We start from the raw sequence: 72,089 nt of genomic DNA on the forward strand, positions 1-72,089 counted from the left end.
CTTTCAATGCAGCCCTTCGGGGACACTGAGCCAATGTTGTATTTCTGTCCACAGATGTGACATCATGCAGGACAGGGCATGCTGCAGGAGAGACGGCACACCGGCCACAAATATCACCTCTAGCCAGCACAAGTTCAGACCAGGGAGCAGGCCCACTGGCAGCCGCACCACCAACACAGGCAGCCTCGCCGCAGCCAGAGCCAGCATCACCTCACCCAGAGCCAGCATCACCTCACCCAGAGCCAGCATCACCTCACCCAGAGCCAGCATCGCCACTCATGTTCGAATCACCGGCCACATCTCCGCTTGCAGGTGTGGGAATGAGGAGGCGTCCAGCAGCCAGGCTACGAGCCTTAGACACCTCGTCAGACGACAGCATGGGCCCTGAATAACTCTCCAGGCCCCAGGAAGGGAGCCATGCCACTGTGCCCCACACCTCACAGGCAGCACAGACGGGAGCAAGAGGGCGCCGCAGGTCGCGTGTCCAGAGTCCACCAGCACCCATTGACGGCCATGGTGTCTTCTTGGGTCTCGAGGGCCAAATGTTGAAGCAACAGCGCCTGCAAACAAAGGCAGTCATGACAGTCCAGAGGCACATGCGGGTGATGAAAACTACATTACTCAACATGGACACTAACATCAGCGGCATGGCTGCGGGCATTCGGGACATGTCCCAGTCAGTCCAGCAGTTGTGCAGCAAATTGGATGCTGACATCGAGGCACGGCGCCGGGAACGGCAGAGAAGGGACACTACCAACAGGGCACTCAACCGTCTGGCAACTGCGACTTCTCTACTGTGCCGGCGCTCTGTGACGATGCAGGAGGGCCTAACACACTGCTGCAGCGACCTGTCTCGGGGGATGGTGCAGGTGACAAGTGCACTAGGGGTGCTATTGACTAGTCAGGCGTCGACAACTGCTGCAGGGGATGCTGCGGAGAGCATCGACACCAGCAGCAGGAGCAGCATCACACCCCCCATCCCAGAAGCACGCAGGAGCAGCAGGCGGCTTGGGGTTGGCTCTAGTGAGGATGCACAGGCCATGCCATCCACCACTGCAGCGCGTATGCGCAAACATTGATGTGGCCCTGCTTAGCCACTTCCCAATGGGTGACGTAACCCTGGACATACTCCTTGTATAGATGTTATATTGCCAGATCGGCTTGTTCATGTGTTCATGGCGTGGTGCCACATTAAAACCACGTCATGACTAATCACAACTGGCTGTGTCCCCTTACTTACTCAGAAATAGTTGCATGTGATCTCTGCCCGTCTCTCTCTCCCATCGATTGCAGTTGGCACTCTAGCTGCGTTGCCCTGTGGCTGGCCTGACTCATCCTCGTTGTCCTCAAAATATGTTAGTTCCACATCTGTACCTTTTTTCGTGGCAAGGTTGTGCAGCATTGCACAAGTGGCAATAATCTTGCAGCAGGTGATGGGTGTGTACTGGCATGCGCCTCCGCTCTTGTGGAGGCAGCGGAACCTGCTCTTCAGTAGTCCAAACGTGCGCTCCACCACATTGCGTGTTGTTTTGTGTGCCACGTTGTATCGTCTCTCACTCTGGGTTGCTGGGTGTAGGTAGGGAGTGAGGATGAATGACCGGCATGCATATGCACTGTCGCCTATATGAGTTGAAGGGAAACATCAGTCACATGCCTCTTTACACTATGATTTGCAGGTTGCAAGGGGCGTCACTGTTACTCACCTAGCAGGTATCCCTCTCCAAATTCTCCGGCACTCAGTCGTGTGTAGATCCCACTATTCTGGAAGATGTACGAGTCGTGGGTGCTCCCAGGAAACTTTGCAACAATATCTGTGATGATGTTCCCTGCATCACAGATCACCTGCACATTGATGGAGTGGGTGGACTTCCTGTTCCTGTAGATGTGCTCTGTGTCAGCTGGTGGACAGATTGGGATGTGTGTACCATCAATACAGCCGATGACATGGGGGAACTGTGCCATGTGATAAAAGTCAGTTTTAGTTTTCTGCAGTGCAGCCTGTGTGTTGGGGAAGCTGATGTAGTGGTGCATTCTCTGCATCATGGCATCCAGGAACTTCCTGAAGAAACGTGACAGGCAACTCTGGGATACACCACCCACCGCAGCTATCACCACCTGATAACTGCCGGATGCCAGCAGATGTAGGCTGCAGAGCACCTGCACATGTGGGGGTATGGCGTGCGCCCTTCTTATTGGCTGGTCCAGGAGTGGGTGAAGGTCCCTGATTAAGTCCATGATGGTTTCGGGGTGTAGCCTGTACCTCTCATGTATCTCTGCATCAGTCAGGTGGAATAGTGTGATGCGCTGTCTGTAGATGCGTTCCTCCCGTCGCCAAACCCTCAGTCCTGCTGCCTGTAGACGTAGGCGCCTTGCAATGACATACATAGCGGCCATGTTGTCCAAGCTGTTGCATTTTGGGATTGCTAATATGCACTGTTGATGGTTACCACCTGCTTTCAATCCGTGTTAATTACCGACTCTTATTTACCGATTTTCTTGGATTTCTTAATTACCGAGTGCTCCTACATGTCATTATCATTTTTACCACTTCATATTTACCACTTCATATTTACCGATTCGTTAAGTATGTATTCGGTAACTCTGATTCGGTATTTTAGAATTCGGTAAATATGATTCGGTATTTACCGCCTCATATTTACCGAAAAGTCGTTTTTGGACTCCTACATCTCACTTGTCTGAATACCGGTCGGTAACGGCATATTTACCGAAAATCGGCCGTTACCGACTGGTATTTGGCTACCTACATGAGGCCCTCTGTGTTCAAGCCAAAAACTGAAACATGAATTAATAAAGTATTGTGAAATTCATCCTAAATAGATCATATTTCATTTTAGTGACATATCCAAATTACAATCATTAGTTTTACAGATTTTAAAAATGCCAGCAGCCACTTAGTACACTTGCTAGCCTGGTAAATAGCTTAATGGGACTAACTGCTGGAGTTAATTGCTATTAAAATCAAATAAACTACACTTAAATACCTCCTTTATTTATATACAAGTAGGCATATTACGATCTTGTGTGATAAAGTACCTTGATCTTTGTAAATAATACCATGTTTCTGATATAAATGCAGCATATTATACATTCATTCATTCATTCTCTCATAATGGCAGACTGAATAGCAATTGTGGCATAGCCTAATCACACCCTTTCTCCGTGTAATACTCTATTTCAAGACTATTTAAGTGACAAGTGTAAGCTTATAACTGGAAATCAATTGGATATCTTTATTGAACATGTGCACTAAATTCGACCAGCATCGAACAGATACGAATATAATGGATTGTAAAAACTGTTTCTCTTGCTATATATGTCAGTGACAAATTCTACATGTTAAAGGTGAACATTAAATAAGTTTGTACTGCTCAAAGAATGGATGCAGTCAGAGGCATATTCTCACGACACATTTTACCTTGAACTGAATTTCATATAACGGTGTAAAACCATTTGCCAAATCTGTGACCATATACTGGTTAAATAGCAGCTTTTGGGTATACCATTATAACATGGTTACTAAAGCAGCTCTGTAGACATAGAAATTAGACAGTCACATAAATTGGAAATCCTGCCATAGTAAAACATTTTTCTGTACGCTTGGAATATCATCCCATTGATAGCTTGCAAACTTTTACCTTTCATAGCACTATAAATTTGCTCCATAAATAGGAATATTTTTTTATACGCTCAGAAAGGAGTCAAAGATGAATCCACTGGCTTCTTTATTTATTTATTTTGAAAGTTTTATATACCGCGAACATGACCACGGAGGGTATCAGAGCGCTTTACAGATTATGCATCATAAGGGTATAAACATACAAAACAGAATAAACAAAGCGACAAAATCAAAGTCTAAAATTGTCCAACAATCTCGTGAGGGAAAAGTAAACACATCAACAGGCAAAATGACAGTCTAGAATTGTTCGACCTAATCGTGACCCAGGTGACTGAGCCAGAGACAACGGGTATGGACCAAGAATCCGATGCAGGTGCCAGGCTAAGGCAGAAATTTCTTCATCAGGAGCCCTTTGAACTCTTTTTTGAAGAAGACAGTAGAAGGGTTCATCTTGACTTCGGGGGTAAGGGAGTTCCAGATCCTCGGAGTCATCCTTTAGAAGGCTCGGTTAAAGGTCTTTTTTTTTCTTTGTCTCACATGCATCAACACTGCTCATATATTATGTGAGTTAACAAGATGAAAGGCAGGAGTGCTACACAGACCCCTAATAAGCTTGGAAGATAACGGGTGGAATCCTCTCAGATGTTAGCTACATCCATAGTTACTTCTGAGAGATGTTACTGAAAGTAACCTTTAGAGTTTTAAAGACAACAAAAAGACTGATGCCATGACTGAAATTATTTCTTGAACAGAAAAGCCTGAATGTGAACAGAATAATATTGCAAGAATAATCCCATCTTAAATAAAATATTTCTAGAAAAGATTTTGCCTCAAGCATTTTGGTATGGATATCAAATAATGTCACATTGGAAGTTACAATACCCTATAACTGGTAAGCTGGAAACTTGATCCATTTCAATCGTGTAAGTCATAATCAAGCTAGCATTCCACAATTCCAAGCTGAGATTAACACAGAGCAGCATCTAGAAGGTATAGGCCCGAGGATCATCCCCATATTAAATGACAAACATCTCTCATAAATTAAACAAGTTCTATTGCTAAAATGTCAAGTCAAGCTTCATATTCAAAACTATGTATGTGTATTGTGACCCTATCTTAAAGCATGTCATGTATAATAAATCAAGCTAAGGCAAGCATACTAAAGGGGGACTACTATAGCAGAGTACTGTTAAAGATAGTTTTCCTGGTCATCTGGATTTGAGCATTCCAGATAATCTTTCTAAATATCATAGATTCAGAGTTTGGCATCAAAGGCATTTTTGTTTAAACCATGTTCGTTCTGTCTTATCTACATGACTAACTGAATGGCAAACAACAGGGGATAAATGTGTAGAAAATCAGATTGACGACTCACAATGAGAAATGTATATTCCCCAGTGAGAAAATATTTTCCCAGTACTTAAATAGTATGATTTTGTTTGCGTGAAAGTCAGATGAAAGTGGTGAGGTCAAGTTGCCAGAGGGGCTGCAACAATGCAAGAAAATTTCACTCCCTATTGATGAGCCATGTTTTACTGAATCTGGATGTTAAAATTGACTAAAAGCACAGTCTTCTTCCCTCACTCAAATCACTTTGCAGAAAATACAGTAAATAATTTTTAGTAAGTTGGGAAAATCCACTAATGGGCTCCAATAATTAATGTTAACCATTCAATACAAATTTCTGTCAGTAGAAATATCTGGCATCCAATTGTTGTTTCTAAACATAGTATCATGGTCTTTGAAAAGTTAGACGGGCAGCTTTGGAAATGGCACTTAATTATTTTGCTTTGACAAGGGGAACTACAAACCACCTCACCTATACGCCACAGTTCCAGTAACAAATACACGCATTGTTATTTTGGAAATCATAATCTACGTGCCCCAGGTTTATCATCAATCCAACAAAATTCCAATTAAGAACTGTTAAGACAATATTAGGTATATGAATAAGAGCTAGTGAAAAACGTCCTTCATATAGCATGAGGAGAAACTGAACAAGTCTGCTCCTGGGTTTTACTTTCGAGTTATGCATATATGTTCATTAATATTAGTATGGCAACTTCAGACATTTGTACTCAATTACCACACATTTTAGCTATTGATATTACTACTCTATATGAGCAACAAATTTGTAAAATATATTGAAACTAAAAATGTAGGGAAGGGGATGCCAGAGACAGATAACTTCTGGAGTTTGACCTCATACCCTATAACTACTGAAAATAAGTTCTGCATTTAAAACTGAGAAACATGTTTTGCCATACAATGCATCTAACTAAATGTAATATATAACAAAATATATGTACAAATATGCAAATGCATACCATAATTATGATCGATTTGGATTGCTTGTGGTACCACAAAAAAGGTACAGCATGGTAGTACATATTCATAAAGGTGTTACATCTTTGGTATAAAGTAACAGTTCACAAGTCAACATTATCTACTATTCAAACAACACATTCTGGGATGCACTGATTAAACGAGACGTTGACAAACAGTAAAACTAGCTTTTTATGAACATCGATTACTGCCAAAGAAACGTTATGCCTTAAGAAGTAACTATGCCTGATTCTACATCAACCAAGCACTGCAATATAAGACCAAATAAGACAAGAAGACCTATGACATGCCTCCATATTAGTGTATAAGGGCTAGTTTAAGCATGTGTTGTTAAACATGCAGTAGTGCGTACCAAAATATATTCTGATATGATTTTAATGATTTGCATTTGTTACATTTTCTATCTATCACAGCAGGCTATAGACCTTCAGGCTATGGTTCTTCTAGGGCATTCCAAGTCACAAAAACGTGATTAAATTAGAATCGTTATACAGTGTGCTACATACTCAGGTGTGTTAATTTAAAGGCTGGTGGATAAGGGAACACCTCACAAAAAAAGGGGTTGGATAGGCAGTTTGCCAACCTTGCTGTTACTCTGCCTAATTGGGAGATGGGAGAATGACAGTTTCTCTACTAATGGAGCCTTAGCCCGATCTGCTGGGGGAAACTCTGAACCCGACAAGTCCATTTATCATAAGACTGTTGAATCAACGTGGCAGTCACTTTTTCGTGTTTAGGGCAGGCCACCATCACTGGACAGAGGCAAGAAAAAATATAAGTAGCCCTAATACACATGAAGAAACCCCTATGCATCAGTGCCATGGATGTTTAGTATTTCACAAACAAACTTATGTTTAGGGTGTTCTGCAATACATAAAAAGAATGTTGAGAGGGCCCAAAAACATAGAACTCATTCAGCATTCTGCTCTGCCTACACTGTTTCTGCCATATTGGCTGATACATCTTAGTCCCACATATCACCACCAGACATATGCGGATATCTCTATATGCAGACAGTCCTCTGCCAGGGTGGGAGGAGGGTGTCCAGGGTTTCCACTGGTCTTATAGGATGGTAGGCCTCTCACCAAAGATTAAATGAGCCCCAAGCCATTCAAGCCACACAGCATTGTCTGGCCTTTGCTACAGTTTGTCATCAAGGCACATACGTTTCCTACTCTTTAGAAACTAGTTCTTTGTGATGAGCCCTAATCGAGTGAGAAAGGTGCAAGAGTTTTGTAGGTATATTTTTCATTTTCTATGCAACTGTATTCAGTCTTCTTTTGCACAAATGTGTACAGAAAGGTATTCCAAATGCCTAGGCTGAATCTGTGAATAAGCAGTCACTTGTATACTCATGCTGGAAAATAGATCTGCAAGGAGCTTTTGAAAGCACCGAAAAACAACGTGGGCTGTGCTATTACAGGTTCCAGACAAATAAAGGAGGACAGGTGCATCTGCTCCAGTCTGATCTTTGGTTTGCAAGAGTCCATTCAAGACTGGAAGAGACACAGAGAGACCTTTTGGCTGACAAATGCAGGTGAACACTAATTCCTGACCATGTTTTACCCAACAACATTTTGCTCTTGTTTATACCCTAATAATTTGAAAAACAGTTTCATGTTCAACCCCATCAACAACGTGACTTTCGACCATTGAATAGCTTCTCATTTTCTGCACACATCATGGTCAGGATAGTGAATGCCGACTGAATATGCTCGCTCTGAGTTTTCATTCTGGTTCAAGCGCTGTCACTTTACCATAATAAACAACTTCAAGTTTAGAAAAAACTCTCTAATACACATAGGTTTGACTGAACAGTATATTTTAAAGATCAGAAGCAGAATACTTTTTTTGCATCCATGCATACTACAATTTGGTGTAAAATGAACTTGCTGTAACACACAAGTTCTGCTGGTTAAACATACCATTGTTAAACATGAATAATCAGTATCATGCTGATCCTGAGCCAATTCACCTCCTATGCCTTAATTTGTATTGACTGAAGAATGTGTTGCGTTTCCAAAAGAGGTGTAGTACACAGCCTCAAACTGTACATATACATACTACAGATAGTTTACACAGAGGTAGAACCGATGTACATAGCAGTTTCAGCAGTGAATCACAGACATGGACAACAACAACTTAATACATGACAGTACACTTAGGCACACAATATTTACACTACATTGAACTCAGTAAAGGGACCGAGTGGTTCTAAACTGGTAAGATTCAGCGTTCTAGAGAGCTTGAGACCAATGAGTTTGAAAGATATGAAATCAGACGGGGCATGGGGTTAGAGACAGCAAGATGGAGGTAGAGGATTAGGTTGGTATTTTATACATTTTATGGTAGACTGGTGGGTTAGGTGATGTTCAGCACTTGGGCATAATAAAAGATGCCAGTGGAAAAACTTAACACTTTTTTTGTATGGGCGCAATGCATGTTGGGGGAAGTAACTGCTTGCTACATACCAATACATTTGTTAAGACATAGCTATTTGGCACAGAAGGTAATGCTGGATTGTCCAGATATATAGTAGCTGGAAACAAGCATGACTGATATCTAACTGCTTGGTGGAGATAAAGAGTGCTTCTCCTTCTCCGAATGTGGCTGAGGATGTTAACATGTTAGGGTGGGGGAGGGGAGAAGAGACCTAATTTGTGTGTGTGCGTGTGTGTATATGTATATATATGTGTATGTAATATAAAATGTCTAAATGTGCAATGTAAATTATATGTAGTATAATTGAACCGCATTATTATTATTATTATTATTATTATTTTGGCATTTATAAAGCGCGAACGAATACCCGTAGGCGTCTCGGCGCTAGACTGAACGACTGACTCTCCACAGCATTGAGAAGGACCCGGGGAATTACTGGTTAAACAACCAAGTTTTCAGGCTCTTGCGAAACTGCAATAATGATTTGCTTGATCTGATATGCTGAGGAAGCATATTCCAGATCTTGGGAGCTGCTACCGTAAAGCGGCGGTCACCCCATGAGACAGTTTTAGAGCGTGGGACCATTAGATTATTAAGACTCGAGGATCTGAGTTGTCTGGTTGGTCTATAGAATTTAAGTTGGTCCTTGAGAGGACGTGGACCTTGGTCGTGTAGGGTTTTATAAAGTATACAAAGAGATTTGAAAATGATCCTATTCTTGATCGTCAACCAGTGGAGTGTCTTGATGGTGTCCGAAATGGGTGAAAACTTGGGTGATCTTGTCAGGAGGCGTGCTGCCGCGTTCTGAATAGTTTGTAGTTTTTTTATAACTCTGGTTTGACCATTAAGAAAAAGCGAGTTGCAGTAGTCCAAAGAGGGAAGGACCAAGGAGGTTATCAGAGTTTTGGCAGCTACATCGGGAAGAACTGGCATGATTTTCCTTATCATCTTTAACTTGTAATGAGCGGTAGCTGCTACTTTATTGGCGTGTGCCATAAAGTTTAGATGATCATCAAAAATAATTCCCAGGTTCTTAACCTTGGAGGTCGGATTGGGTGGAGTACCGAACTCGGGGGGCCACCAAAGAGCAGGCCAGCTCGGAGAGAGGGGTCCAAAAATGACCACCTCCGTTTTGTCGGAGTTGAGCTTTAGGCAGTTCCCTGCCATCCACTCTCCTATCTGGCTCATGGTATTTTGAAAGCGTTCTGCCACTTCCGTTCCTTTATCCTTAATAGCCAATACGAGTTGTGTATCATCAGCAAAAGAGGTTAGGCTCATCCCAGATGCCTTTATTATACTTGCTAGGTCCGACACATAGATATTAAATAGCGTCGGACTCAGGGATGAGCCTTGGGGAACCCCACACGGGAGCGACAGCTTAGCTGACTGATATGGTCCCAGGGTGACCACCTGAGTTCTGTCGGCAAGAAAAGACGCGATCAACTCTCTGGCTAGATGGTCAATGCCCTTCTTCCCGATACGGTCGACCAGGATCTTGTGGTCGACCGTATCAAAAGCCGCCGAGAGGTCCAACAGTACAAGCAGCGCTGTCATGCCCTGATCACGGGTGGTTCTAATATCATCCGCTGCCTTGAGAAGGGCTGTTTCAGTGCCGTGGAATTTACGAAAACCGTACTGTGTGTCATCCAAGAGCAGGTTTGTTTCTAGGTATTCTGAGAGCTGCTGATTCATCGCCTTTTCTGCCACTTTAGCTAGGAAGGGAAGACTAGCTATGGGCCTATAATTCTTGAGTTCTTCAGTGTCCAGACTGGGTTTTTTTTAATAGAGGTTTGATCAGCGTGTTTTTAAGGCAGTTAGGGTAGATCCCAGAGGTCAGTATAGTATTGCAGACCTGAGTAATGGCCGGGGCGGTAATGTCCATCGCCATAGAAAAAACTGCAGGGGGGCAGGGATCCAGGGCCGTACCTGATTTAATAGATTTCATGATGGTGATTATTTGATCCGTGGAAAGGGTCCTAAAGCTAGTCAAGGAGCTAATGGATCTGGTGTGAGCAGGGGGAGCCTTGCTGATGTGATTTCGAGAGGAAAAGGCTTGGTAGATGTTATTAACCTTAGAGTAGAAAAGTTCTGACAGTGCGTCACAGAGTGGTTGGGACGGGGGTGGGTGTAGGTCTGGCGCATTACCAGTCAAAGTTCGTGTAATGGTAAACAGTTGTCTGCTAGAATTTTTGGATGTTTCGATTTGCTCGCAGAAGTATATTTTTTGGGTGGCCACAATCGTGGATTTATAAGTGGCCAGGGATTCTTTGTAGATAGTTTTACTTTTAGAGTCATAGCTTCTGCGCCATTGCCTTTCCTTGTTCCTGCTTATCTGTTTTAAGACTCTTAGTTCTTCGGTGAACCACGGAGCGGTAGGAGTGCTTCTGTTCCGGGAGTAACGTTTAGTCGGTACCAGATGATTTGAGGCCTCGCTAAACCAGTCATGAAATTGGCTGGTAGCGATGATAGGATCAGCAGATAAGATAGGGTGGGTTTCTTCTAGTAATGCTACAAGTTTATTCCGGTCTAGACTCTTCCAAACCTTGAAGGAGGATGTTATAGAAGGTACAGTGTTATTCTTCGCTGCTTCCTTAATTTAAACTGCTGAAAATGGCATAATGATCCGTCCAAGGCATAGGCGAGATGTGTGATATATGTAGGCCCTCTGCGTTGGAGAAGATACCATCTAGCGTATGTCCTGCTTTGTGAGTGGGGGCAGTAACTAGTTGTTTGAGACCCATGATTTCTAGGTCCGAAATGAGGGCAACGGTGTCCCTATCCTCTAGCTGTTCTAAATGAAAATTCACATCGCCCATTATTGTAACAGATGCTTCTGTGGCTAAGACTTCTGTTAAAACACTGAGGTTGGTGAGGAAGTTTGCTTTGGTCCCCGGGGGACGATATAAAAGTACACCCTTAAAATTATAGAGAGCTGTAAGTTTTATATCGAAGTACATAGCTTCACAAGCGGTGACAGGGATGGGTGATGTTAGAATTTTGAGGTGCTCTCGAATTATAATCGCTAGCCCCCCACCCTTTTTTCCAAGCCTGTCCTGTCGATAGACTTTATAGCCGGAGGGAACTGCCACCGCAAAGTCGGGGCCTGAGGCGTCATCTGCCCAGGTTTCTGTGATGTACAGTACATCCAGGTTATTGTCATTAATAAGGTCAGCAATTTCTAGGCTGTGTTTGACTAAGGAGCGTGCATTAATAAGTGCCATTAAAGTGACCACTTCATTGGTGTCATTCTGCTGGTTAACAGCGACCATAGTGTTATAAGTCCGGATCATGATGCTGCAGTGTGGGCAGGTCAGGTAGGCGTCCTTATATAATAGTGAAGGATCATATATGGTGCATTGTGAGGAGGGGGCAGGATGAAGCTTCATAAGAGTTGAGCGGTCATATGTTTGCCTGATTTGAGAGGAGAGCACAACAGGGGTCGTGGCCCTTGGCCCGGGACAGGCGCGGACGGGCGCAGACGGGCTTGCCTTTGGCGCGCCTTCGGCGCGCCTTCGGCGCGCCCGCTGCGCTCGCCCGCTGCGCGGACGAGTGTTCCCTCCCATTTATCCGTGTGAGGAGGGCGTGGGCGTCGAGCAGCTGCAGCGCTACCCCTCCCTCACCCAAGATGGCCGGCCCCTTCCTTCACAGCGCGAGAGTATGACAGAGCGCGCGAGGAGTGATGGCAAGGCAGCGAGGCACAAGTAAGTAGCAGCAATTAGTTGTTAAAAGTATTTAAAAAGGTTTGAAACAGTGAAATAAACATCAATGGCTAAAATACAGTGCGATAAAATTTCTAAGCGCTAAGTGAAATCCCCCGGCTTCCGCCTCAGGGGAGAGACCAGTGCAAGTCCTATTCATCACCACTGCCTAAAAGCTAATGTACTGCCCTGTTACTATCTACATGGTTTATCAACAAAATGCTCTAATTACTGTAAGAAATTGGATTATTATTTGGATGGAAAACTACCCACCTCATGAAACAATCACAACCCTAGCCAGGGTGAAGCCTCAAAGTCACTAAATTAACCTGAGCTCAACCCTCTGGTAGCTTTAGCACAGAGCAGCAAGGTTTAACTTAGGGTAATGTGATTTGATTTTAAAATGTATATAGCGCACGAACGCCCGAGGGCGTCTAGGCGCTGCGCGGAAAGGTTTGCCGGAAATAACAGAGACAAGTGGCATTAGTTGGAAAATAGTCATGTTTTTAGTGATTTTCTGAAGGAGAGTGACGTAGGTCTGTTTTTGATGTCTATCGGGAGTGAGTTCCATAGTTTCACTGTGCCCAGAACAAAACTTCTACCTCCCCAATGGGTTTTATTGAATTTGGGGGTTTGGGGGAATTTGGTCTGCGATGATCTTAAGTTTGTAGCTGGCTGGTACCAGGTGAAGTGTTGTTTCAGGAACAAGGGACCGGTCCCGTGCATAGCTTTGTAAGCTAGGTAAAGGTATTTGAAATATATCCTCTTTTTCACTGAGAGCCAGTGAAGTTCTCTTAGGCCTTGGGAAATGGACTGGAATTTGGGAATGTCCAACAGCAATCTGGTGGCTGCATTCTGCACCGCTGGAGTTTGAGCAAATGCTGTTTTTGAAGGCCCGCATACAAGGCTTTTCTGTAATCGAGTCTAGTCAAGGCTAGAATGGTCACCAGTGTTTTTATTGCTTTTGGAGGGATAAAGTATGAACTTTGCTGATTGTCTTTAGCGTCAGGAAGACCAAAGATGAGACCTTATTAATCTGATGATGAAAAGTCAGTTTATCATCGAAGATGATACCCAAATTCCTCACCTTACAGACTGGGATTGGAAGAACTCCCATACCGGGAGGCCACCAGTTCTGCGACCAAAACGATGTATCGGAGCCCAGCAGGAGAACCTCTGTTTTACCTCAGTTCGCACTGAGTTCGCACTCATCCATTGGTCTACGCAGGACACGTATTGGCTAAAACGGTCCACAGTTTCCTCCAACTGCCTGAGATGGACACCACTATTTGGGTATTGTCCGCGTAGGAAACCAATGAGAAGCCAAACTGACTAATGATCTTAGCCAAGGGGGTCACATACAAGTTATACAGTGTGGGGCTCGGTGAGGAGCCCTGCGGCACCCCACATGGAAGCGTAAACTGCACTGAGCATAATCACCAATCCGAACATATTGAGCCCTATTGTTCAAATATGATTTAATCAGATTAAGGGCAGAGTCCTTAACTCCTGCCCCTAGAAGCCTTCTGATTAGGATATCATGGTTAACGGTGTCAAAAGCCGCCGATAGATCCAAGACTCTCAGGTGGGCTTTGGCACCAAAATCCACTATTGCTCGGAGCTCCTGTGCTTCCTTAACCAGGGCAGTTTACGTGCTGTGCCCCTGTCGGAAACCATATTGTGAGGTATCTAACATGTCTGCCAAGGAAATAAAGGCTGTTAATTGGGTGTTTAGAATTTTTTCTAGGACCTTAGCAGGGAATGGAATCTTAGCAATAGGTCTGTAATTGCTAGTGTCGCTGGGATCCAGATTAGGTTTTTTTTAAAAGAGGAAGAATTGAGACTGTTTTCCAAGAGTCAGGGAAGATGCCAGAGCTAATAATTTCTTTAAAAAGTATGCAGAGTTGCTCAGCCTGTTCTCTCCAATCAAGTATGCCCCTAGTGTTCCATGTGGCTCCACAGACCACTCAAACAAGGTTTGACACTGTAGTGGTAAAAAAAGATCCTCACATCTCCCCCTCCGCATATTCTTTTGAATTCAAAGGAGTCATCTCTACAAATTCAGGTCAGCCGATTGTTTTCTCCTGGGAGGCACATCTTATCCAGGCTGAGCACAGGCTGAGAGCTGGCAGAGGACTATGCTAATAAACCTTCTGACGGTTCAGGCAGAAAATGGGTAATTTTTAAAGTAGCTTTTCCAGAATATTTATAGCAGAATCTGAATGTACCATTTAAATTAATTTTTGATAAATATTTAAAAACAGTTGCCCAATTATTTTTTGGGCTAGTCTGACTTCGAGACATAGTATTAGTATTTAATATTGCTTCTCAGAGTTCCTCTATGGACCAGCCATCCTTCCTACAGTGAAAATATCTTTTGAAGGCTAATTACTGTAAGGACAGGCCAACTTTAAATGTCTACATTTCATACTTTCAAATACTGTCCACCCTACCTTGTGGGCTACAAGGCCTACATCAGAGTGGTCTATTAATATTTGAAATAAATCTTTTTACCTTTCTAACATTTTTAAATTTAATAGGTTGCACATGATTTTTTTCTACTGTTTCAATCAGGCTACAGGGGTAGGCTTGCAGCCATGTTTGCACTGCCACTATACTGGATGGTACAATAGGTGTTGCTATCCACTAGTGGCCATGGATACATTTTGTACCACATGAGGGACTTCTAGGCAAGTTAAATATACCAAGTAAGAGTATGCCAATTCAACCAGGTTAAAAGAGGGAAGCACAAAGACTTTACTACTGGTTAGCAGAGGTAATGTATACAGGGTTTAGCGCTAGCAAACAGAAATAAAGCCCAGCAAAGACAAACAATTTGGGGTGACCATGCAGAAAAGTCAGATTTCCTGCAAATCCATAAGAATATGTGCTGAGATAGAATCAAGTAATGTTACAATCCCAACTTGAGATGGTTGAGAGAAATCTTTTAACTATTTCTTCTGAACTAATTTCATTGTCTTTTTGTACTTCTCAGATGAATAGTAATCAGACTCGCAGCTGATACCCATGTCCGATAAAGTTACATACACAATTCCATGTCTCACAGATACATTATGAATCCTTTGTTTCACTCCTTTAGAGCACCATTTTGGCATTGCTGAAGGGGTTTTAGGATCTATTGACTGGTAAAATCCTTCCCCTGTTGCCAAGGCAATTTTATATTTGTGCCATGGGCAAACAATGCACGGCAGGCCACTGATATCCTAGAACGACACAAATGATAAAGATGTAAAGCAGTTTACAGCCTGAAGGTGATCACATTTGTCATCAGCAACATTAAATATTAGTTTGCTTTTCGGCTTAGACTCAAGTTCTAAATAATGCACTGGTGGGGATTATAAAATGCAAACACAAACCCATCACAATCTTGCAGTAACAATAACCATTCAATCATATCAATAGGGCAGCTTAGTATCAATCTTTCTATTCTCAATTTTTTTGTAGCTGGGATAGCAATGTTGGCGCTGAAGAAGTTGTTGGAGGAAGAGCTGTAGGGGGTGAGTAATGTGTAAATGTATGTGGAAGGTATATAGGTCTAAAAAGGGTTGTGTGTGGAGGGGGAAGAGGCTTCTGAAGGATATGTTTTTGGGGGGGGTTGTGTGAGCAGACAGGGCACAGCATGTGGAAAATGTATGGAATAGTGGAGGGAAGAGCAAATCTAGTGCTAATCTGGTACAGAATGTAGCAGCTAGACTGCTTACTGGCCTCAGAAAAAGAAACCTAATCTCGCCTACAGTGTGGGTCCAACATTGGTTAAATATAACAAGCATTTACAATGCAATGGTCTTGGCAATATTATAGGTAGAGCTATTGGTATTGCTCATTATTTTTTTATCATTTTTGTATCCCTAAATAAATGGCATTGTCATTTCTATTGGCATTAGTTGTTTTTTTTGCATATGTGATACCTATTGCATTAGCAGAGAGAGAGTGAGGTAGGCAGATAGAGAGTGAGGTATTGAAATAGAGAGTGAGGTAGTGAGAGAGAGTGAGGTAGAGAGTGAGGTAGTGAAAGAGTGAGTTAGTGAGTGAGGTATTTTATGATGTAGTGAGATAAAAACAGTGAGTGATGTTGTGAGAAAGATTGAGGTAAGGAAAGAGAGAGTGAGGTAGTGAGGGATGTTGTGAGGTATTAAGATAGAAACAGATAGTGATGTAGTGAGGTAGTGAAAGAGTGAGTGTAAGTGACTTAGTGTATTTGAGAGAGAGAGTGAGGTAGTGAGATAGAGAGAGTGAATTAGTGAGTTAGAAAGAGAGAGTGAAGTTGCGAGGTAGTGAGAGAGTGATGTAGTGAAGTTTTGAGAGAGTGTGTTGTGATATAGTGAGGTAGTGAGAGTGAGATAGAAATAGATAGTGATGTAGTGATAGAGAGTGAGGTAGTGAGATAGAGAGAGAGTGCATATAATGTATTTTAACCTGCGTGATTGTTGGGAAATCTGACGTATATACCCCTCCCCCCCAATCTTCCTGAAGAAGCTACCCCCGTGCATTATGCGAGGCTGACTGCAAATAATCGAGTCCTGTATTTCACAAGAAGCATTGACCAATAACCACTGACAAGAAGAGCTTGTGCCCCAAAAACTTGCCCAGGGCTGTCTGCCTTGCAGGCCAAAGAAGGCAGAGTTCCCTCCCAAGCCGTGATCTTCGTGCGAGCAAGCAAGTCCTATCTGCCGCCATTTACTGTAACCTCACAGACTTCACTCAGGCGTCCCTGCAAAGGACCCCCAGGGGTGAAGCTTCCATTGGTGCAGCAGGTGCAGTGGCACCAGGGACACACTGAGCCTTGAATATTATTGTATTTCACACTTCAAACAGCAGCCGGGGAGGCATGTCCTTCCTTGCACTAGGACCCATGACACACTGACTACAATAACAACACTGTGAACCCCGCTCAGTCAGGGGGCAAGCCTCGATATCCGCATCCGGCACGAAGGCGCGGTCCGACTGAGGAAACTGCGCACTCCGTGCCCCTTTGAGGAGGGAGATAGACAGTTGTGTCAACAGAGCTCAGTCCTCAGGGGGACATTGTGGCGACGAGATTAGTAGCTTTCTCAGTACTGTCTGTAACGCATGCGGGGCCTGAACTCAGCTCAAAATTCATATTCAACATCAGAAATTAGGTATTGCCTGAAACCGACTCAAGCGGGCATTGACTGCTGGTTCACACACACTGGACATAGACGCGCCGCTCGTCCGCACTTAAACTACTCTGATAACTGCACAACGTGCACGTCAGTTCTTAGGTTTCACGCGCTAGAGGAGTTTATGGAAACTGTAACCATTAGGGAAAGCCCCTCTGTAATGGTCACGGGGACACTACACCCTCAGTGCTCAGTCTTGTTAAACACTGATATAAACTGTGTCGACGGCGCATCACTTGTTAGTATGACTGACGCAAACTGACCACAGCTCAATTTTTAGTCAAAATGTCGTTTTTGTGATATAATGAATATTTCTTGTAAACTGTAACAGTTACTTTTGCAAATCTTAATTTTCCATTTGAATGCCATATGGAGTATTTATTTGTCATTTTGTTTGAAAGTGTGCACTTGTGGTATTTACGTGGGCTGCATACATGCACCTCGCTGCTCCGGTGTAATGTGATGAGAGTGGTATATTGTTAACTTTACCCACGCGGTGGGACTCGTGGTACACAAGTACCGATTTTAAAGACGCCCCATGTTCATAATGAAGCGCTAGGATTTGCATGTTTGTTGTATTGGCAAAATGTGCCCATTCTGTAGTACTTTGGGTAGACTGGCACAGACTCATTCAACACACGCCTCGGTTTTCAGAATAACCCCGGCGAGGACTCAGCAAGACCAGGGCATTGTGTTGGAATGTGCGAAGATGCCCTTCCGGGATGGGGCATCTCTTGAATGTCAAAGCCCCTTTTCCAGGGGGTCCGGGCTTTGTTTATATCCAGATGGCGCCGATTACTTCCCAGTAGGGACAGTGGGCGGTCATTAGCAGCTCACTGTGAGGTAAATTGGTAGGGGTCGCTAGGGATACAGTGGGGGTGCTCCCGTGTGGGCGGGGGCGTGCCTAAGGTGGTGGTGGGCTGCATGGCTTTTGTAAGTGCGTTTACATAGTGCCTCAAACCTGCCGAGGCGCGAACAATTAGGGCGTCGATGTTGCAGGGTCAGATTCAGGCAGGGACAGAAAATAGACCCGGGCTGATTGACAGAGACTCGTTGCACGGCCTTTTCACAGAGCCTCGTTCGCGTCCTTTCAGCTGTGGATTACGGGCGGGGCAGCCCCACTTCTGTGGAGATTTACGTGGCAGCGCGCGCAGCCAGTCACCCTGGCAGCGGGCGAAGCAGCAAAGCTAATGCCGCACAGATGGTGGCATGGCGTGTGTTTCAGTCTGGAGCAAAACAGGGCTTTAACAAAACATTGATTTGCACACTTGTATGATTTATTGTCTCTTTCTAATGTATGCGTATGCTCTAAAGTGCTCAGATGCCCCATATTGGGATGAGAGAGGTATTAAAGAATTAAATTAAACATAAATTAGTGCATTTAACTTGTTATTTGTTTTGGTATTCATACAGACAGATATATTCGATATTCTTACAGTGAATGCATATCTCTTACACACAAAGTCAAAAACATGTCTCCAAATCACAGTTTCTTTTAAGAATTTATGAAGTGATAACCTAAGAGCCTTTGTTTCCCTCCATTGCATTGGCATTTAGATGCTACGATCAAGATCGCTTCCAGCCAGGACGATACTGGAACACAAGTGAGACTGGTGGCTCTTTAAGTGAGGCCTGTGCGTTTGGACCCAGTTGTAAGTGAAAGTGGGAGAGACGCCTCGTCACCGGCAGGCTGCTGCTCTCTACGGAAAGCATACCATGCTACAAGCACATCTAGAATGCATCCCGGTGTTGGCAAATTCAGCATACTCCATCAGGCCAGCAGAACCAGAGCAGGCTCCATAACAGCTGCTGGTTCCCTGATCTAGCTTGACCCCCTCACTTCCTGCACTGCCTGCACGTACCATACGAATCTATGCAACAAAGACATTAACCCACTGAGCTCAGCTGTCTTACATAAAACACATCTGTAACCGACATTTATAGGCGATGCTGTGAAGCAGGAACATTAACCTGCTGTGTTATTGTAAGAGCTAAACATGAGATGAAAGCCCACGCAGGTCACTCCTGCAAATGCATTTAACACCACAGTCACCGTCTTCCACCCAACAAGTCCTGGATACGCACCGATCGTTGCAACTGGTGCCTTACCCCGTAACCTAGTGTAAAACAGAGCCTGCCTGTGACTAAAGTAAGCCAGAAGAAATAAAATGTACTATCCAACTTTTCCCTGCTGCTAATTTCTCTGAGGAGGGAGTTTGTAAAAAGAAATAACGCATAGCTCTCATGACTACCGAATTTCTGCAGCAGCCTTCGCTGAATATATATAGATTGTCCGAGCATTGTTTTATTGCTCATCACCCCTGCTCTCGCTTGCAGCTAGGTACATTACTCTATAGGGGGACTGGAGTTCGTAGCTATCACTTCTGAAACGGTGAAAGCAGCAGCACCGAAACATGAAGGAAAACACACGACGAGCCAAGAACAGCGCAGACACAAGCAAAGCCGGAGTTCGTGGACGGCGCAGTTCTCTGCCCGGCGGGTCTGTTCCCAGATAATAACATCGCACTGCGGTCTGCGGCGGGGTACGCAGGACAATCTCTCGGAAAGGGAGGCGCTGGCCGAAAGTTCATGCACTCTTTGGAGAACCTACTTTCATACACGGACCCAAAGACCTTTCATTTGACAGGCATCCCATTTCGACACTGCGCACAGTTTATTTTAGTGTGCAAACTGCATGTAACCACGCTGGGCAACCTACACTCGGATGGTGGTGCTGTGTCGTATCACAGCCCCCGTTTTTCAAGGCGGGCCCGACTTGACGTTATGTTACGCCTTATCACTCGCTCGCTGTAAGCTGAAGCGCCTCGCGCTGGAGGCAGATGTCGCCTGCCACACAACGGAAAACAGGCAGGGATTTGTAGGAGAGCTCCATACAATTTAGCGATAACTTCAGGCTCGACATGAGGCTGCATCACATAACAAACACCTACCTGGTTACTCCTAAAGCAGGTCAAGCCACTTAAAGTTTTGTACGCTCAACATGAGAGGACTTAATAAACCGGTAAAACGCAGGTGCTACTGTCCTAGCTAGGGGGAGAGGACGCCATGAACACCACCGCCTTTCTCGAGCGAAGAAGAAATGCCTCGGAGAAAGGCAGCGGCCGTTTCAGATTCGGGGGCGTGTTTCTTTTTCTCTCCTCTTGCCATTGGCTGGAGGAGAGAAAAACACGCCTGAGAAAGGGCGTGGCTAAAAAGTAGAAAGAACAGCAAGAACACGCCCCCGAATCTGAAAAAGACGGAGCCTATTTGGAGGGACGGCTCTCTCCTCCAATGCCTGGCCTCCGTTTAGGAAGCCAGCCAATGGATGAGAGGCAAAAAGAGAGGCGGGCTAAGGAGCAACTCTAGGAAACATTAAATCTCGACTTCCGGTTCTGCCTTCGGCAGACCGGTAGTCCTCGACCCAAAAAGTAATTATATTTAAAGCTTCTACTATAGTACACATGGGTAAGTACTACCCCTTTGTTGCTTTATGACTCCCAAATGCAATAGATATGTCCCACACCAAGCTTCAAGGCCCACCAATTAGACATGGCTACAGTAACAATAGGTGTCAAAGCATTTTCAGTTGCTGCTGCAATTTCTGGAAATCTTTCTTTTAACATCTTCATATTGAATTTCTGTTTGATGAGGTTCAGGAAACACCTGGAGACTTAGCTATTCATGCAGCCATCCTTGCCTTCATTGGATTATTGTGGGGGCCTGGCTACTTCTTTTAGCAGCAAAGAATTTCAGTGGGGTACTCGTGATAAATATCTTTGATATAACATAACAAAGGACTGAGATTAGGCAGGAGAAAGTGTTGGTGTGTATAGAAGGAAAATGTGTAGGGGAGTATATGTGCAGTGAAGAGGTAATATGTGCAAGGTTAGATGTGTAAATGAGGAGTACGTGTACTTATCCTGAAGGAAAATGCGCCATAAGGAACATAGATGTTTCAATTGTGAGAGCTATCTGGGAAGCCGAATTGTAGAAAAGGAATCCATGTTTACGGGAACTGAGGTATGCTCACAGCAAGGACATCTGCTAATAACTGCCCTTGAGTTTGTAGCAAGGGTTGGAAAGTGAAATAAAGATGAAGTAAAGATAAAGAGTATGAAAAATATACTTTTAAATGATGCAGATGGCAAATTGCAACTCATGACAGGAAGTCAGAACAAGCATAAGGTAACAAGCTGCTGCGTAAGGAAATGTGACGGCTAACTGTTCTGGTTGTAATCTTTCTCTTGCTTTTAACCTGCAGTTCCCAAGTTTGGATCCAAGATAGGCCAAATCATCCATACATCTTTCAAGAACAATAAATTCAAAATCATTACACAGGATAACAGTAAGAGAACAAAGATGGCTAAACTATAGTTGTACATTATAGAAAACATTTTTTGTTATATATATTCAATGAGTTAAACTTTAATCATTTTAAATCAAGCAGCCTTCTCCGGCAACCATCTTCAAATTTCAATGAAGGCAGTATATTGTACATCTTCCCTATTACTAGTTCCTACACCTCTGAGCACTTCTCAGTGTTACTATTGCTTCTTATTGTTATTATTAGGTAGTACTGTGGTTTGCTGTTGCATAATGTACTGTATAATATAAAAAAAGTATTTTACATAAGGAAAGAAGTGTATTTTGATTACCATAACCTGTGAATCCCTATTCCTGACACTGAGGTCTTCAGTCACAGAAAATGATAAATAGATTACTGCAATAGAACTCTCCATGGTTAATGTTTCAATTAACAAACCTTTCTGTTTCTTGCTTTTGAAATGTTTAAAATGCATTCATAGCCAGATAATGAGCGAAGGCGCAGGCACAGAATGATGATAAAGGGAAACTAACACATGACTATGCCCTCTAGAGAGTAAATAAAATACTGCAAGCTAATGATCACCTGCGGCAGTAGGAGTTCTTAAACCCTCTTCAGTTTGGAAAAGCTAATAAACAGTGTGCTGTTGCATTACCTACAAAGCAGGCAATTTGGTTAAGAATAACTGCAGTAGGACATCAAACTGAGAACCGTGAATTGCAGGGAGAAGCAGAAGAATGAGTTATGAGAGTCAAATGCTAGTTGATTTTATGGAAAAAATCAGTTAATGTCTTCGATGCAATTGACTAGACAACACAGCATGAATAACGTTGTGTGAGTCACAATTTGATTTTTTTTAAACCCACCACATCGCTGGGTGGTTCCTCTCCAAGCAGTGATTTCTACTTGGGATCAACAATATTTACTACTTCACTTTAAGGAGAAGTATCTTGGCATACTTTTGGACATTACTCCACAGACCACATGACCTCCCTCCTGGCATACAGATTACTCAGCAGTTACTTTGGTGCCACAGGACACTTGCTGTGTTTCAGTTAGTGATCTTGGTGTATGCCAAAAGAAATGTGGAACACTTGTTTTAATTGCACGGAACACCACTTAGAAAATATTGTGATTTTAAAAAAAAAAAAAAAAAAAAGGACTATTTCACATAAATTTACCTCAATGTCTCCAAGATTCAAAGGCCCTCCTGCATCTGAAACATATTTTAATAGGGAAGAGGAGACAGTGTGAAAAACAAGCACACTTATTGAGAGCATTACTTATGCATCATGTTAAGCAAGCGGCAAAAGTCTTACGATAACAACGAAGATCCATTGCATAAAATATTCCTTTGTGGTGGAAAACTACAATTTCTCTGTCTTTAATAACAGCTGTCACTCTTTTAGACTTTTTGATTTCTTCAGCGGTTCCTACTCGGATCGCAGATAGTTCCTCCTTCTTCTGAGCTACCTTATCAGGGCTAGTTGGGTTCATGCTGTTTTAAACTGAAAAGTATGTGAAGCAATAAACACACATTTAATGTAGAGGTTCACACTACAGGTCACAGTCTGTAGGCTTTCATTTCTAATAGCAACAGTGTAACATACATGTAAATTTCAGTGTTATATAAATCAATTATTAATGTTTTGTCGATTTTCTAAATACTCCCGCATAGTTTTTCAGATCATGCAACTATTATGCTGCAAATAGTATGCAGCAGTAATAAACCTCAGTTCAGAGGGCAGTTGGATCACACCTTCCTTCCACATATCTCTTTAAACAAAATAAATCAATTTCTACAGCAATTCTTAACAGCAATGATAATTCTGCAGATAAAACTCCATGGCTGCCACCTCCTGGCCTACTAAAGCTATATGCTCCAGTGAAAAAAAGGAGCGGTCTCAGTCAGCTGTACACACCCAGAAACTATGTCCTAAACCTCTGCACCATATGTAAAGCCCAAGTACCTGATCACATCTTGAGCCACTTACAACCGCACAGAAGAGTGCTCCACCTACATTTAGAAAGGAAGTAAAAGAAAGCTCACTTACATTATTTGCAGGTCCTCTGCTGCTGCCACTTATATTGAATCGTCATCCAGTCTTCACCTGGAGTAAAAGGTTTGAATCTTCTCTCCTACCATCTCCCTCTTCTAATGTCTTAGCTTCCTTGACAGCCTTAGATCTTTTCACAGCTGAGGGAGGGCCCCTCACACCCAACCCCCCTCAAATCTCTTAAGGAGTAAACCCCTTCTGAGGAAGGACTGGGCCTTACCCAGCACTGTGAATAGGAGTACAAATCTGCCCAGCATCAGCAGAGAGCTAAGAATTTCTTAATTCTGGGTATATTCTCTAATAAGAGAGCATCATTCACACTGCCTAAAAGGTACATGGTTCATTGTGCGAAACGAGTGAGACTCTCTGGATTAATATGCTTCCCAGTCTCCTAAATGTCCTGTCAGTTGCATATTTTTAGTCAGGGGCTGCCAGAAGTCTAATAGTTTGCCCTGGAATGCATGTCAGAACCTGGCAATACTCGTTTTGGGGTCCTTAGGGTATCTGCTCACAAAAGTCACAATTTTACTGTCTAGCTAAGGTATGACAGGGACTTTTGCCATCAATCGAAGGGCATGGGCACTCCATCCTCATGAGGTTCCTGCCACTGACCGAGTACGCCACCTTGGGTGTTGTCACCAATTCACCTGTTTGGGAACGTCATTTACCTTTGGATAGGGCATGCAAAAAGCCAAATTCCAAATATGGTGTGGCAGTTAAAAGGCATAGGGAGCTGGTCTCACCTTTATGCCGAGGAATACCAATCGCTCATTCCTTTGGTCCCTTGGTGCGACTATCTGGATGCATAAGCATGCAAGAGTGGTCTCCACTAACCAGAGTGTGTCCCCGGACCACTTTTATCAGAGGCGTTGGAGGTGAAGGGGGTTGTGAGATGGAAAATCACTTGGTCTTGCCAGTTCCTCCAAGGAATACAGGACGTTGCTTCCCCAGTCATTGCAGAACTTGACAAAAGATGTTGCCTTCTATTCAGGCTCCTGGGCCTGTTGGGGAGTTGGCTAAACTCTCAAAATGCATAGAAAAAAAGATGCCATTGGACCCTGTGTACCGGGAAATTCTGCAATCTCTTCATGGTAGCCTCGACTGCACAATTTGCACACAGTATTTTTTATGAGGTCAAACACAATGGCCAGCAGCTCATGTATTCAGGTTCCTATCACTAAGCTCCCACCAGCTGCCCAATGTCAGTCAATGTCCTGCTTAAATTTCAGGGTGCTAGAAACAGTACTTGTAAACCCAAGACCACCTTGAGGGCACCACAAGGTTTATATTTGAGTGGCACTTACCTATTTACAGAAAAGAAACCAATTTCCAGCAATCTGCGGCCTCTTCCAAAATGTGGGCCATTACAGATGAGATTCTGAATTAAAGGCGCTTTGAGATCCACCCCCCAAAGCATTGAATCCCTGATCTGATGAGAGTCAGAAACAGCAGCAGTGAGTGTGGGAATGGCTCTTCCAGAGCGACACTGACCGTCTGCGGGGTTTTCCCCCTGCAGATTATCAGTGCCAGTGGGTCTGTGAGTGAAAGTAGCCAGACGAAAGGAGAGAAGCAGGTAGACAGGAGGCGACTGGGGCACAAGCGACAGAGACAGTCACTTTGTGTTCCCATGGAAGGCTCACCTTTAAAAATACCCCTCTCTGCTTGGAGAGGAGCTGCTACACGGAATGGGATGGCTGACGTTGCTAGGGTGCTGAAGAAAGGGGGGAGCTTGAAGCTGCGATGTGGATAGAAGCTATCCTGGCCATGTATGGAGCGAGCAACAAGGACAGGGTACGTAGAACTGAGAATAGCTTGCTCGCCTTGGCAGGGGTCCAGGGACCACAACACTCCCTGACAGTACTATACATAGCTACTCCCAAAGTTGTGCCCACTGCTGTGGTTGCAGGGACTAGTCATACAATCAAAGTGGCTTGCAGCAATCAACAAATGCGCAAAAGAGCAGAGGTTCCTTCCCAAAGCACAACAGTACTCCACCTGGTGCATCGTGTTGCAGATCTCTGTGCATCACTGGAATCCAGTTCACAACATTGATAAAGTAATAAATATTCTTCACTTAGGCATCAGTGAATTCTATGACAATACCAGTTGTGACACTTTGAGGTGACAAGACCAAAATATACTGACAGCCTACAGAACTCACTACACAGGACTACATCTCCTTTAAGAAGGGAGTTTATCAACTGAAACAGCAATGGCAACATGTGACACCAAAAGCAGCAAAAAAGACAGGACACTCACCACACCACACACCACCCACAATCGCAATGCCCCACTGGTTACAAGAGTCCACCTTTTTCTACCACTGACACTCATGACAAAGAGAGACATAAAGCACTAGATAAACTTGATAACATTCTGGCAGAAATCATACACACAAAAGTGGTGATGGAGAACGAAATGGACTCAGTAGCAGTTGAACTGAATGTTGTAAAAGATGATCAAAGAAAATCTGTGAAAAATCCAATAAGATGGAAGATGTGCGACAGCGACTTGAACGGAGACTTTAGCAAATGCAATAGGTCTTGCATTTGCTAAAGTTAGAGCTGTTTGTGTTAAAAATGACAATGTTTTTGACTTGTGTTTTTTTATTTGCAGTGGAGTTATTATATTGGCATTGCCCTATCATCACTGGTGTAAAAAGGCAGGAGTATATAACATTGTCATTTTCAACGCCAAGAGCTCCAACTTTAACAAATGCGATTCCTACTGTATTGCAGATGCTTGTTTTATTGACTTCACTGGCCTATTAGGGTTCAAATTCATAAACAGAACGGCTAACAACAAGCAACCCAACAATATAGGATGGAGCAAAGGATATCTCCGGTGAATTTTTAGCTACAAAACCAGTAAATTAATACTTGGTTAGCAAATTATGGGAAGACCGTTAGGGACCCAGGATATCCTTTAATTAGTTGATGAGCTGGCTATTAACGAACAAGTGGTGTGCCTGAAGCACACAAATCCGAAACAAGTTCCCTAATTATTGTCTGAGACGTTGCAAACGATCGAAGCCAGTCTGTGCGGAGAAACTTTCAGCCGGTAGTCAGGTTGATTGCTTCTTGCACGCACCCGAATGTAAAAGCTAGCAATATGTTCAGGAAAAAAATAAAGTATACTTTATACTGCTTCATATATGATTGCCCATGATGTACGCATGAATTTAGCAGCCTCCTACATTATTAATTTATGAGTGTTAAAAACCGGCAACAAGTGATAGAGAAAGAATGATTGGGAGGAACAGCATAGACTTGTACAGTCTGCAGGAGCGCTACCGGGTGATTGATTGCCTTCAGAATGTTCGTGCCCGGCCAGGTATGCACAGCCTCTCCACAGTCTGAGCAGCCCCTGCCTTTTGCGAAACAATGTGCCGGTAATTTTGCCCTGAATTGCTGCCACTTTATATCTTTGACGGTCGGACGCGGTTGCACACGGCAACTAATTAATACGCACATTTCAAATGTTATCGGTCTCATATTTGTAAAAGTTAGAGCGCCTAATGTCTCCGATGAGGGAGACCTGGGGGTGAAGGACAGCTGAACAAAAACAGTTCACCTACATGAGAGATGAACACGAACGGCGTAAGGAAATTGTACGTTACCGGTGTTCCTGTCGCCCTCAAAGGAAGTGACGTATTGGCAATTGAACCAGTTAGGAGGCACCAGAGGAGGTACACGGGGGATCAACCAATGGCCAGCAGGAGGCGGGAATAAAGTAATTTTGTTCAATGCAAATAATCTTGCAGACAGCGCATGCGCTCTGTGGCTCGACCTAACGAGAAGGTAAATTTAACTGAAATAACATGCATGATGACTTTACCTGAATAATCTGAGTAATCAAGCATGAAGCTGTATCGTGAAAGATGTTTAAGCACTGATATTGCACTCAAAGACCTCTCAAAAATGTATCTCAACTGAACACACGCATAAAGCTCCCACATGTTCAACAGAAGGATCGTCAGTCACACCAGTGGTGGCTTATATACTGAATGTTATAGACAGACATCTAATACTGCAAAGAGCAAGAACACTTACCTCTAAATCAGTAGAAAACCACAAGGTGGTAAGGTGGTAATATTTCCAGATTACACAAAAGCCATTCAAAACCGAAGGAACTAATTTTAATAGTAAAAAACAAACTTAGGGATATGTGACTGAACTCCCTGCTTTAAATGTCATACTTGCCAAAAACACTATTGTACAAAAATGGTTACTGGTTGAGGGGGTGAAACCCAATCAAGCAGCAACCACAATTCTGGTTAGGGTGAGTCACAAGCAACCTCAAATTAACCTTTGCTCCGCTCCCTGGTAGCTTGGCACAAAGCAGTCAGGCTAAACTTAGAGGCAATGTGTAAGGTATTTATGCAGCATTTCAATAAGTAATAAAGTGAAAATAGAAACACTAGAAAAATCCCACACCAATTTAGAAAAACAAAGGAGAAGAAAATAAAAAAATTAAGACCAAACAACCAGTAACCAGTAAAACTGGAGATCTGCAATTTCAAAGATTCCAGGTAAGTACAGACCTTAAAAGCACAAAGTATCATTTTCGGTTATGTGGTTATGCAAGATCGGGACAATCGCGATTGAGCACGGGCTAGATACAGGGACGAGGTTAGTCCCACTGAAAGACTCACCTTCAAAAATCGAGCGTGAAGAGTTCCGTTGAAGTTAGAGGGGGCTGTGAGTGCATCAGGGATGGTCATCACTGTAGCACGAAAATCCTGTCGGGCATCGAAGATGGTTGTTGCTAAAGATTTGTGCTGGCTGTCACCGCAGTATTAATACTTTGGTATAACATGAAGATCTCATGTTTCTGGATTTCACTGGCAGTTGCTGTGACAGGAAGAGTCGGGTTCACTGGAGCTTTGTGTTGGCAGGTGGCACAGGCGGCAAGATCTTGGCCCTAACAGGTCTATTTGCAGTTGCAAAGAGCCCCAAATTTTAGGATTTCTCTTTTTCCTTGAGAGGGAGCTCAGCTGATGCCACATCAAGGGTCGAGGACCTGAGATGCACTTCTTGTGGATCAGGAACTTATTCCAGCAGAGGCCAGTAGGGCTCAGGCAGGTCCAGTTGCCAGATCAGCAGGGTAGATGCAAGGACGTCTCTGTAGGTTGTTATGTCCCTGTAGCTTAGAACAGGAGGTCAGTTAAGTGACCCTTGGAGTCACTTCAGCCTGGGTTGAAAGGTGGAGGTCTGGTCTTCCTTCTCAGCAAGCAGGGCAGCAGATAACAGGGTAGCAGCCCTTCTTCTGTAGTATCTACAGGACCAGAGGTGTACTGAAGAGTTGGGTTTAAGAGTCCAATTTTTCCACTTGGTGCCACCTTTGAAGTAGGAGAAGGTTCTGGAGATTATCATCCCTAGAGGAGTTTGGAATTTCCTGACTCCCTGCCCTGGCCGCAGCTTGTGTGGGGGCTCAAAAGACTGGTATCAAACCCTTCGTGAGTGTGCTCAGTGAGAGGCTGTATGATGATCCCCCCCCATCAAGTTAGAGACGACCCATCCTGCCAACACCTGTTCCCCCTTTGTCTCACTTTCTGGGAGCAATACACGAAGACGAACTGACAACTACACCTAGTCATATGACCAAGGGCACAGGCACCTAATGGTTAGGACAAGAAAATGCCAACTTTCTAAAAGAGCTGTTGGACAGGCCTCACAGACGGCTTGCTCCCTCCCCGCACGACAGGGCCCGAACTCCGGCCCACCTGGCATATCCCCGCAACCAGCACCTGTACCCCGTCTCCCGACGGACCCTCTGCCCTCGGACCCCTACTCATCCCGGGGGCCAGCCCCACCGGCTTTCCCGGCCGGGTCAAGCCGCCATCTTGGGCCCTGCACCACGCGGCCGCATGGCCTCCCCTCGACCCTAACCCCGGGCCTGGCCGGCCCCGACATCCCGGCACCACCATCCACCCAGGAGGTGAGCGGACCACTTGGCAGGTCAATGGGAGAACGAAGTGTCAAGGGCTCTCCCCCGCCAGGTGCCGATCGCCCCCAGCTCCCCCAGGCACTGGCTCCACCCCCTGCTGGGTGTCTGGACACCTTCATCCCGGACCCTCCGACCTCCAAGTGCGAGGGTCCGGACATCAAAGGGCACCAGCCCTATAACTGAGGCAGCTCCGGAGCAGGAAGGCAGTTGTATCCTGGAGTCGAGAGACACCGAGTGAACTCAACCCTGACGGTCTACTGGCGCTGCCGTAGCCCGCTCTTGTGAACCATCGTCCTGCCTGCTGGCGCTGCCGCGGCCTTCTGCAACCTTCATCTTCCGGGGACCTGCTGGCGCTGCTGCGGCCCGTTGTAACGACCATCCTCACCGGGACCTGCTGGCACTGCCGCGGCCTTCTGCAACAGTCATCTTCCTGGGACCTGCTGGCGCTGCCGCGGCCCGTTGTAACGACCATCCTCACCGGGACCTACTGGCGCTGCCGCGGACCGTATATCTTCCGGGGACCTGCTGGCGCTGCCGCGGCCCGTTGTATCGACCATCCACACCGGGACCTGCTGGCGCTGCCGCGGCCCATACCACCTAACCACCAAGCTCGAGGATTGTGAGCTCATCATCATCTCATCCGAACTACCTGATTGGTAAATAGACTGTCCCGCTACCCCCTTCCCTACCTTGCGAGACTCTAATCGAGGGGACCCCTGAGTCCAGACCTCCTTGTACCATTTAACCGTACCTTAAATAAGTGCTTATAAAGAACACTGAACCTTATCCGTGTGTGATATCTGTCTGTGGGGGGGAAGTTACTTGTCTGTACGATCGCTGGAGACGGCTCTCCCCGGAGACCTCTCCTCCTGACCCCGGCCGACCCTCCCGGTCCATCTACCTTTTCTAACATTGGTGGCCAGCGGCGCGATCCGAATCAACGCGTAATCGTACAGAGAGGAGCTCACCCCACGACAAAGCACGATGTCGACCAAAGATAGCAGCTCCACCGAGGAGTTCCAAATGGAGAAATTAGAAGAATACAACCACCGCGAACTGAGACAATTTTGCATAGAACTTGGCATTGCTACCACCGGCCTGAGTACCAAGGATGATCTAAAGCGCGCTCTTGAGTCATGGACAGAAACTGGGGTCGCAGGACCCTCCGACCAAAGCAGCGTCACACCAGACCAAAACAGCATCACACCAGAGGGGAACGCCACGGCTCCCGAGGAGCGGGGAACGGGCCTCTCACAGGAGGAGATACGAGAAAGAGACAGAGTCAGATTACACGAATTAGAGATGGCGCGACTCAAGATGGATGGGGAACTCAAGTTAGCTGAACAGAAAATCAACCTCGAGCATATGCGGCTTCGAGAGGAACGAGAAGAAAAGCAGAGACAAAGAGAGCTGGAAGAGAAAAAAATAACGCTCGAGCACGAGCGCCGACTGGCGGAAATAGAACTGCGCAAACAGAATAAGGAACTGGGGGTGCCTGAGCGACCACACACCCCGGGGCCTATTGAGAAAAAAGTTCACATCCCCAAGGATGTGGTCCGCGAGTATGTCCGAGAAGACGACATACAACAGTGGTTTAAAGCCTATGAGATCGCAATGACCTCCCACCGGATCGACCGGAGTGATTGGGGAGCCGGACTTTGGGGGAGATTCATCAACGAGGGTCGCGATGCCCTGCTGCAGCTCCCCGATCACCAAATGTCGTCCTACGACCACATGAAGGCTGCCCTCCTCACCCGCTACGGCCTCACGCCCGAGATGTACCGCCAGAGGTTCAGAGATTGCACCCGGATCCCAGGTACAACTTGGGTGGAATACGTGAACTATTTCAGCCGGGCCTTCGAGGGTTGGATCAAGGGAAATCAGGTCACCACCTACGAACAACTCTTCAACCTTATGGTATGGGAGCACCTGTCAAACAACTGTTTCGTCGAGCTCAGGCAGCACCTACTCGACAGTAAGCTGACTGACCCCCGGCAGCTCGCCGCCGAAGCTGACCGGTGGGAAAGCACCCGAGTGGGCCGGAAAGGGCCACACGACCAGAACAGAAGCAACCAAGGCCAGCACCGTCCTCGGGGAGGAGGAGGGGGCCAGGGGCGAGGGAGAGACGCCTTACCAGCAACACCCATGGCCAGCACCCCGCCTCCGGCCGGCCGGGGCAACCCCCCGTTGCGGCCTGGGTACCGAGCCAACGTCACGTGCCACCGGTGCCAGCGACTAGGCCACTACGCCAACGATCCGAACTGCCCGCTAAACCAACCACCCAAGCCCCGCCAGGTAGCTGCCGCTGCCCTGGGGGAAGAGCAATCATCGGAGGGACCCGAGGAGTATGAGCCGGACCAGCAAGGGTGGGAACCGGCCGCCATGGTCCTGGCATGCTTAGGGGGAAGGGACATGGTTCCGCGGGCTCCCCTACCCGCCAACACCAGAAAATACGGTCAGTGGGTGACCATTAATGGACAGAGAGCCGAGGCCTTGCGTGACACCGGCGCCAGCGTGACGGCCGTCCGCTGTCACCTGGTGAAGCCCGAGCAGATCCTGCCGAACATTCTCTGCCCCGTCCGCTCGGCAGATAATTCAGAGAGCATGTGTAAGATGGCCTGCGTCCCGTTTGAGTGGGGAGGGGTCTCCGGCCTACTGAAGGTGACGGTCCGGGACGATGCCCCCGTGGACTGCCTCCTGGGGAATGAGCTCGAGAGTTCCCCGTGGGCCACCGTCGAGAGAAGAGAGCACTTGGGGATGCTGGGCCTCCCGGACTGGGCCTGCATAACCACCCGATCCATGGCCGCCCGTGCCGCCCCCCGATCAGAAGAAACCGAATGGCCAGCACCTCCGCCCCCGGTTGCCCCCGTAGAGGACAACGGCGAGTCCGACCTCCCGGACCCGACTACCGAAGAAGACGCGCAACACCAGGACCTCCCGGATCTGGCTCAGTGGCGTCAAGAGGGGGGGCCCACCCAAGAACAGTTCCGCCAGGAACAAAAGACCTGTCCCTCCCTCGAGGGACTCCGCCAACAAGCCAGCACCCAAACCGCCGGGGACACCACCGGAACCCACTGGGTCTACTGGGATAACGACCTGCTCTACAGCGAGCAAAGAATCGCCGAGCTGGGGGCCGGTCGAGTTCTGGTGGTACCGCTCCGCTTCCGAGACTTTCTGCTCAACCTAGCCCACGATGCCCCCCTGGCTGGACACCTGGGCCAGGACAAAACGTACAGTCGCCTGGTGACCCACTTTTTCTGGCCGAAAATGAGGAATGACGTCCTGAACCACTGCCGATCGTGCCCCACATGCCAAGCCAGCGGGAAGAGTGGCCGGAAGCTGAAGGCCCCTCTACAACCCTTCCCGGTGGTCACCACCCCGTTCGAGAGGGTGGGGATAGACATTGTGGGACCTCTGGACCCCCGCACGGCACAAGGACACAGGTTCATCTTGGTACTAGTGGACCATGCCACCCGCTACCCCGAGGCGGTGCCCCTACGGACAGTGACCGCTCCAGTGGTTGGCCGGGCCCTGATGGGGATCTTCTCCCGGGTAGGCTTCCCCCGAGAAGTCGTCAGCGACCGAGGCACGAATTTCATATCAAAATACATGAAGTCCCTCTGGCAACCATGCGGGGTCACCTACAGATTCACGACCCCCTATCACCCCCAAGGGAACGGACTAGTGGAGCGTTTTAACCGCACTCTCAAAGGGATGATTGGGGGATTGGAAGAGCCTCTCCGTCGCCAGTGGGATGTACTGCTCCCGTGCCTCCTCTTCGCCTACCGGGAAGTTCCCCAGAAGTCCCTCGGTTTTAGCCCCTTTGAACTCCTATACGGACACCCTGTGCGAGGGCCCCTCAGCCTAGTCAAGGAAGGTTGGGAGATGGCCCCCCTAACGACCCCTCCAGACGTCTTCAAATACATCCTGGCCTTACGAAACCAGACCCGGCGCTTCAGGGAGATGGCCAAGGTGAACCTCGAGGCCAGCCAGGAGGACATGAAGAGGTGGTATGATCACAATGCCTCCTCCGTGGAATTCGAGCCTGGGCAGCAAGTATGGGTGATGTCCCCCACCGAACCATGTGCCCTGCAAGATAAGTGGACGGGGCCCTTCAGAGTGGTCGAGCGCAAAAGCCCCGTCACTTACCTCATCGACATGGGGTCCTCCCGGAACCCCCTTCGGGTCCTCCACACCAACCGGCTCAAACCGCACTTTGTGCGCTCCGAACTAAGCCTCTTGATGGCTACAGACAGTGGCACAGAAGAAGACTCCGAGCCCCTCCCGGATCTCCTGAAGACTCAGGAGAAGGACGGCTCCGTGGACGGGGTCCGGCTCTCTGACGTCCTCACTCCGGAGCAACGCCAGGACTGCCGGGACCTCCTGCTGCAGTTCGCTGCCCTGTTCTCCCTCACCCCCGGGATCACCCCCTGGTGTTTGCACGACGTAGACACCGGGGACAGTCCCCCTGTCCGGCACCGGGCCTACCGCGTACCAGATCGGGTACGGGCCTGCATACAGGAGGAAGTGGCCAAGATGCTCACGATCGGGGTCATCGAGCCCTCGGACAGTCCCTGGGCCAGTCCGGTCGTATTAGTTCCCAAGGCCGCTGCCCCCGGCTCCACCCCTGAACTGAGATTCTGCGTCGACTACCGGGGCTTGAACGCTGTCACCCGGACCGACGCTCATCCCATCCCCCGAGCAGACGAGCTGATCGACCGGCTGGGGGCCGCCCGCTACCTTAGTATCTTCGACCTAACGGCGGGCTACTGGCAGATCGGCCTCACTCCCAGGGCTCAGGAACGGTCAGCCTTCTCTACCCCCGATGGCCACTATCAATTTAAGGTCATGCCCTTTGGCATGAAGAATGCCCCCGCCACGTTCCAACGCCTTGTGAGCCAGGTCTTGGCAGGGCTTGAAGAATTCAGCGCTGCCTACCTGGACGATATCGCTGTATACAGCCGCCACTGGTCCGACCACCTCCGTCACCTCCAAGAGGTCCTACAAGCCCTCCAGCGGGCCGGCTTCACCATTAAGGCCGGCAAGTGCCAGATTGGCCAAGGGTCTGTGACCTACCTTGGGCACCAAGTAGGGAGCGGGCTGGTGGCCCCACTACAACTTAAGATTGCTGCCATCCAGTCCTGGCAGCCCCCCGTCACCCAGACCGAGGTCCGAGCCTTCTTGGGGCTCACCGGCTACTACCGGCGGTTCGTGAAGGACTACGGCAGCATCGTGGGGCCCCTCACGGGTCTCACATCCAAGAACCAGCCGAAGCGGGTCAACTGGACTCCTGATTGTCAAGCGGCCTTCGGGGAGCTGAAGGCCGCCCTGTGCACCGCCCCGGTGCTCCAGGCCCCCGATTACAGTCGGGAATTTGTGGTGCAGACCTACGCCTCCGACCACGGCATCGGGGCCGTCCTCTCTCAGTTGAACCCCGAAGGTCATGACCAGCCGGTGGCCTTCATCAGTCGACGTCTCCTGGCCCGAGAACAGCGTTGGAGCACCATCGAGAGGGAGGCATTTGCAGTAGTGTGGGCCCTCAAAAAGCTCCGACCCTATCTCTTCGGTACCCACTTCCGGGTACAAACCGACCATCGACCCCTGCAATGGCTGATGCAGATGCGGGGGGAGAACCCAAAACTCTTGCGCTGGTCCATTTCCCTGCAGGGAATGGACTTCACCGTGGAGCACCGACCAGGCCAAGACCACGCCAACGCAGATGGCCTGTCCCGCTTTTTCCGCCTCGACGAAGAGAGTCCCCAAGGAGATGGGTGACTCTCCCCGCCTTCAGCTGGGGGGGACGCATGTTGGACAGGCCTCACAGACGGCTTGCTCCCTCCCCGCACGACAGGGCCCGAACTCCGGCCCACCTGGCATATCCCCGCAACCAGCACCTGTACCCCGTCTCCCGACGGACCCTCTGCCCTCGGACCCCTACTCATCCCGGGGGCCAGCCCCACCGGCTTTCCCGGCCGGGTCAAGCCGCCATCTTGGGCCCTGCACCACGCGGCCGCATGGCCTCCCCTCGACCCTAACCCGGGGCCTGGCCGGCCCCGACATCCCGGCACCACCATCCACCCAGGAGGTGAGCGGACCACTTGGCAGGTCAATGGGAGAACGAAGTGTCAAGGGCTCTCCCCCGCCAGGTGCCGATCGCCCCCAGCTCCCCCAGGCACTGGCTCCACCCCCTGCTGGGTGTCTGGACACCTTCATCCCGGACCCTCCGACCTCCAAGTGCGAGGGTCCGGACATCAAAGGGCACCAGCCCTATAACTGAGGCAGCTCCGGAGCAGGAAGGCAGTTGTATCCTGGAGTCGAGAGACACCGAGTGAACTCAACCCTGACGGTCTACTGGCGCTGCCGTAGCCCGCTCTTGTGAACCATCGTCCTGCCTGCTGGCGCTGCCGCGGCCTTCTGCAACCTTCATCTTCCGGGGACCTGCTGGCGCTGCCGCGGCCCGTTGTAACGACCATCCTCACCGGGACCTGCTGGCACTGCCGCGGCCTTCTGCAACAGTCATCTTCCTGGGACCTGCTGGCGCTGCCGCGGCCCGTTGTAACGACCATCCTCACCGGGACCTGCTGGCGCTGCCGCGGACCGTATATCTTCCGGGGACCTGCTGGCGCTGCCGCGGCCCGTTGTATCGACCATCCACACCGGGACCTGCTGGCGCTGCCGCGGCCCATACCACCTAACCACCAAGCTCGAGGATTGTGAGCTCATCATCATCTCATCCGAACTACCTGATTGGTAAATAGACTGTCCCGCTACCCCCTTCCCTACCTTGCGAGACTCTAATCAAGGGGACCCCTGAGTCCAGACCTCCTTGTACCATTTAACCGTACCTTAAATAAGTGCTTATAAAGAACACTGAACCTTATCCGTGTGTGATATCTGTCTGTGGGGGGGAAGTTACTTGTCTGTACGATCGCTGGAGACGGCTCTCCCCGGAGACCTCTCCTCCTGACCCCGGCCGACCCTCCCGGTCCATCTACCTTTTCTAACAAGAGCATTTTCAGAATTGTGTCTTAAAATCCAACCTCACCATTAAATAGGGTTTTAAATAACAATTCTTTAGACACCAAACTCGATATTCCGACTTGCTCTCAGTGGAAAGTTATCACTTATTAAATGTAACACAGTAAACCAATGTTATCCTATAGAAGAGGGACGCCTTGCAGTAGTGAAAGACAAATTTAAATGTTTTTCACTACCAGGACATGTAACGATTAAATATACATGTCCCGCATTTTAAATATACAACACGCTGCTCTGTGGGCTGTTCAGGGCCTACCCAAGGAGTGACATATGTGTTAAAAAGGAAGTTCTGGCAAAAGGGTTATTTTTCACAAGTTGAAATGAAATTTTAAAACTGCACACACAGGCTGGAATGGCAGGCCTGAGACATGCATGAAAGGGCTACTCAAGTGTGCGGCATAATTAGTGCTGCAAGCCCATTTGTAGCATTTAATGTACAGGCCCAAGGTACATATAGTATCACTTTACCAGGGACTTCCAAGTAAATACATTTTGCCAATTGTGTTTATGCCAATATCACCATGTTTAATGGATAGAGCACAAGCACTTTCACACTGGTTTGCAGTGATAAAGTGTGCAGAGTCCTACGGCCAACAAAAATACAGGAGCAAGGCAAAATGTTTGGGGGATGACCACTCTAGGGCTGACAAGTCTAACAACTATCTTTTTAACCGATGCCAAAAACACAGAAGACAGAGCAGTGCACTGGACAGAGTCTAATGGTGGGGTGGGCATGTTGGATTTTAACAGCAACAAGCATTGTCAAAACAAATTGGTCTCACATATGCAAAAGTTATTGGATTTGCCAATTTGTTTTAAGTATGTTGTACACAAGCGTGGCTGCTGTTTAGCATGGCTAAAAAATAAGTGGCATAGAGGCGAGTGGCATAGAGTGTCGTAGAGTGAAGTGTTGTAGAGTGGATTGGCGTATTGAAGAGCAGAGTGGAGTAGAGTGGCATATTGATCATTACCGAAAATGCCCCCTCCATCATATCGGCTCAAATGTCCCCCTGTGCCCCCACAGCCGGTCGCTCCTCACCCCTGCTGCCTGCCGCTCCTGGACGCCTCCTGTTGCCGCCGCTGCCTACCGCCTCCTGCCTGCCTCCTGACGCCTAACGCTCGCTGCCTGCTGCCCACCTCCTGACGCCTTACGCTCGCTGCCTGCTGCCTACCTCCTGACGCCTAACGCTCGCTGCCCTCACCTTCCGCTTCACCTCCGCTGCCCTCGCTCCTGGTAGGTGCCGCCGCCGCCACCACCTCCTTTTCGCGCCATTTTCCGCCGCTGCCCCTGGTCCGCTCCTCCTTCCCGCCGACGCTGACCCCAGGCCCGCCTCCCCCTGCAGCCCATTGGTCCCCCCGCCTCCCGCCTCCCGGCTGACCCTCCCTCCCGGCTCCTTACTTAAAGTAGCCGAGGCGGGCTGGTCAGTGTGACCCCCTGTGCCCCCACAGCCGGTCGCTCCTCACTCCTGCTGCCTGCCGCTCCTGGACGCCTCCTGTTGCTGCCGCTGCCTACCGCCTCCTGCCTGCCTCCTGACGCCTAACGCTCACTGCCTGCTGCCCACCTCCTGACGCCTTACGCTCGCTGCCTGCTGCCTACCTCCTGACGCCTAACGCTCGCTGCCCTCACCTTCCGCTTCACCTCCGCTGCCCTCGCTCCTGGTAGGTGCCGCCGCCGCCACCACCTCCTTTTCGCGCCATTTTCCGCCGCTGCCTCTGGTCCGCTCCTCAGTCCCGCCGACGCTGACCCCAGGCCCGCCTCCCCCTGCAGCCCATTGGTCCCCCCGCCTCCCGGCTCCCGGCTGACCCTCCCTCCCGGCTCCTTAAAGGAGCCGAGGCGGGCTGGTCAGTGTGACCCCCTGTGCCCCCACAGCCGGTCGCTCCTCACCCCTGCTGCCTGCCGCTCCTGGACGCCTCCTGTTGCCGCCGCTGCCTACCGCCTCCTGCCTGCCTCCTGACGCCTAACGCTCGCTGCCTGCTGCCCACCTCCTGACGCCTTACGCTCGCTGCCTGCTGCCTACCTCCTGACGCCTAACGCTCGCTGCCCTCACCTTCCGCTTCACCTCCGCTGCCCTCGCTCCTGGTAGGTGCCGCCACCGCCACCACCTCCTTTTCGCGCCAATTTCCGCCGCTGCCCCTGGTCCGCTCCTCCTTCCCGCCGACGCTGAGCCCAGGCCCGCTTCCCCCTGCAGCCCATTGGTCCCCCCGCCTCCCGGCTGACCCTCCCTCCCGGCTCCTTAAAGGAGCCGAGGCGGGCTGGTCAGTGTGACCCCCTGTGCCCCCACAGCCGGTCGCTCCTCACCCCTGCTGCCTGCCGCTCCTGGACGCCTCCTGTTGCCACCGCTGCCTACCGCCTCCTGCCTGCCTCCTGACACCTAACGCTTGCTTCCTGCTGCCCACCTCCTGACGCCTTACGCTCGCTGCCTGCTGCCTACCTCCTGACGCCTAACGCTCGCTGCCCTCACCTTCCGCTTCACCTCCGCTGCCCTCGCTCCTGGTAGGTGCCGCCGCCGCCACCACCTCCTTTTCGCGCCATTTTCCGCCGCTGCCCCTGGTCCGCTCCTCCTTCCCGCCGACGCTGACCCCAGGCCCGCCTCCCCCTGCAGCCCATTGGTCCCCCCGCCTCCCACCTCCCGGCTGACCCTCCCTCCCGGCTCCTTAAAGGAGCCGAGGCGGGCTGGTCAGTGTGACCCCCTGTGCCCCCACAGCCGGTCGCTCCTCACCCCTGCTGCCTGCCGCTCCTGGACGCCTCCTGTTGCCGCTGCTGCCTACCGCCTCCTGCCTGCCTCCTGACGCCTAACGCTCGCTCCCTGCTGCCCACCTCCTGACGCCTTACGCTCGCTGCCTGCTGCCTACCTCCTGACGCCTAACGCTCGCTGCCCTCACCTTCCGCTTCACCTCTGCTGCCCTCGCTCCTGGTAGGTTCCGCCGCTGCCACCACCTCGTTTTCGCGGCATTTTCCGCCGCTGCCCCTGGTCCGCTCCTCCTTCCCGCCGACGCTGACCCCAGGCCCGCCTCCCCCTGCAGCCCATTGGTCCCCCCGCCTCCCGCCTCCCGGCTGACCCTCCCTCCCGGCTCCTTACTTATGATGCCCCCTCAGCGACCGCGCAGCGGACGCGTGCAGCGGACGCGCCTAATGTGCGCCGAAGGTGCGCCAAAGGTAAGCCCGTCTGCGCCCGTCCGCGCCTGGCCCGCGCCCAGCGTCAGATCCCCTGGCCCCCGCGTCTGCCAACCCCCCCGCAGAACCTACGCTGCCGCAACACTCATCGCACTCAACGCCGGCCGAACCCCCGGATGCTATCAAGCATCACCGCGACGCACCCATGGACCCTTCGTCTGCCGAGCCTGCAACTTCTCCTGCCTATGAACCCGCACCGCACCCTTCAGAACGGACATTAGCAACCACCTCAAGTGCATCCTGATCAACACCCGCTCCGTCCACCGACACGCCGTGGAACTCTGGAACCTCATCGACACCGCTGCTCCTGACGTCGCCTTCCTAACGGAAACCTGGATGAACGCCTCCTCAGCCCCCGACATCGCCATAGCCATCCCGGACGGCTACAAGATCATCAGGAGGGATCGCGTCAACCAGACCGGAGGAGGGATCGCCATCGTACACAAAGACACCATTCGCATCTCGACTGACTCCATCAACGCATTCAACGCCGCCGAGTACCTGCACTTCCAGATCCACACCGACCCAAAGACCACCCTCAGAGGCACCCTCATCTACAGACCCCCGGGACCGCGCACACAGTTCTGCGATGACATCACGGACTTCATCAGCCCACACGCCCTCCCCTCCACCGACTACATCCTCCTCGGGGACCTCAACTTCCACCTGGAGAACAACAACAACTGCAACACCACCGCCCTGCTGGACAACCTCGCTAACCTCGGACTGAAGCAACTGGTCAACACCCCCACGCACTACGCCGGCCACACGCTCGACCCGATCTTCTCGTCCAGCACACACATCTCCTTCAGCCACTCCACCGGACTTCACTGGACCGACCACAGCTGTGTCCACTTCAGCTTCAGGAAGAACACGACCCACCACCACCCGAAGCAGGTCCCCCACAGAAACTGGAGCAAGATCACGGCCGACCAGCTTACCTCCTCCCTCAGCCAGAACCCACCTGTCAGCACAACGGACCCCAACACAGCAGCCCGCAACTTCTCGCAGTGGCTGACCACCTGTGCCGACGACCTCGCCCCACTGAAGAACCCACTCACCAAGCCCAGAAGCAAGAAGGCCCCCTGGTTCACCGACGACCTCAGGGTCTCCAAGAAGGCCTGCCGCACACTCGAGAAGGCCTGGCTCCCCGACAAGACCGCCAACAACATGACCGCCCTCAAAATCGCAACTCGCAGACATCACCAGCTCATCCGCATCACCAAGAAGAAATCCCTGAAGGAACGACTGGACAACAACGCCCATGACAGCAAGGAGCTCTTCAGCATCGTCAAGGAGTTCTCCAAACCCAGCACCGGAAGGAACGACATCGCCCCTTCACAGGACCTCTGCGACTCCCTCGCCTCGTACTTCCACCGCAAGACCGCCGATATCCACGACAGTTTTGGGACTCCGCCCCCGCACCCATCGGTAGAACCTCCGCACACCACCGTCACTCTCCAGACTTGGACCAAACTGACTCCCGAGGACACTGCCCGCATGATGAACACCATCCACTCCGGCTCTCCAACGGACCCGTGCCCCCACCAGGTCTTCAACAAAGCAGCCTCCACCATCGCACCCCACCTCAGAGACATCATCAACATCTCCTTCGACACAGCCACCTTCCCGGAGAGCTGGAAGCACGCCGAGTTCAGCGCACTGCTGAAGAAACCAACAGCGGACGCAACCGACCTCAAGAATTTCCGCCCTATCTCGCTCCTTCCTTTCCCTGCCAAAGTCGCCGAGAAGATCGTCAACAAGCAACTGTCCACCTTCCTCGAGACGAACGGATCCCTCGACCCATCGCAATCCGGCTTCAGAGCCAACCACAGCACTGAGACCGCCCTCATCGCAGCCACCGACGACATCCGGGCTCTACTCGACAACGGGGAAACTACGGCCCTCATCCTCCTGGACCTCTCCGCAGCATTTGACACTGTCTGCCACCGCACCCTAGTCCAAAGCCTCAACAACACAGGTATCCAAGGGAAGGCCCTGGAATGGATCACCTCGTACCTCGTCGGCAGAACACAGAGAGTACGCCTCCCTCCGTTCCGATCTGAGGCCACCGAAGTCATCTGCGGCGTCCCGCAAGGATCGTCACTCAGCTCCACCCTCTTCAACGTCTACATGAAACCCCACGCGGCCATCGCACGCCAACACAACCTCAACATCATCTCCTACGCCGATGACACCCAGCTGATCCTCTCACTCACCAGAGACTCTGACAACGCCAGGACTAACCTGCACGAAGGGATGAAAGACGTCGCCGAGTGGATGAACCTGAGCCGCCTGAAACTGAACACGGACAAGACAGAAGTCCTCATCCTTGGACCATCACCCTCCGCATGGGACGACTCCTGGTGGCCCCCAGCCCTAGGCACCGCACCAAAGCCAACGGACCACGCACGCAACCTGGGCTTCATCCTGGACTCTTCCCTATCGATGACCAGACAAGTCAACGCCGTCTCCTCATCCTGCTTCCACACCCTCCGCATGATCCGCAAGATCTTCCGATGGATCCCGACCAAGACCAGGAAGACGGTCACCCAGGCCCTCGTCACCAGCAGACTAGACTACGGAAACACCCTCTACGCCGGAACAACAGCCAAGCTTCAGAACAGGCTTCAGCGCATCCAGAACGCCTCCGCCCGACTCATCCTAGACGTCCCCCGACGCAGCCACATCTCGAGCCACCTGAGAGACCTCCACTGGCTCCCTGTCAACAAGAGGATCACGTTCAGACTCCTCACCCACGCACACAAATCTCTCCACGACATGGGCCCAAGATACCTCAACAACCGCCTCGCCTTCTACGCGCCCACTCGCCAGCTACGATCCGCACGCCTCGCCCTCGCCGCCGTCCCTCGCATCCAGAGCCACCTCCGGAGGAAGATCCTTCTCCTACCTGGCGGCTAAGACATGGAACTCTCTGCCCATCCACCTTCGGCTGACCCAGGACCACCTCGCCTTCAGGAAACAGCTCAAGACCTGGCTGTTCGAGCAGTAGCAGACCCCCTTCCCCTAGCGCCTTGAGACCCTCTCGGGTGAGTAGTGCGCAATATAAATGCCTTGATTGATTGATTGATTGATCAATCCAACAATTCTCCGAGGTCTCAGGGTATTCACTTAATGAAAGACAAATCAGAAGTTAAACTTCTTAATCAACAAGGTAACAAACACATACTAGGGACTTCTGGATTGGCTTGTTAACAGGGATGCATCAAGTACTTAAAGCCAGAATTCACCAACGATCTAATCATTACCATGCTGATGAAAAAACACTACTTAATAATAATAACTATCTACTCGAGAGTTGGTCCCCCAAATTTCTATCCTGGTGGGGCAAAGCGGAAACCTTGAAAATGATGATAACACTGTTAGTTAACTATCTCATTAATATGGTTCCCATGACGCTTTCTGAAGATTTCCTAAATAAGATAGATACAACTTTTAATAATTTCCTATGGCAAGAGAAGAAACCAAGAATCTCACTGAAAAAAATCAAATTAGCCAAACCAAAACTACCAAACAGCTTTCCTCTGTAAGCAAGGCATCGACTGGTTTATCAACAATCGGGCTTATGAACCTCCATCGGTGGCAGTAGAAAAGTCTCTCATATATACCTCTTGCAGCTCTCAACTATGCATTTATCCCACCTCCTGCCATCCAAGCATATCATACAAAATACAAAGAATGCCCTCCTACGTTAGATATTCAATCACAGGCTAGAATACAGAACTCCAATTTAGCTTCCATATGGAAAAACCCCAAGATAAAAATTGATGGTCTTCCAATCTACTGGCCAGAATGGGACAATAAGGGCATCAATCCAATCAAAAATATTTATGAAAGGACCTCCCTGCTGCCGTTCTCGGCATTCAGCCACACTTCAATCTAGACTGCTGCAAATTCCTAAAATGGAAAGTACAGATTACGAAAAAGTCACTCTCTGCAGCGGTTCCTTCACTTCCTCCTTTGTTAGGCTGTTTGTCCAAAGCAGGCCATATTGTTTCCGGAATATACAAGCTCCTGCTACCTAGTCAAAGCAAGAATCTTTTCCGAAACCAATTAAAATGGGAATTGGAACTAAACACAAATAATATCACTACCGACTGGGGAAACATAAACAAAGCCCCTTTTTCAAATAAAATCTTGCTAGTCCTCTCCTAGACAAAGTATATGATTATTAACAGAGCATATTGGACACCTTCTAGACTTTTCAAGATCGATCTTACTCAAAACCCGAATTGCTGCAATGGTAATTCCTTGAAGGCAATCTATCTCACATATTATTCTTTTTTCCCTACCTCCAAAACTATTGGGACAAGAATTTCGACTGTATTAAATGCTCCTTCAACATTGTCCCCACTAAAAGAATTCTCGTACATAATTCTAGGCCTCTTATACCAAGAGCTAAAGAATGACAACGATGATCACCTACTAGACCTTATGCTTACTCTAACCTACATACTAAACAACTGGAAAAACTTCAATATAATAAGGTTCCAAATGTGGCAAGAATAGATCACCTTCCTGAGAGGGGCTTACAATGTCGCATTACAGCTCTCTACGTGGTGTTCCCTCCCACAGACCAATATGGGATTCACTTGCAACTCCGAAACCAAATGAATTCAGCAGACTAGGGTTGTCATCCAGACGTTATACAAAATGTTCCCTCTCACACCTGATCTTCACTTACTCCTCCTTCCTCACCGATTGCTGATTGTTCTGTTCGCCTCTGTGCAAGGTAACCCAGATTCTTCTAGATCCCCTCTATACTGATATCATGTGATGCATGTATGTTCCTTGGCGTAATCAACATCTCTTTATCACTAACAATATATGATCAGATGACTCATCTATATACCCAAACTATGTTGATTCAGATATATGGTACGTAGACTGAAGTTTAGTCAACTTACATTTAGCATAAATCCATATATATGTGGAAGATAATTGAAAGAAATTTGATCACTGAGCCATTGATGTAAGGTTTGTATAGTCTTTTCCTTCCCCTCTTTGCTGTATCCCCTACACACCAGTGCACTATACTGCACTCTACTGTATATTTATTTCTTTTTCCACTGAATCATGCTTATGCTCTCTGAAAATTCAGTAAAATACATTGAAATAAAAAAAATATATGTATTTGTTTCCACCAGACTTCAGGATTACAAAAAATCCTTCATTTGTTCTTTCCCAATTCAGATGTATTCTAAAATGGACACACAGTTCATTTACAGACATCTACATTTTGTTGTATGCTATAAAAAAAAGCTAATTTCCACTCCCGGTATCCAACAGGATTGTCAAATAAATTCTCTCACTTTGAAATCAGTGAAAGAAAAGTTAATACCAAGCTTCCTAGGAAGACAGAGCCTGACATTTAACCTCTGTCTTTGAATGCACAGCAAATGTGATAAGTTAAGAATAACATTTAAAAGGCCACTTTATAGAAAGCAAGCACTCATGGAAGAATGCAAGGAGTGGTGGTAAACAAGCTATGCTTCATGGGAGGGGAAAAAGACATGTTGGACAGCCTAAAACAAATAAAGCCTTCAAATTGAAAGCAAGCAAATGTGAGTTACAAACCACAAAGCCAATAGTAAGCAAAGGGCGTAATGTATTCCCAGGGAAGCTTTAACAGTATTCCAAAGAAGTCTTTGCAAACCAGACAGCTGTGCTGTCTGGTAGTTTCACTCTAACAAAAGGAGAAGCCAAAGCTGAACAGATTCCAACCAGAGGCCCAACCATACAGCAAAATTGGGATGCAATCTGCAACTCGGGAGGTACAACACTGTGTGGGAGACAGAGCAGACATCACAAACTCAGAATAACAGTCTGAAATGTCAGATGCAGAATTCATAAAATAAACTGAAGAAAGGCAATAAATGCTCATGGTTATACCACTGTTAGAAATGGGATTTCTGGTTGGCCTGGGCTTGCGCCTAAGCCAGGCAGAAACCACCACTCTAGTCAGGGCAAGGGAGTTACACACTGATGATAACCCCTGCTCACCCCCTTGGTAGCTTGGCACGAGCAGTCAGGCTTATCCCAGAGGCAATGTGTAAAGCGTTTGCGCAACACACAGACACAGCAGCAACACACTAGGCACACCACAAAAGGAACTCCACACAAGGTTATATAAAAAATAGCCTTTGTATTATCATAAACACATTTGAAACATAATCACACATTTACACTGTGCCAACTGGCACTAGGCAATATTCACAGGGGATTATATACAGGACCAGGCCAATCAGGCCACGGTCAGAACCATCAGAACAGATAAGTAAATGCAAAACACAACCAGTATCATAATGACCTAAGCATTATCACATTAGCATTAGACACCATCCTAAAATATCATAACATGACATTAGGCAATAAATCACATTAGGGCCAAACCTTATTAGCATAAACACCTTATGCACTAGGCCTCACCAGCATAAACACATTATGCATAAACATCCTAAACATAAACACATTATGTTATAGGCATCACAGGCATAAATCACATTACGCAATCACATTAGGCATAAAGCATATTATGCAATCATCATATACGCCTAACCACATGATGCCCCATCTGCGGGCATTACCTTAGGGCCTTGCGCCCTACCAACATAGAACTGACCCCATGGCCCACTGGCCTTTCGCTGGGGCTCAAATGTCCTCTGTCCCACAATGTCAGGGCTGGCCGCCAATGCAGCAGAATCCCAAAAGTGCGCAATTGCACAGGCCTAAACCTGGCAGCTGCCGCTAATTGCAGTGCAGCTGTGCAGGCAAAAATGTGGGCACTGGCACTTATTGTGCCCTCTGGACCCACACTGGGGCCCTAAAAACAAATATGGCCAACAGGAAAAACGGCGCTGGGCTCCGGGGCCCTGCTCTGGAGTTCTCTCAATAAATGTAGCCCAATGTTGAAGTTGCTCGCTACGGCAGCGCAACTGTGACCAATAAATCAGCTGTGGTACTCACAGTACCCTGAGAGCCCCACTGGGACGCTAAACCAAATGGGTCCCCAAAAACGTTGCAGCGGCCCGCAACTGCAGCACCACTGTGTAGCCCCAGGAACACTGGCTCTTCACCAATGAGGCCCGGGAGAGCATAACCAAAGAAAAAGAGAGGCTCAGCCCCACTCACCACTCCTTGGGGGCTGAGTGAAGTAGACAGCAGCCGTCTACTGCAACCACCAGGACAGTGACTTGGGACATAAGTGGTGCTTCTCCCTTCTCTCACGGGGAGCCCCGCCCGCAGCCAGGCTCCGTATTTCTCCTGTGCACGTCTCAGCGCGGGGTAGGCTCCCACCTGGGTCTTCTGGTTCGGCTCTTCCTGGACCACAGGCACATGTCTGCCTTTCTTCCGTCCAGTGCTTCTCTTCCAGCCTGCTTCTCCTCGGCCCCGCCTACAACCAGGCAGGCTGCCTGGCTTACTGTTTCGCCGCTCGCAGCGGCGGCAGCTCACTTGTGTCGGCTCCCTCAGTGCGGGGTGGGAACCCACTTAAAATACTCACATAAGCAGGGTGGGCACCAGCCAACAACGCCATAAGCGGGGTGGGCACCCGCTGTCAGAAGTGTGCACAAAAGCGCGGTAGGCTCCTGTTTAGAGAGTGCAAATATGCGGGGTGGGCACCCGCTCTTCCAAAAATGATCCAAGAAGTGGGGTGGGCTCCCGCGTTCAAATTAAAGATAATGGCGGGGTGGCACCCGCCATTACACGCACATAAGTGGGGTGGGCAACCCCTCCAAAGATGCAAAAAACATGGGGTGGGCTCCCGCTCCGATCAGCAGCAGGGCGGGGGAATCCCCACGTCGGGGTTCCCTACCAATGCCGTCGCAGCCCAGCGCTGCAAGGTTAAGCCAAAGATGCTCCTATTCTCCCTGGCCATTTAAATATAGCCCTCACGAGATGCTAGGGCAACAAAAAGTCCTTAGGTAATCAAGGGGCATAGCGGGGCCCAGGAAGGCCAGCACACAGGGCCCTCCAAAAGGGAGGCAAGCCCTCTTGGTGGTTCCTCCTGGGCCCCCCAGCAGCAGCAAGCCCTCAGCAAGTCCAGACCAGCACAGCACATGAGATCACAGCCCCTACATTTATCTTTCATTCCTCCTTTGTCTGCGATGGCACAGGGGCTTGGGGGAACCAGCCAAAACTGGTTCAGGGGGGAATTGGAGCACTCTGTTTACCAGGCTCCTCTTCTCCTTTGTCAGGTAGGGGCTCATTGATCAGACACACCACCGGGGTGGAGCCAGCATTGTACAGGGCAGGCACAATCCTATTCAGAGTCAGGGGACTACTCCTCCCACTACTCCAAATGTAGATGTCCTATTCAGCCTAGTGCTGACTCACCCTGCCCCTCCTGGATCCACACACCTCCCATCTCCTGTCACTCAAAAGCCAGACATGCAATTCACATCGGGCCGGCAGACACATAGCACACAGAAATGCCAACTTCTAAAAGTGGCATTTCTAAAATAGTTATAATAAATCTGCGCACACCATTGCACAGCATTTATTATCACTATTCCAAATATACCAAACTTGACCATGCTGCGCCTCTCATATCAGGAATTACCACTGAAAAACTTATCAGGGAATCCCCAATGCATTCCTATGGGAGGGCAGCCCCTCAGTAGTGAGAAACCAAAAATGGCTGTTTGTCACTACCAGGACATGTCACACACTTAAGGTACATGTCCTATCTTTTACCTACAATGCACCCTGCCCATAGGGCTAGCTAGGACCTACCTTAGGGGTGACTGACATGCAGAAAAAAGGGGGGTCACGGACATGGCACACACTTTAGGTGCCACGTGACAGCGGCAGTAACACTGCACGCACAGGCCCTGCAACGGCAGAGGCCTGAGATAGGTTTGAAAGGCCACTTTGGTCGGTGGCGCAATAAGAGCTGCAAGCCCGCCAGTTGCATTTAATTTACCAGCCCTGGGTATATGAGATACCACTTTACAAAGGACTGACAGGTAAATTAAATAGGCCAAACAAGTGTAAACCAATCTTACCATATTTATCATAGAGAGCACACGTACTTCACACTGGACAGCAGTGCCAAAGTGCCCAGAGTCCTAAAACCACCAACACCATGTCAGAAAAAGGCTAGGAGGAAGGCAAAAAGTTTAGGGAAGACCCTGCAAAATGGGCCAAGTCCAACACAACCCCCTTCCAGCCAAAACGCAGGGTAGACCAATCACCAACTTGATGGGCTTCCCTGCCTTGGGCGATAGAACACAGACACAGGCTGGCAACTGCAGGGACACCCTCCACTTCTACGCCACTCTGAACCCACGTGGTTCCCTCTGTCAAAGCTCTCAGGACCAACTAGGCTACCCCACTGGTACTCGCTAGCTGTCCACTGCCAGGACCAAGCCCTAGGCCACCCAGATGTCACTGGTCCTTGCCAATCCACAGAGTGGGGGGCAATAACCACTGGCACATAGTAACCATTTCCCACTCTTCCTATCATCAGTGCAGTTCCAAACTGCCACTGATCCTCCAACCTAGGGTCCGCACCCTCAGGTTGACCAGAAGTCACGGGCGCGGCTCTCTTCCCCCTACCTCTTCTTGTAGAGTTCCGAACTCTCCTCCTAGAGAGGCAACCTCAGAACACAACTCACTCACCAGCTCTTGGAGACTCTTGTCTTCAGAAGAACAAAGCACACAGCACAGTTCCTTTTTAAGCAGGGGACAAAGCACACAGCACAGTCCTTTAGATCTCTCCTCAGTATAAACAGCAACTGCAGGTCAGCCCCCAGACACACAGCAATGGCAGCACTTTTCCTCAGTCTTCAGCTGTTCTCTTTGGCAGAGATTCCTCTTGATCACGAAGTTTCCAAGTCTCCCAACTTAGGGTCTAAACCCTCAGGTTTCACCAGGGTCAGAGGCGAGGGCTCCCTCCCTCTGCACTCCCTTCCAGAGTTCTGCACCCTCCCACCTGGAGCGGTACCCCTGGAAGCCAAAACCGGTCAGGACACTGGTTACAGACGTCCTTCCCTCCAGGTCAAGCAAATCCTGAACCTGGCCTCCCAACCTTGGGGCTAACCCCGCAGTTGATCAATTGCCTGGCACATCAGGATTTCTGGGGACTCACACAGTATCCCCCCGAGGGTACCGCAGGACTAATGTGTCGTGTGACAGTCTGCCTGGCGCAGATCTCCCAACCCCTGTCCATCTGACAGTGCGCGGAGATCCCCAGGACAGAAGTGGTGTCGCCATGTTCACTTCTAGGAGACTCAGCTCTTCTGGCTGGTCCCTGACCCATTGGTTCTCCCACTGGGGACCTCATCCCCCTCTCACCCATCACTCTGAACTTCTGCACCCTCCCAACTGGAGCGGTACCGCCAGACACCAGAACCGCTGGAGCTCTTTACAAACACTCCACGTTCTCCTGACACTAGGAGATCCTCCTAAAATGACCTACAAGTACAGCCTAGGCCCCGACCTGGCGCTCCCTTAGGGAACCCTCCAGGCCCTGAGACTGGGTTTCGGGCACCTTGGGACACACAGTCCCACACTCACTCCTTCTCCACTGAAACTGGACGTGAGCCCCTACACCCCTCCCACTACACTGAGACCTAGCTGGGCTACACTGAACCTCTTCCACCACACAGGTCCGGAAGATACCCGAGCCACTACTTTTGGAATCACTCCCCAATGCCTCTTCAGACCCTCTTGCACACAGCCAGAGGTCTGCCTCCTGTGCAGGCTCCCTGTGATCAGAGAATCCACACTCCAACAGGTGTTGGCGCAACCCCGGAAAATAATTACTGAACACGTGCTCTCTGACAACCAGATTGAACAGCCCTTCAAAATCATTTGCCGTGCTAACCATCACCCAATCGTCCAGTGCATCACAGCATTCATCCACAAACCCCCCCCCACCCCCAAGACTGGTGAGACAGTTTCTTACTGCCCCTGAATCTCAACCTGCACCCCTCTAATTGGGAACCAGGTACCATACTCTGGGAGTTGGGAATGGGACTTCCTGCACTGGACTCCAAATTGCTGCCACCACTGGATCCCACCCATACTGGTGAATCCAGACAATTAAAACTGCACTCAGGGGATAACCTACCCTCCAGAGCTAGCTTTTTCTCCTCCACACTCAGCTGCACTAGCTCCACTTGGAGCCTTCCCAACGCATCCCCTCCTGTGTTGGCTCGAGTTGGCTCGGCTTTCTCCTTTGTTCAGAAGGCCTGGACTGTCGCCAGCCCTGGTACAGTGTGGCAACTAATTAAAATATGCAGATTTACTTTCCCACCCCTTCCTACTCAGAAGCTGAGGGAAGCACTGTAAATTACTCCTTTTGTGTGAGGAGGCCTTTCTTTCCTCTGCTAGGGAGTAGAGTAATTAAATTGGCCCGGCAGGGCGACAATAGGCCTAAACTCCAATCCTGAGCTGAGCTAAAGAAATATGAAAATTCTAGATGACCTGTAAGATGTACATATGTGTTCTTGGGATCTGCATAGTCAGACTGGGTGCACCTTTTTCACCCCAGTGTCATACCTCAGTGGATTTTGCTGAGGGAAGTGAAACTGCACTCTGAGGCAGCTTTCCCCCTATATGTATAATAAAATGTAACTGCAGACAAAATAATAAACTGTACTGACTTTACTTATGAGTATCCACTAATATTAAAAAGTCCTACCCCAGGTCAATATCTAACCCTGCAGAGTGCCATCTATGCCAGGCTACCTGTGAAATGTCAATGGGCTGCACACAACAGTTGTCTCACGAGTGCAGCGCTCACACGTGTGCACACCTTCCGTGTGTAACCAGCCATGTGCCCATTACCCTAGCTGTGTCACAGCGGCCTTATCTTAAAAGGCGGACACTGAAGGTAAACATGTGCAGTCCATTAACCGTGTGTTTACCATGGATGAGACGCATATAGTAAGACTCGCACTGCATCCGCTATGTTCATTGTGTCAAGCGCAGTAAACCCATCCAAGTGTCATAATCTGACCGATTTACAGGGAGTCTCCACTCTCTTCCAATCCATTGCACTCTTCCATTTTGCCAGCACTAGCCCCAGACCCAGGAACTTAAAGCTACCATCACCACATGGGCAAGTCTATCTATTAGCCAACCTTCCACAAACAGAAACCCAAAAAGTGAAAGCCTATTCCAATTCGTTCCTTTGCAGCTTCTGTGGAGAAAGTCTAAGCAAGAGGAAAACTGACAGTGCGCTCTGGAAAAAAGGGAGACTTCTGCCCCATTTCATAAACCTGGCCCTCGGGCACGTAAATATCTTACATGTTGTAAACATTTACTTTCGATACTAACCATAATCTTTACACTTAATAGGCCTCTAGGTAACATTACTATCTATATAGCAGGCCAGTAAGTAATTCATGTGAGTCTTTTAAAACCCAATGACATACATACTGAAGTTGTGCAGCCCTATAATAGGTTCTCAGACACGCATGTACAACTTACGACCAGAGGGGCCTGCTCCACCCATGATTTCCATTTAACTTAGTGGTTTGTAAATTTGCCTTACGTTGCTACCCTGAACATGTGGCACTGATCGAGCCCTCTAAGACCTTGGTAACAGATGACCAGATTATATATGATGACCAGCAGATTTAACAAGATAGTCACACCTATAAAAAATATAACTGATAAAAATGTAGTAGCATTTTACAGATGTGCCCATCTATCTACCACCAGGAAATGCCTTGACCAATTCTCTGTATAGACATAAGTAAGTGCTATTCCTCAGTGTCAGTTAAGGGGCATCACAAGAGCAGGCACAAATCCATGAAAAGTCATGACGGTATTCCCCGTGACCAGAAGTTGGCCACTGTTATGATAATCCATATGAAAGGTAAACCACACACAAGACTGTGCCTCCTACAGACCAATCTTACTTCTGAATATGGAATGTAAAATTCTGGCAAAGCTCTTAGCTGCTTAGCTGCGGAGGGTGACACAGACACTAATGCACCCCAACCAATCGGGCTTCATACCTACTAGAGGGACGTGCCTCAATCTCCAGCGATAGTATGCATGTATTGAGGGTACTGAGACCGGGACTGAGCTGACAGAAGTCCCGTCTTTGAGCAAAGCCAAGACATTTGATACTCAGGAAAGGGACTTCATTTGGGATGTCCTGGAGAGGTTGGGGTGTGGGCCTAATTATATCAGGTGAATCAAGGTGCTCTATAGCGAACCACAGGTCAAAGTAAATGTTTTGAGGTAAGTAATATCATTTTCAATAATATTGTTGCAAACAATATCATTTTTTATTATCTTTGTTTGTTAGTTCATTTATTAATTTTATGTGTTATTGTTCATATAATTGTTCATGTTTTGAAAAATAGTATGTAATTCTAAGTGATTTATAAAAATTTTATTTGATAACTAATAGTAATTTATATTGTCGCAGTGGATTGCTAGCTTTGTTGGGGTGTAGGGTGGGTAGTTAATTAATTATAATTAAATATTAATTAATATTTTAATTGGTTAATACATATTTCAATTGTGTAATAATTATATATTTTTAAGTTATATATTAGATGCGGGCTATTGTAGGGGTATATGGTGCGAAGGTAATAAAATAATAATTAAAAATTAATTAACAATGTCTTATTAATTATTTAATTGATTAATAATTATGTAAATAGTCTAATATTTATATTTTTTTAGGTATATATTAAGTGCGGGCTGTTTGGTTCGCAGGGGTATAGGGTGAGAAGATAATTAAATATTCATTAACATTTCATTAACAATGTATTATTAATTATTTAATTGATTATTAATTACGTAAACTGTGTAATAAATGTATTTTATTTTTTAAGTTATATGTTAGGTGCAGACTGCTGGATTTGTAGGGGTATAGGGCGGTAAATTAATTATTAATTAATTATTAAAGTACTATTTAATATTTCATTGATAATAATCATGTTACATTTATTTATTTTAGTTATATTTTAAGTGTGGGCTGTAGGTTTGTGGGGGGGGTATGGTGTAGTAACTTAATTAAGTCATAAATGACAATTCTTTAAATTAATAATTATTCATTTGTTTAGTAATCACGTTGTTTGTTTTTATTTATATATTAATAAAGTTCAAATTAGGAGGTTTAAATTTGTTATAAATTAATAGGGTTATGTTTCATATATGTTATGTGTTTGAAGTGAAGTACTTTTCCTACTGTTACACAGACTGGAGTGGGAATAGTGATTGTTACCCCTCAAAAGTCCAACACTTTACCAACTCTTGCACAGACTGGAGTGGGAATAGTAAATGTTATCCCTCTGAAGTTCAACGTTCTGCCTACTGTTGCATATACTGGTATGGGAATAGTAAATTTTACCCATCTGGAGTCCAACGATTTCCCTACTGTTGCACAAACTGGAGAGGGAATAGTAAATATTACCTCTCTGGAATCCAACGCTTTCCCTACTTTTGTACAGACTCGAGTGGGAATAGTAAGTTTAACCCCTCCAAAGACCAACACTTTCTCTACTGTTGCACAAACTGGAGTGGGAATAGTAAATTTAACCTCTCCAAAGTCGAACAATTAGCCTACTGTTGCACAGACTAGAGTGGAAATTGTAAATGTTAGCCCTCTGCAGTAAAATGCTTTCCCTACTGTTGGAAAGGCTGGAGTTGGAATAGTAAATGCTGTTTGTTTATTTGTTTAACTTTATATAATATATTTGCGCATCCATGTGCATCTCTTTTTTCACTTTTGCATTATACATTTAGATGTCTCCCTTTTACATTGACATACCACATTACCTTTTTCCTACTTGGGGAGTGTATTTTTATGTCTCTGGTAACGCTGTCTGTTATTGTCACACTCACTATGTACTATACTCCCACTACAGTACGATTTTGGACAACATCATGCACGATTTGTGATCTTTGTTTTAAGCCAAGACTGAGTACACAGGTATTGCACCTATGAAGTTGTTATGTCTTATCCATTGCCCCCCACTCTTGGGGCAAGGTATCGTGCATTTACACACTATGTGCAATGTATTATGTGATTTCCGGCCCGATGTCTGATTACTCGCACTACCATGTACACATTACAAGATGGCGACTTAAGTTAATACAGTTGACAACCTTTGTGTGTAAAGTTATGTACAGTTCTCCGCATTGCGAGGCTCATGCAAATATATTAAATTCATAATATGTTTCACTAGCAATGGTGCTATATGCCAGTATTGAAACTGCAATTTACTGCTTTACTCTCTAAACTGGTTGTGTATCCACTCCAAGATGGCGGCGTATTTCACATGGTTACCTCCTTGAATTTCAGTGGTAATGTCAAGTCCTATTTCAGTTTCTATATTGTGTATGGTGCGAGGCTGTATGTCACTTTATTCTTTGTGTGATCAAGGTCGGTTAATGGCCGAAATTCATCATGTTTCGATTTATGACGTAATAAATCAAGTGTTTTGAGCGCCCGGTGCGGTCTTCGAGAGCACGCAATAACTTACTTTATTACTTGGATTTAATTACCGGTTGCTCCACCAGTTTACGCACCACCTCCCCTGGGTCTCCGGTTTCCAGTAGGCGCTCACTGGTTTTGGATATATATATATATATATATATATATATATATATATATATATATATATATATATATATATATATATATATATATATATTCACTGAAAAAACCATAGGTTTCAGAGACGTTATAGTTAGAAATTAACCTTTAAAAAACCCCATAGGGGGGCGTGGCTAGCGACCGATGAGAATGGCTGCCGCCTGAAAGAGCTCCTGAACCCCCGCTGTATATTCCCCATTATCCGCCGCCATCCACAGATCAAACCTGAACGTAATACTTGACAGCTGACCCCCTGCCCTCTACCTGTAAATCCACGGGTGCTGTGTTCCGGTCTGGTGCTTCGATGACCCCCTCCTGATTCATCCTGACCGAGGTGACAATGGCGGCGTCAGTGGGGGAGCGCGACGCGGAAGCCCAGCCGTTGCCCGGGAACCGCTGAAGGGGGCCGGTGGTCCGAGAAGTGCTGTGTCCCTTGATGGTCCTTGCTGCAGTGAGGCACTGTGCTGAGCGGGGTTCCGGTGCATGGGAGGCCGTGGTGAGGACTGTGACCGCCGGAGCCTCCGGCTTCGCGGCCTGGGGGTGAGGCGACCGTGCTGCCTGGCCGTGGGATCCCATTGGTCCGCCGCGGCGGGGAGGCCCATAGTGTTGCGGGGTAAACCGGTGTCTAGCGGCGCTGGAGCTTTCCGGGCCGCGGGGAGCGACGCGCAGCTGGTGTTGGACGTCCCTGGAGGGGGCGTGGCAACCCGGGGCTGGAAGAAGCTGCCTGAGTGAACCACGCGAGGCCCCGGCTCCACGGCCTACAAGGAGGGAAGGAGGAGGCGGGGCGACAGACCAGTCAGCCACAGAAGGAGCGGCAGTCTCTGCAGCTGCTGTGAGAACATGGCGCGAACCGATGTCGAGGTCCTTCAGAGAGCCAGTGAATACGAGGTGACACGGTGGGATCTGCAGTCTGGGGGCCTGGGTCGAGACGCTCTCCCCGGAGGCTAATGAAAGGTAGCATTTGAGCTACAGAAAGCAGTGCCTCGTGGCAGAATCGACCGTGGGGGCAATAAGGAAGAGGCCCGGCCTGCACATGGCCTCAGAGTGGTGGGGGGACATGGCTGCATGAGCGGGGGCACGAGGAATACGGCTCTCCACGGTAATTAAGACTGATTATAAACCTGCAGAACTCAACGCTGAGTGCCCAAGTAAGTGGTGACTATTGAGGACAGGGGGGATACATGTGGACAGGGCCTGCCAGTCATATTTGTCCACACAGTTTGAAAGCATTGGCCTGGGGACTCCCCGCTTCCTCCAGTGGAGCAGACTGATGGCGTGGGACATTGCTGGCTGCTTGGCGCAGCATACGAAGCTCTAGGGATCCCCCCGACTGCCTTAGGGAAGATTGGAGGGGTGGACACCGACATTGACTTGGGAGGCGCTGTGAGTGGGACCTGGACATGCAGGCGCTGCAGGCTCCAGATTCGCAGGGGCAGAGGGCTGTGAATAGCTGGAGGAGAAGACTCGTGCAGAAAGTGGGCGAGCACTCTGGAGTGGTAGAGGCATGGGTGGCGGCTAAGTCACGACAGCTCACGTTCTGAGGCCAAAATATACATACTTCGAGTTCGGCGGTGACCTCTGGCGTTCTAGGCGCTCGTGTCAACTAAATACAATCTAATCTTCGGAACAGGGCCTGGCCTTGCGACCAAGGAGTCGTCCATAGGTGCGCACTCATGGCGTCAGGAGGGAAGGGGCCTAAGGCGAATGCCCAAAAGCAGATGGCCAAGTTCGCATGGTCCAAACAGGGAGACAAAGGTGATAAACCGCAGCCAGATAAAGAAGGAGGAGGGGTAGACCCTACACAAGGTCCAAAGCCCACTCTGCATGATGTCATGGCAGCTATCAATGGAGTGCGCGCCTCGGTGGACTCGGTCACGGTGGAAGTCTCTCTCATCAGGGCGGACATTCGGAAGATGGATGAGAAAGTCAAGGAGCTTAGTGTGGTAACCAACGCTCTACAGACCGACACGTTGGAACTCCAGACGCAGATGCTTGCTATGCAGAAAAAACAAGATAGGATGGAACAGCGGCTGGATGACTATTAAGGACAGGCCCGCCGAAACAACATCCGTATTTTAGGGGTTCCGGAAAAGACAGAGGGGCCGGCAGCAGACTTATACGTAGAAGACCTAGTTACTAAGCATTTACGACCCAAGTCTCTCTCTAACTACTTCTCTATTGAAAGAGCTCATAGAGTACCTGAGGGACGGCCAAAGCCAGGAGCACCTCCGAGGCCCCTCATAGCCCGGGTGTTTAATTACAGAGACAGGGATGTTATACTGCAAATGGCGAGATCCGGTCCTCCATTGAAAATCGACAACTACGAGGTGGCCTTCTTCCCTGATTTCACGGCAAGGGTGCAGGCCCAACGTCGCAGCTTTCAGGCAGTAAAGAAGGAACTGCGAGACCGCGAAGTGAAATATGCAATGCTCTTTCCCGCAAAACTGAGGGTGGAGTCAGGGGGCAAATCAAGGTTTTTTGAGTCTCCGGATGCAGTCTGGGACTGGATGGAAGGATGGAGCACGGTGGGAGGCCAGAGACGTGAAAGCTCTAAACGGACCGACCGACGCAGAGGTCACTGTGCGGACGAGACTCGACATGATCCGACAGAGCTAGAGGGCCCGTTGAAGGAACAGGAGTGAAAACCCATGGCAGCACTGAGGGAGAGCCGGTACCCACCAACAGCGCAAGTAGGGGGGTGTGGACAGGGGGCAGATACTTACATCGGGTGCAAGACTTATAAGCGAGATCCTGTGCACGGTTTGAGACCGATGGGAATAATAGGACGTGATCTGAATGTAACTTGAATATGTAAACAGTGGATGGGGGGTACAATTTCTAGCCAACTGGGATGAAAGCGGGTGGGGATGGGAGCTGTCCGTCCCGAGCATTTTTAGCATTTCAGGGGGGGAAGAGGCACTCTGCCTAGTTTGGGAGTGGGTAGTTTTAAATCCACGGGCAGGGAGGCAGGGAGGGGGGAGATTGTTGAGGGGTTTGGGCCTGACAGGGGTTGTGAAGGTGCTTTACTTTGTTGATCGAGAAGCGGGGATGGGGTGGGGATCAGGGGGCCGAGAGTTGGGAGATGTTATTTTTCTGATTGCGTTATTGGTAAGCGAGGTGGAACCGTATTTCAAAAACGTATAACAGTCTTATGGCCTATTGGACGACGGAAAATGAATGACCAGGTTCAAGTTTTTTCCTACATTGAATTGATCCGAATGGAAGTAGTGGGTAAGATACATGGGAATGGGGCAGGATAAAGACCGTACCCTTACCGTGATGTCCTGGAACGTTAAAGGGGTTGGGGACAAAATTAAAAGGGGCATAGTGCAACAATTTCTGAAAAGACACTCACCCGATGTGGTCCACCTGGTGGGTCATAAATCCAAGTCCCTTACTCGATGGGGCTACAAACTTTTGATACACGCAGACTACACCACGGGTTCGAGGGGGACGGCTATATTGGTGAGGAAAACTACACCCCTTATTGTTCAAAAGACTTGGGCAGTTACAGGAGGTCGCTTTGTGGGGGAAGAGGCCCAATGGGACGAGAGAGTCATCAACATAGTGTCTGTGTACTTGCCGCCAGCTCTGGGGAAGGGGGCGTTGGAAGATTTAGGGAAGAGACACACAGGACTTCGAGAGGGAGCACTTATAATGGGGGGAGACTACAACATGACCCTAGATGATACTACTGACCGCCATCCGCCGAGGTCGAGGGAGAAATCAAACGCTCTAATGGCGGACTTTGTAAAGGCGATGGGACTGACAGATGTGGGTCGGGCACTTCACCCAACTGATAAACTATTCACGTACCTTTCGGGTGTCCACCGCAGCCTTTCACGTATTGACTATTTCCTTACACATATATCCTCGGTAGGAGGTTTCGCCCAATACAGGGTTCTCCCCAGGGGTATTTCAGACCACTCTCCTGTATGGACAGAGTATACGCACTGGGAAAGGCAACTACGGCACACTATTGTCCTGAATCCATGGCTCTTACACATACCGGATATAAAAAGCGAGCTCCGTACTCAAACGGAGAATTACTTTACTGAAAACGTGGGCTCAGTGGATTCCACACAAGTAATCTGGGAGGCATACAAGGCGGTTATAAAGGGGCAAGCTCTGTCATTAAAGACGGGCTATATCACAAAAAAACGTGAGTTATTGGTTCAGGTGGAGACCGATCTCCTTGAATTAGAGAAGGAGCATGCACGTTTCCCTCACCGGACACGAGCCATAGACTCCTACTGAAACAAGACGAGTACAAGATAAAAACAAGGGAGCAAATGGTGACTCAGCATCGTGCCACTCAGCATAGACTCTATGAGTTGGGAGACAGGGCCGGCAAGACACTGGCGTGGTTAGAGCGGCGAGAAGAGGGGTCCAGGTGGGTACAAAAATTGACGACGATAGGGGGAGAAATAGTGACTCATCCACAGGACATAGCAGAGGAATTTGCTTACCATTTCGAAATTTTGTACTCCCCCTCTACCCAATACACGGCAGAGGACTCACGTCGGCTCCTTCAGGATAGTAGCGTACCGGGCCTCTCGGATGTGGAGCGTGATGCCCTAGAGGCGGACCTGTCCAGCGAGGAAATAAGTAAGGCCCTGGGGCAGATTAAATACGGAAAGGCGATGGGGCCCAATGGCATTCCAATTGAATTTTTGAAGGCTAATGCCTCTCTGACCGTGCCACACCTGAGAGCCATGTATGAGGAAAGTTTTGAAGTGGGGAGTCTACCGGTAGATCAAAGGCTAGCCACCATCATAGTCATACATAAGCCGGGTAAGCCAGCGGATCACTGTGGTTCATAGAGGCCAATCTCTCTCCTTAATGTAGAGACGAAGGTGCTGGCTAAAGTTTTGGCAAATAGATTGGTGTCGGTCATTGCGTCGCTGGTTCACCCAGACCAGTCTGGCTTTATGCCAGGTAGAAATATGGCCCTTAACATACGGCGCCTACACAATGTGATGGCCCGAAGGAATTACATCGAGGAAGATGCAGCGGTGCTGTCCCTAGACGCGTCAATGGCGTTCGACTCTATTGAGTGGCCATACCTCTTCGAGGTCCTAGCGAAAGTGGGATTGGGCCCCAAATTTATAGCCTGGATAAAGCTTCTATACACCGGCGTGATGGGGCAGGTGAGGGTAAACGGTTTTACATCTAGAACCTTCGAGTTACGTAGGAGTACTAGGCAGGGGTGCCCGCTTTCCCCGCTGATTTTTTCTCTTGTCCTGGAACCTCTCGCGGCCTGGGTGCGTAAAGATGTGCTGGTGCGAGGGTTGAGATGGGCGGAGGACGTGGAGGATAGAATATCCCTATATGCGGATGACATATTGCTATATCTGGCATCCCCGTATACCTCGATTAGGGTCGTGCTGGATATATTCGCGAATTTTGGCAAATACTCTGGGTATGCGATTAACTGGCACAAGTCGGTACTGTTTATGTTGAGAGGTGCAGTCCCGTGCATTCCGGCGGACTGTAACATAGCGGTCGCTACAGAAGGGTTTCGGTATTTAGGGATCTTTATTACCTCGGACCCGGTCTGCTTCTATAGCTCCAATCTGGCCCCCCCTTTAGCCCGACTACAGGCAGATGTTAAACATTGGAGATCTTTTCCCTTAACACTGGTGGGGAGGGCGGCACTGTTTAAGATGTTAGCCCTTCCCCGTTTTCTTTATATACTACATAACTGTCCCCAAAGAGTCCCAGACTCTTATTTCAGGGCGATTGAAGGGGAGATTCGCACGCTGCTCTGGGATGGTAGGGCCTCTAGAATAGCGTTGCAGAAGTTGACTAGAGGCTGGTACTATGGGGGCATAGCACTACCGGACCTACAACGCTACTACTGGGCGGCACAACTGGTGACCATTAATCACTGGAAATACCACCCCCCGGATGATCCAGCATATGTCCTGGACCGCTATCAAACAGATCGCTCCGGATTTATGGGGCCACTGTACACCACTGACAGGAAAAATAGGAGGAAGTTCTTCGGACCCACCCAACACACATTGGAAATATGGTGGGTGGTTTCCGCCCGGTTGGGATGGAAGGGCGTTCTCTCGCAGGCCACACCGTTGTGGACCACCCAGAAATTAGGGATGCTGTGTTATCAGCACGGGTTTGATAAGTGGGACCTTATCGGAATATCAACAGTAGGGGATCTGGTAAAAAAGGGAGCAATGCTCACCTTCGGTGAGCTTCATAAGCAATACTGTCTGGCGCAGGGAGAAGTGTTTAGGTATTTACAGATCAGACATGCGCTACAGGCAGCGTGTCCATCCCTCAAAAATATACCGGAGTCATCTCCTCTGGAAGACCGTTTGCTAGACGGGCCCCTCATCTCAAAAGCAATTTCTCTCACCTACAAAAAGCTGAGTAATAACCTGCAGGACACATTCCTGAAGCTCAGAGAGCGGTGGCAGGCTAACATTGGTCCGATAGACGATGAGGACTGGCAGACGGTACTTATGTCCCCGAGGGAGGCGGCTATAACACAGAGATTCCGGCTCATCCAGCTTAGGATCCTTCATCGATCATACATCTCCGGGATAACCTTGGCTAGAATAGGGACTAGACCTGACGAGGGTTGCACGAGGGGCTGTGGACAGCAGGCCACATTCTATCACACCCTGTGGAGCTGCCCAAGGATACGCGCCCTTTGGGAGGGAGCCACAGAACACATGAACACTGCCCTGGGGAAAGAGGTAGAATTGACGCCACAATTGGGACTGTTGAATGTGTGGGAGGAGACTGATCTCACGGAGGTTGAACAACAATTCATGATGCTGGGATACACGTTGGTGAAAAGAGAGCTAGCTAGGGGCTGGTGGGTAGCGAACCCACCACTTCTCATCATATGGGCTAATGAAATGGATAGATGTATGATGGCAGAAACTGCAGTTTTTGAGGCACGGGGATGTCCTAAGAAATGGGATAAGAAGTGGTCAAACTGGAATAAATATCGAGGGGACCCCGGTGTATCGCCTACGGTGGCCATGGAGATGCATAGACCAGCAAATAGGGTAGGAAATGCTTAATATGTATCTAAAAAACTATGTATGATTACTCTATATTGAAAGCTTTATACATGTCGTCCATTTATGTTATGTATGGCTGTGATCGACACCAATAAACAAAGTTAAAAAAAAAAACCCATAGAAATTCACTGAGTGATGTCACTGACCATGTCATGAATGATGTAATATGTGATGTCATCAGCAGTGCATTGCGGGGGCGTGAGTTACGGTTAGCTCAACTAACTGTAACGGGCGAATTTCTCTGGTTTTGTACTAGTGAAATGTGTAACTAATTATAACGTCCCTGAAACCTATGGTTTTTTCAGTGGATTTCTATGGTTTTTTAAAGGTTAGTTTCTAACTATAACGTCCCTGAAACCTATGGTTTTTTCAGTGAATTTGAAAGATTTTTTAAATGCTAATTTCTAACTATAATGTCCCTGATACCTATGGTTTTTTCTGTGAATTTCTAAGATGTTTTTAAAGGCTAATTTCTATCTATAACGTCCCTGAAACCTGTGATTTTTTTCAATGAATTTCTAAGGTATTTTTAAATGCTAATTTCTAACTATAACATCCCTGAAACCTGTGTTTTTTTGGTGATTTCTAAGGTTGTTTAAATGCTAATTGCTAACTACACCTAGAAGAGAGTGAGCTACAGAAAGAGGCAAGAGAAGTGCAGACAGAGGCAAAAGAGGTGCATAAAGAGGCAACAGAAGTACAGAAAGAGGCAAGGGAGGTGCAGAAAGAGGCAAGAGAGGTACAAAAAGAGGCAAGAGAGGTGCAGAAAGAGGCAAGAGAGGTGCAGAAAGAAGAGAGGTGCAGAAAAAGGAAGAAAGGCGCAGAAAGAAGCAAGAGAAGTGCAGAAAGAAGCCAGAGAGGTGCAGAAAGAAGCAAGAGAGGTGCAGAAAGAAAAGAGTGAGGTGCAGAAAGAGGCAAGAGAATGCAGTAAGAGGCAAAAAAAGTGCAGAAAGAGGCAAGAGAGGTGCAGAAAGAGGCAAGAGAAGTACAGAAAGAGGCAAGAGGGGTGCAGAAAGAGGCAAGAGTTAAGTAGAAAGGCAAGAGAGGTGCAGATAGAGGCAAGGGAGGTGCAGAAGGAGTCAAGAGAGGTACAAAAAAAGGCAAGAGTGGGTCAGAAAGAGGCAAGAGAGGTACAGAAAGAGGCAAGAGAGGTGGATAAAGAGGTAAGAGGTGTAGAAAGAGGCAAGAGAAGTACAGAAAGAGGAAGAACGGTGCAGAAAGAGACAAGTGAGGTGCAGACAGAGGCAAGAGAAGGGCATAAAGAGGCAAGAGAGGCACAGAAAGAGGCAAGAGGCAAGAGAGGTGCAGAAATTAGAAGAGAGGTACAGAAAGAGGCAAGAGAGGTGCAGAAAGAGCCAAGGGAAGTACAGAAAGATGCAAATGAGAGACAGAAAGAAGCAAGAGAAGATTTTTTAAATGCTAATTTCTAACTGTCACATCCCTGAAACCTATGGTTTTTTCAGTGAATTTCAAAGGTTTTATTAATGCTAATTTTTAACTATAACGTCCCTGAAACCTATGTTTTTTTTCAGTGAATTTCAAAGGTTTTTTAATGCTAATTTTTAACTATAACGTCCCTGAAACCTATGTTTTTTTTCAGTGAATTTCAAAGGTTTTTTAAATGCTAATTTCTAACTATAACGTCCCTGAAACATATGTTTTTTTTCAATGAATTTCTAAGGTTTTTTACATGCTAATTCCACGTGCGTGTTTTTTTAGTGAATATAAATAAATACCTCTGTTGCTTATGTCTGCACCTCTCTTGCCTCTTTCTGTACTTCTCTTGTCTCTTTCAGCACCTCTCTTGCCTCTTTCTGCACTTCTTTTGCCTCTTTCTGCACCTCGCTTGCCTCTTTCTGCAGCTCACTCTCATCTTTCAGCACCTCTCTTGCCTCTTTCTGTGCCTCTCTTGCCTCTTTCTGTTCTTCTCTTGCCTCTCTCTGCACCTCACATGCCCTTTTCTGCACCTTTCTTCCTCTTTCTGTACCTCTCTTGCCTCTTTCTATACCTCTTACCTCTTTCTGCACCTCTCTTGCCTCTTTCTGCACCTCTCTTGCATCTTTCTGCCCCTCTCTTCCCTCTTTCCGTAGCTCACTCTCTTCTTTCTGTGCCTCTCTTGCCTCTTTATGCACCTCTCTTCTTTCTGCACCTCTCTTGCATCTTTCTGCACTTCTCTTGCCTCTTTTTGTACCTCTCTTGCCTCTTTCTGCACCTTCCTTGCCTCTATCTGCACCTCTCTTGCCTTTCTACTCAACTCTTGCCTCTTTCTGCACCTCTCGGGCCTCTTGCTAATGCTAATTTCTATCTATAACGTCCCTGAAACCTGTGGTTTTTTTCAATTAATTTCTAAGGTTTTTTAAATGCTAATTTCTAACTATAACATCTCTGAAACCTGTGTTTTTTTCTGTGATTTCTAAGGTTGTTTAAATGCTAAATTCTAACTACACCTAGAAGAGAGTGAGCTACAGAAAGAGGCAAGAGAAGTGCAGACAGAGGCAACAGAGGTGCAGAAAGAGGCAACAGAGGTGCAGAAAGAGGCAAGGGAGGTGCAGAAAGAGGCAAGAGAGGTGCAGAAAGAGGCAAGAGAGGTGTAAAAAGAGACAAGAGGTGCAGAAAGAGGCAAGAGAGATGCAGAAAGAGGGAAGATAGGTGCAGAAGGAGGCAATAGCAAGACAAATGCAGAAAAGGGAAGAAAGGTGCAGAAAGAAGCAAGAGAAGCGTAGAAAGAAGTAAGAGCAGTGTAGAAAGAAGCAAGAGAAGTGCAGAAAGAAAAGAGTGAGGTGCAGAAAGAGGCAAGAGAGGTGCAGAAAGAGGCAAGAGAAGTGCAGAAAGAGGCATGAGAGGTGCAGAAAGAGGCAAGAGAGGTGCAGAAAGAAGAGAGGTGTAGAAAGAGGCAAGAGAGGTACAGAAATAGGCAAGAGAGGTGCAGAAAAAGGCAAGAGAGGCACAGAAACAAGAGAGTGAGCTGCAGAAAGAGGGAAGAGAGGGGCTGAAAGATGCAAGAGAGGTGCAGAAAGAGGTAAGAGGTGTAGAAAGAGGCAAGAGAGATGCAGAAAGAGGAAGAAAGGTGCAGAACAGGGCAAGTGAGGTGCAGAAAGAGGCAAGAGAAGAGCATAAAGAGGCAAGAGAGGCACAGAAAGAGGCAAGAGAAGTACAGAAAGAGGCAAGAGAGGTGCCGAAATAAGCAAGAGAGGTGTATATATATATGAAGATCGCTTTGTCGATCGAAACGCGTCCAGGGCGGACACTTGTCTGTTTTTTACTATGGCTGAATAAATACATCAAGAAGCTATCCCTGTTGTTTGAAGCGGCGTTATTTCAACGTTTTTGCAGAACTTAAGAGGTCCGTACCTGTGTGTTGAAACAGAACAGCAACTCAGGAATCAAAATTATATATATATATATATATATATATATATATATATATTCACTGAAAAAACCATAGGTTTCACACATGTTATAGTTAGCGGAAATTTTACTGATAAAAAACCAATGAAATTGCCCCGTTATAGTTAGTGCTGGCAACTATAACTCACGCGACCGCAATCCTCTGCTGATGCTAATACTGTATTTAGACACTTATTTGCCCATGTCTTCTTCCATACATTTTTAGCTATACATATATTACAAATTTTTTTTTTTTATAAAGACACATATGTCATCAGCAGAAGATTGCGGTCGCGTGAGTTATAGTTGCCAGCACTAACTATAACGGGGCAATTTCATTGGTTTTTTATCAGTAAAATTTCCGCTAACTATAACATGTGTGAAACCTATGGTTTTTTCAGTGAATTTCTAAGGTTTTTTAAATGCTAATTCCTAACTATAACGTGTGTGAAACCTATGGTTTTTTCAGTGAATTTGTACGGTTTTTTAAATGCTAAGTTACTTTACGCCATTCGAGGCGTGCGCGCCCACTTAACGCAGTGCGTTCCGTGCACGGTTTTTATCAACTTTAATAAGCCCTGTACATTTGGTGGCCTTCGGCCACCAAAAGCACAGGGGGTGGGGTCAATGTGGATAGTGTTTTTTTTATTTCGATTTTATAATTTCATGTTGCCAAAATATAGTTTTTTTACTGATGTAATAAGCCCTGTACATTTGGTGGCCTACGGCCATAAAAAACACAGGGGGTGGGGTAAGTGTGGATAGTGTTTTTTTTATTTCTATTTTTTACCGTACGCTTACGGTAAGCGTACGGTAAGCGTACTCGGCGAAATTGCCGAAAAAAAAATAAAACCGTTTTTGCTCTTGGGGGATGTTTGGGGACTCCCTCAACATGACTATGTGGGAGGGAGTTGTCAAAACAGCCCCGTAACATGTTTTTGGGCATCATGTTTGATAAATAACACTCAGTGCGAGAGACAAAATGGCGGACGCCGCTTCCTGGTTTCGGCCGATTCGAATGTTTACTAAGATCTAAGAGCCAATCAGAATCGCGCTCGCGCACGCCACCGTACGCGTACGGTAAGCGTACCGTAAGCGGGCTCAGATATATATATTGATTTAAAGGCTATTTTCTCAGAATCTACTGAACAGATTTACACCAAACCTACAAAAGGCACTTCCTTGACATAGGGACTACCTCTCTGCCAAATTTCTAGTAATTCTGTTCAGCCGTTCGGGCTGTAGCTCTGTCTAAAGGTCCTATGGAAAAATGCATGGGAAAAACGCGTTTTGGGACCCCCCTTTTATCTCAGCACCCGCTTGACGTATCCCCCCGAGACTTTCAGGGTAGGAGCGGAGCGTAGCGCCCCACCTATTTTGAGAAATTCGCGAGGATTCATCGACCGGCGCCAAAGTTATTCAAAATAGAATGTTGCGGATTTCCTATGGAAAAGGGGTCCTAACTATAACTACCTACTGGCGACCGCCAGTAGGTAATATATATATATATATATATATATCCAGAAGAGTTGTGATAAAGTACACCGATCTTTTCACTTATTTCTTTGCACTTTTCTTGACACCAAACATTAAAAAGATCAGGGGCCAATCAATAGGTCTCGCAACCATAATCACACACAACATCAAACATGATTGGCATTAGTTACACACTGATACAATAAGACAGTGACATGGTATTCAAACCAGAATGATTCACTCAATTTTAGACAGTGGTGTACGTAAACTTATGATTATTATGTCCACAGTTTTAACCAGTACATTTGTGTCTAAGTATTTCCATGATTTTAATCCATACAAATGGTTTTAGAACATTTTTCAGTGTGTAACGTGTTATTTAAGCTTATTTATGCATATTTATTCATTTATTTATTTATTTATTGATGTAAATAATGTCTTTATCAATCACAAGCATAACATCAGATGTTGTCAATGACAATTGGTAGACACTCATGGCTGTGAAATTAGAACTGTCACCAGAGACCGCGGTATTTTACCGAGATGGGCCCAGCAGTGCCCAGACATATGAGGGGCGTGTGCCTATCACTCCCAGCAGTGCCCAGACATATGAGGGGTGGGTGCCTATCACTCCCAGCAGTGCCCAGACATATGAGGGGTGGGTGCCTATCACTCCCAGCAGTGCCCAGACATATGAGGGGTGGGTGCATATCACTCCCAGCAGTGCCCAGACATATGAGGGGTGGGAGCCTATCACTCCCAGCAGTGCCCAGACATATGAGGGGTGGGTGTAGAGGACCCCCAGCAGTGGACAGAGCCATGGGGGTGTGTACATCACCCTCCGATGAGCAAAACTCCATGGGTGCATGAAGGCATACACAATGTGCAACAATGTTGAGAGTGCCATGACAACACATCACTGACTGCAGTGTCCCACTCCCATGAGGTTGGGTGTCCTTCCCCCACTGCATGACACACCACATGTGGGTGTGATGACAAATTACACATGCATACCCACCCCTGGCGGAGGCAGCACAATACACACACTGTGATCATGCAACAAGACAGTATCCTCATGTCAAACACCACTAAACTAAGAGAGCCTAAGGGAACACACACTGTCACCCACATTCCAGGAATGATAGGAATGTACAGGTGCCGGGGCAGCCAACAAGTTGTAGCCTCCCATGGAAGGAAAAGGGTGGAGTACACACAGATACAATGCCCACAATTGTCAGTCAGGTGCCCAAATACCCTGCAGAACACGTAACACATGTGTGTGAGGCAGGGAGCACACACATGCATAGTGCAGAAAAGGGAAAATGTCCACATGAAGTCATGTCAATACACTCCATACACAAGTACAGTGTCCAGCAAGGATGCCACAAACGATGCAGGTGGAGACATAGCAGAGCATGCATGGCGAAAGTCGAAGGGATGTGTCACACACCGAGGAAATGTTGACACAGCTCAGCACAACAATTGGGAAACACCCTGCAGGGAAGATGGCAGGTGCCACAGAGTAAGGAACACACCTTGGGACAATGTCACCATGCAGTAAGAGCTAACATCACCTAAGAATACATGCAGTCACCTTGTGACGGCATGCAGATACCAGGGTCCACCCCATGAGCAGCACACTACAACATTTCCCAGACACACAACACATCATCACCACCCCAAATCAGGGCGCAGCAGTACCAACAGCAATACCAGAAAAGCCATAGTGTGCAAAGGAAAAACAAAAAACCACATTCAGCATTTCGAAGAAAAGTAGCTACAGTACACTATTCACCAAGCCCATGGGCCACGCCAGATGCGAACTCCTGGGGGGGACAGGTTGGGACGCGTCTCCCCTAGCTTGCCTGCACAGTGCACTGTACCATATCATCCACAGAGTGGGGGGCATCATGTGGGGGGTAAGAACCAGGCACCGCTGGGAAAGGAGGGGCACGGGTAGGTGTCGTGGGTGCAGGGACGGACGACTCCACCACAGGGGGTGGGGCAGTGCCAAAGGAGGAGGTCAGTATGGCGCTGCACACGGCAGCAAGCTCTTCCAGTGTCTCCTCTGCACCCGAAGGAACCACAAGCCCCAAGGAGGGGGGGGTCGGAGGGATGGGTCGCAGCGCAACTGGGGGAGGGTGTGGACAGGGGGGGGGGGAGAAATCAACTACCCTGCCTGGGGAATCCCTCAAACGCTTGCGGGGTGGTGTCACACTGGGGCTGAGGACGGACTGGCCATGAAGGACTCTCTGTCCGACTGTTGGGCAGGAGAGCCAAGGGGAGTGGTTTTGGAGGTAGTGGGTCGTGAGGACTGCGGACTCCTACTGTGACAGCGTGGCTGCTATTTTCCCCCCGACCCAGTGCCTGTGCCTTCTCCCCCTTGTGTGTGCGTGACAGGAGGTGTGCGCTTGGCCTTTTCCTGGTGGTGTGCTGCCTGTGTCTGGTGGGGTACGTGCATGGGGACGTCTGGGTGTGTATGGGACAGGCATGAGAAGTGCGGATGGTGCCGGGGTGGGGGGGGGGACGGAGCGCTGCAGGAGACCCACTGCTGCCGTCAGTGACGAGTCAATGGACCTCAGCAACATCCGTTGGTCAGACATCGCTGATGACATGCCTTCCATGTACGACACCATCCGTGTCAGCAGTCTGGTGTGGCCATGGAGGACACGCAGGAGCGATGTCTGACCAACCTGCAACTGGCGCTGAATGTCCACAGACTCTGCATTGACGGCAGCAGGGGAGACAGGGGCAGGGGGTGCGGTGCCTGGCACGAAGGAGACATGTTTGGTGTACCACAAACTCCCCTCAGAACACAGAACCCCTTATCCGACTAGCTTAGTGTCCCATTCGTTAGCCGAGGTTGAGCTCGGCGGTCCCAATGTATAGACAACCCAGAACAAGCGCATGACAATATTCTCACGAATGGTGGGAATCAGACATACCTGTTCGTCATTATTCTCAGATCAGTCCACAACAGAATAGACACAGACACGGTAAAGTTGAAAGAGTTCATTCAATGAACCTCGCGTCCTAAGATGCAGTACTGTGGCTAACATAAGCAGACAAATGGTTAAGGTCAGAAGCATCAGCATTGTTGCAATATCATAGACAATGAAAGGAGCAATCATGAGAAAATGACAGTGGAAACAGCAACCTTCCTGTCGCCAGTAAACCAATAGTAGTATCATTCGACTAATAGAAGGTCTCTAGGCTTGAACGGGGGACCCCCCCACCGTACAGATCAGCTCAGTGGTATCACATCACAGGATCATCTAGTCTCTTCTCCTGCGAAAGTTCCCCATCACAATGAAACTCAAACGTGCTGGACTGCAATATGGCAAGCATTCGTCTATCAGGTATCTGCAGCTGCGTGCATGTAATGGCTAAATAGTGGGCCGATCAACCTGCACACAACAACATGCACCGTCTAGTCACCCAGACTGTTTGGGAACACAATGTACAGTACAAGCTCGCTGCTCACTGTGAAGGATGTCAAACAACAGACAGTCCTCATGTGAAGCAAACTCGAGTAGGCATTTTAAAATTGATAACACGCAACTACAGTGTCGCGTGCAAAAGCAGCAAAATTGGCAAGATGGCTCACTAACAACTAACGCGGTGGTGCCAACTTAGCATTGTACATAGGGAGATCGGAATCATGACTACACCCCCCCTTGTTCGTACCACTAACCACTAGGGGCGCAAAATCGAGAACGCAGAGTTCAAGTTTGATATAACGGAACCAAGGGCATGAACTGGAAGTCCATAGAAGGGAAGCGAAAAAGTCAGAAAAGAAATGTCAATGATGAACGATGTTGCAAGGAAATGAACCATGTAAAAGGGGAAAAAACATAACATCGATGGATGCACCATGAAATGAGCAGGGCTAAAGTCAATCCATCAAGGTATAAGCACAATAAGTTGCAACAGCTTCCAAGAGGAAATCATTAGAACGTTCCGCAAAATTATCTGCCATTCAGTTCAGCAGGGGGAAAGAACACACGTGTTCCTCAACAATCGGGGCATCCAGCACCATTTGTGGACAACAGGTGGGGACATAAAGAAAACTTCTGGATAAGAATTCAGTTGCAGCCGTTCCGATGTCCCAATTCCCTAGGACTCCATGTGCTGCAGCAAAGGCCATAATCCTGACGCCAGAACAGTCCAACTCATGAGCCACTAAGGGGCTCATCAGTCGATCATAATCCGGGTCAGGAGACACAGAGTTACACAGGCACAAATCCAGAGCCCATTCGAATGGACAATCTAGGCAATGAAAGACAGGTTGCACGCAGGTAAAGAAGGGAAACCGGAAGGACAATCCATAGGCACTGCTTAAGGTCACCAGCGGCAGAGTGCCGTAGAATTCAAGCATCTGTTTCCGAAGATGGAGCAGCCGGTGCATGCTGTCTTGTAACGCAAGTTGTGAAGCCACAGCGTAGTACGCAGATCAATAATAGCACCCCAGCCACGAGTGCGAGAAGCAAAGGGAGACCTCCAAAGACGCTAGAAAAAAAATCGAATGATGAAATGCGGGGATCACACCAAACAGAGTATGGAAGGAGGTCACGAGGACGGAGCACACAATTTAGAAAAAAACATCCAGGCCACTTCTTGACGAGGCATGAAAGATAGTCTGAATCCGAGTCCCAAATATGTAGTGGGAGATAAGTGTCCAAAAGCGTGTGAGCTACGTGAAGGACAAATGTTTCTCGGGATGAAGTCAACACGACTTGTTTTTGAGACAATAG

The 72,089-nt window shown here is 48.2% G+C and overlaps 1 protein-coding gene across 1 annotated transcript; it reads right to left on the minus strand.

The window, feature by feature from the left end:
* Positions 1–10,910: 10,910 nt before the first annotated feature.
* Positions 10,911–23,226, minus strand: RFESD (Rieske Fe-S domain containing). The gene is made up of 3 exons (XM_085632497.1): positions 22,929–23,226; positions 22,791–22,825; positions 10,911–15,347 (listed from the first exon to the last, which is right to left on the minus strand). The coding sequence occupies exons 1-3, from the start codon at positions 23,104–23,106 to the stop codon at positions 15,075–15,077; spliced, it is 486 nt and encodes a 161-aa protein (XP_085488623.1). The 5' UTR covers positions 23,107–23,226; the 3' UTR covers positions 10,911–15,074.
* Positions 23,227–72,089: the final 48,863 nt, after the last annotated feature.

This window comes from Triturus cristatus, chromosome 2_1 (genome assembly GCF_964204655.1).
Source record: "Triturus cristatus chromosome 2_1, aTriCri1.1, whole genome shotgun sequence".
Taxonomy (NCBI): domain Eukaryota; kingdom Metazoa; phylum Chordata; class Amphibia; order Caudata; family Salamandridae; genus Triturus; species Triturus cristatus.

Coding starts and splice junctions, on each gene's coding strand:
- RFESD (XM_085632497.1), bottom strand. CDS start 23,106: ATGAACCCAACTAGCCCTGATAAGGTAGCTCAGAAGAAGGAGGAACTA. Junction 22,826..22,928: donor AATGGATCTTCGTTGTTATC/GTAAGACTTTTG, acceptor AATATGTTTCAG/ATGCAGGAGGGCCTTTGAAT. Junction 15,348..22,790: donor TGAATCTTGGAGACATTGAG/GTAAATTTATGT, acceptor GTGTCGTTCTAG/GATATCAGTGGCCTGCCGTG.